Genomic DNA, 52,498 nt, shown 5'->3' with positions numbered 1-52,498 from the left:
CCCATCTGCTGTGACCCCTGCTGCCTGCAGGAAGGCTGCTGCAGGCCCATCTCCTGCTGCCCCACGTTCTGCACAGCTGTGGTGTGCAGGCCCTGCTGCTGGGCCTCCACCTGCTGCCACCCCATCTCTGTGCAGGCCCCCTGCTGCAGGCCCCCCTGCTGCCAGCCTGCCCCCTGCCGCACCACCTGCAGGACCTCCTGCTGCTGCGGACACTGACCTCCAGGAACAAGCAAAATGCCTTCTGAAAAAGTCAGACTCCTATGTCTCTAACAAACCTCCTGCCCTGAGCCATCCAGAGCTCTGACAACCCCGATCAGCTATCACGCGCCTAGCTCGAGCGATTTCCATAAAAGAAAAAATTTCCTTATTCTAACCTTAAAGTTTAGATTATGTTCCATGTTTCTTTCATAATAAACGGAGCTTTGGCCTATTAAATACAGCTTTCATTTTCTTTATTCATCCTAGATTTTCTATTAAATTTACACAACCAAAACATATTGCCTGTCTGCCATCTGCAAGTCACAGATTATGGTCACAGAAGAAATTAAGATTGTTATTAAAATACCTTATCTTTGGGGATTTACTAGAATGATGAGTCAAACTGATAGTAACTCAACTTAAAAAATTAATTGTAAGAGAAGGAAAGTACCATGTGATTTTGAGTGTCAATAGAGAATTCACTATAGACGGAAAGAAGAAGAAAAAGAGTGAAAGTAAAAGCTAGCATGATAATAGGGCTATAATATTAGCATATGGACAAGAAATACTGGCAACGAAGGAAAACACTATTACAGACACAATTCTATGCTATTAGCAATAATAAACATTTGTCCACAAGCATATATAGACAGAGAGGCAAGATGAACAGACTTGGACAGGTAAAAGGTCCTACAGACCAAACATATGGTGTGGCAGATGATATTTCTGCATTCATACTGTTATTCTTTTGTGCCATCAAGTTAGAACTGACTTACAGCTGGACCCTCCAGCAGGTTTTCAGAGGCAGTAAACTGTTAAAAAGGAGACTGTTCATCCTCCTCCAGTGAGCAACTGGTGGATTCAAACCATGTGCCTTTGAGATTACAACGCAGCCTTTACCAGTACATGCTGCAAGTACATAAAGCCCAAAGGAGCAAAATTATGTACACTTCTTAATCATAACCAAACACTCTTGGGGAATTGAGTTGCTGGTCCTGGGACCTTGGGACCATAGTCTCAGGGGACATAGAGGTTAAGTAGTTTAGTATATTCAAAAAGGATCATGTTCTACTTTGGTAAGTGGCCACTGATGTCTTAAAAGCATGTGAGCAGACATCTGAGATGCTGGTTTCTCTATATCTAGAAGAAAGAAGAAAAGCAAAGAGGCATAGACACGATTGCAGGTCATAAAAACCTCAGCCTCCATGACCCTGAGCCCAGAAGAACTTGATGGTGTCTGGCTCTCACTGCTCACCATTCTAAAAGGGTAAGGAGTGGGGAAGAATGTGGAACAAATCTCAAAAACATAAAAACGGTCAGGCTAATTCATCTGATAGAGACTAGCAGAATGCCCAAGTTTACGACCCTCACTCCTGTGGCTCAGTTTTTCAATCAAAGAAAAGAGAAGTCTAAGAGATAAACAACAGCACCAAAGATGAACTCATTCCTTAGAATAAATAGCTATTGTTGTTTTTGTTGTTGTTGTGTGGTGGTGGTGTACCATCAAGTCAGAACTAACCCACAGCTGACTGTCTAAAGAGTATTCAGAGGCAGTAAATCACATGGAAAGGAACTGGCCATCTTTCTCCCATGGTGTAGCTGGTGGATTCAAACCGTGCACCTTTGCACTGGCAGCACCAGATCTCTTAAATTAAGATGATGGTGATAAAAATAGAATGAAGAAAACAAGATGAGTGGGTATAATGGACAGTAGCAACAGATGAAATTGTGGGAAGAGAACATTGCATGGTTTAAAATTAAGAAAGGAAGGCATTATGCTGAGTGAAATATCTCTGTCACAAAGCAACAAATGCTGAATAAGCCTATAACTGCAATAATACGATCAAGATAGTGGAAGAGGGAGAGAGCAGGAAAAGACTGGATAAATAACGAATACTGCACTGGAATGAGAGAAAGGAAGGGCATTCTCAAAGCAATGGAAAAATCAAAACCATGTGTATGACAATTAATAGTCATATATTTGGGAATTGGGGGAGAAATATTTACTTGTGTTTTAGTGACTATATGAAGACATTTAACAGTGTGAATCATAACAAATTATGTGAAACTCAGAATACTTAATTGTGCTTATGTGAAACCTATACATAGACCAAGAAGCAACTATACAAAAGGATCAAGGGAGTATCGCATGGTTTAAAATCAGGGAATGTGTGTCTCAAGATTATAACCAAATAATTCCAGAAGCTGAACTATAATGAATATGGCATCCAGGTTGGAGGAAGACTCATCAACAACCTATGACAGGCAACCTCATGATGGAAAGATTGAAGTTGTCCAGGATTTTGTTTTACTTGAATGCACAATTAACATCCACAGTAGCCACAGTCAAGAAAGTAAAAGATGTGCTGCATTGAGAAAAATCACCTGTCAAGGACCGCAGTTTAAAGTATGCTTGACCCAAGTCATGGTATTTTCAGCTGCTTCCTATGCCTCTGAAAGTTGGTCAATGAATAAGGACGACCTAAGAATTGTTATCTTTGAATTATGGCATTGGCAAAGAATATCGAATATCCTGTGGACTGCCAAAAGAGCAAAGAAATCTGCACTGAAGGAAGTGCAGTCAGGGCTCTCCTAAAGGATGCTGACATTTCATTTCATGTACTTTGACATATGTTATTAGGAGGGACCAGTCCTAAATTAATTGTGCTTGGCTATCACTTTGTTTTATGACAACTAATTGTCATAAAACAGAAGAGATTCACTTTCACTGACTTATCCTAGAAAGTAGAATGATATTAAAAAAAAATAATTAGTCTAGGAATGAGGGATAGAACTTTTATCCCCAGATCTCCCAGTTGGATACTGCAAAAGTCCTAGTTGGAGTCTGCAAAAGAGAGGAAGACTCTCAACAGGGTGAATTGGCACAATGATTGTTAACAATTGGCTCAATGTGGTGGAAATCCTGAGAATGGTGCAGCCTAGAGCAAGAGTCAGCTCTATCATTCACAGGGCCATTATGAGTCATAGTCAACTGGACAGCACCAACAACACTGTTGTTGTTGTGTATCACTGAGTCAAAATTGATTCATAGTTGACCCTCCAGTGGATTTTCAGAATCAATAAAACACACAGGGTACAGATTACTCTCATCTTTCTCCCATGGAGCAGCTCCTGGTTTCAAACCATATGTCTTTGGGTTGGCAGCACAACTCCTTACCACTAACCCACCAGAACTCCAACAACACTATATAGTTTACTCATAGCGCAGCCGCTAACATCCGAACTATCATTATTTTAAAAATATGAAAAGTATTTTATATATGTGTGTGTGTGTGTGTGTGTGTGTGTGTGTGTGTGTAAAAGCATTATGCTGAGTTTACTAACTCAGTCCCACAAGGATAAATATTGTATAAAACCATTATTGTAGAATGAGTATAAGCATCCAAGAGGGACAGGAGATGGTGGAAGCAGAGGGATGAGGATGTGCAGGGGGAGGGGGATTAATCATGGGTACTACAATTTGATGGGTGGGGGGTGTGTGTGAGAGAAATTGAAAGGACCTATTCTCTCAAACAATATATTTGAATTTTGTAAAGAAACTAGTGTAAATTTTAAAAAAAGATTCACTTGTACTGACTTATCCTAGAAAACAGCAAGGCATAAAAAAAAATTGTCCTAGGAATAAGGGATAGAACTTTTATCCCTAGATCTCCTAGTTGGGTACTGTGATGAAGAGCAAATGTTATTTAATCTACACAGTAGTAGCCATACCCAGGTTTAAGCTTATTCTTTTTTTATTATTATTCATTTTAATGAAAATTTACAGAGACTTTGGATTTCCATTCATTCATTGTTGCACTTCTCTCCCTGCCCCCCCACCCCCAGTACACTCTTCTCTTTGAAAAGTAAAAGGAAAAATTCTTTCATTGTTTTACAATCCCTCCCCCCAGGTCACTCCACTGTGTAGCCTTCGTTCTAGACTCCTATCATGACAATATATTACCTAATCACATATCCCTTTTAAATCGTTTTCTCCATCATCTGTTTCAATGTAGTATGCATTATTTATCCCCTCTTCCTCAGTCTCTCCCCAACCCCAATGTCAGTCCTGTTTTACAACAAACAGTGGTATTATGCAGTATTTTCCTTCTGTCACTGAGATATTTCACTCAGTATAATGTCTTCCACGGTCACCCATTTTGAATAATATTTCATGAGTTCCTTGTTTTTCAATGCAGCATAGTATTTCATTGTGTGAATATACCACAGCTTCTCTAATCATTTGTTTGTTGATTGGCACTTAGGTTGTTTCCACCTCCTTGCTATTGTGAACAAAGCCGCAATAAACATGGGTGTGCATATACATGCTTGGGTGGCAGTTATGGTCTCTTTGGGGTATATTCCCAGTAGTGGAATTGCTGGGTTAAATGGTATCTCTATTTGTAACTTTTTGAGAAAGTGCCACACGGCCTTCCATAGTGGTTGCACCATTTGATTTAAGCTTATTCTAACATTAATTGAGGCTAAAGGGAAATTAGCACTAGTTTACAGTATAATAGCAATGTTCTAATTTAGCACCTTGAGGCTGAATCTATACTGAACTCTTTGCCCTTATTAATCTCTTCTCTTTGCACTAATACTGACTTATGCACTTGACAAGGGAATTGAATCTGACTTTCTGCTTAACTTTTCAGGTCTTTGTTTTAATAATAGGATTAAACAAAAGCATGACATATTTCTAATAGTAATGCTTCTACATCCATAAAGTTAAGTGGTTAGACAAGGTCATTTACTAAATTCCTTTGATCTTCAATACTCAACAATTTCATATAGCTATTTTCCAATTCCATACCTATAGTCATGGTTGCCATATGAATATCTTTACTGCAATTTACATAAATCATATTTCAATTTAATTTTATTACTGTAAAATTTCAATACCTTATTGTCTTAAAAATCTCTATGTTTCTATTCATGGATAGCAGGAAGGAAAAAAAAATCCCAGGATATGTCATAATAATATGTTCTTTTGGCCATCTTCCCCCGCCCCCACCCCTTCAACTTTCCCTTTATTGCCCCAAACATCCAATGGAAAAATACATGCTTTCTTTGGCAGCCACCAAATTCTTTTCATTTCTACTTTCCTCAAATTTAATTCTATTTGCTTTTATAGCTATTGAATTATATTTGTTCATCCATTTCCACAGGGATCCAGAAGACATATTTTCTGATTCTTGGTTCTTTCATTGTTTCTCTTTCCACAGGACACTAGATATATGGTAACATTAGCAAGATATGACATAAAATAAAATATATACGAACTTTTTAAGTAAAGCAGTATAAAAATAAATTTAAAAAACCAAAAAATAATTGAAAAGAAATTCCACTTTTGTAAATACTGACCAAATAAAACATATAATGGTGATTTCTTTCTTCTTTTCAAAGATAAATATCAGCTCCATTTAAAATTTGATTATTTTTTCCAATTACTAGATAGGAAGTTTAGATTATCTTTTTCTTAAAAAAAATTATTTTATAGTGGTTTACTTACAAAATTCATATACCTTGTTTTTCAAAGCAAATCATTCCTCTTTTCTTTACCCACCCCTCCCTCCAACTATCAAATTGTGTGATCCTATGATTAAGCACCCCCTCCCCCATCCTAACACTTCTGCTCCCTTCCCTGGCTTGGATCTTTGTACATGCTCTACAATAATGGTCCAAGTGAAATAACTCAGTCCCATAAGGACAAATACTGTATAGCCCATCTTTTAAAATATATGTTAACAGACTATCCACAGTGAATTGACATGGAAAAGGCTTTCCTGTGATAAGTGCTTCCTCAAGATTGAATTTCTGAAGTGTAGGAGAGAGTACAGCTAAAAATTCTCAACATTTCTATGAATACAAGATCTATCAAGAGTATCTATCTGGCTCATTATAGAGATTATAATCAAATCTTAACAAATAAAAATAAAGATATTCTTGCATGAAAGGCAGCCCCAGTGGTTGTTTTCCCTCTGTAATGAGCTTGGTGAACATGACCCCTCAACCCACAGGATCTCAGGTATGAGAGTCACCTGCTCAGCTGATTTGACCACAAGGGCAGAACTGAGGCTGAGGTTGGAGTAGAAATTACAGCATCGTTTGAAAATGAAACATTAACATTTTTTTTCTAAGGAAGAACACATTTTGTGAGTATTAGCTGAGCAATAAAGAAAAACTAATTTGGAAACATACTTAAAATAACTCAATATTTGAATAATCAGAAGGCCTTAGAAAGCTGAACAGTAACTTGACAAAAATGTGTCTGTCACAAACAAAGGAGCTGGCCAAGAGCTATAAAAGGTCCGAGCTGGAAGTCACAGCCAAAACGCAGACACTTCTCTCAACAACCCAACTCTCAGCTTGACTCCTGAACTATGGCCTGCTGTCACACCAGCTTCTGTGGGTTCCCCAGCTGCTCCACCGGCGGGACCTGTGGCTCCAGCTGCTGCCAGCCAAGCTGCTGTGAGACCAGCTGCTGCCAACCTACCTGCTGCCAGACCAGTTGTTGTGGCACTGGCAGTGGCATCGGCTGTGGCCAAGAGGGTGGCTGTGGAGGCATGACCTGCCGTGTCAGGTGGTGCCGCCCAGACTGCAGAGTGGAGGGCACCTGCCTGCCCCCCTGCTGTGTGGTGAGCTGCACCCCCCCAACATGCTGCCAGCTGCACCATGCCCAGGCCTCCTGCTGCCGTCCATCCTACTGTGGACAGTCCTGCTGCCGCCCTGCCTGCTGCTGCTACTGCTGCTAACCCATCTGCTCTGAGCCCACCTGCTGTAAACCTCCTTCTGATAAGAATCATAGGGGGGAAAGAATGTTACAACTAGCTGAGCACCCAACCAACATAGAATCCACCGAGTTCCAGTGTCCATAACCCAACTGGAAAAAGAACTACAAAATTTCCCATGGATATAAATTAACATGTAAGGAAAGATCAAGACTCTTTCATGCAACTGGATATCAACAGAAGTCCAAAAATTTGAGAAGTGATGTGTGATTTTATCATAAATAGTATTAGAAATATTTCCAAACTCCACAGTACATAGAGACTTAGATTTTTATGAAATTTTCCATCTCATCTTTAGTGAAGAAGTAATTTTCTTTGGGTTTACTCAATGATACTGGGCTACTGGACTTTTTAAAATTCTCAATAAATGTGGCATTGTACTATGGTTTTTCTATTTTTTTTTTTAAGAAGTGGTTTCACAGCAAGTGGTATTTCTTTCTTAAGTCAACATTCTTCAGTCTAAATAAATGATTGAAAAGAGTTCTTAGAAACTGCTTCCTGGGACCACCACTGTGCAAGATGTTGGGTTAGATATTTCAGAACACAATTTCACAGAAAGGAAGCTTGTATATTCAGTTTCCTCTGTTGTCAAATGCACTTATTTTATATAAATCTATACAAGATTAATTCTGTCACCAAGGGCATACATGAAGGGACCGGTCCTTGGAGAGGGACATCATGCTTGGGAGGTTGGAGGAACAGCGCAAGAGAGGAAGACCCTCGATGAGATGGATCGATTCAGTGACTGGGGTAATGGGGCTAGGTGTGTCAGAGACAATAAGGTTGGCACAGAATAGAGCAGGGTTTAGGGCTGTTGTACATAGGGTCGTTATGAGTCTCAAGTGACTCGGCAGCACATAACAACAAGGGTATAAAAAACCTATTTACTATATTTTTAATGTACGTTTTTAAATTTTATATTGGTTTGCATACAAAATTCATATACATTGCTTCACACATTTCTTCATTCTTATTGTGTTTTATACTATCATCTCCATATACTGTGTTTTATAAAATTACTCATCACTCATCTATACCCACTAGCACCCCATCTTTTCAGGTGCCCACTAGATCTATGTTAATTCTTTCATCCCCTGCCTCTGCCCACTAATCTCTGCAACCCTGTGATTCCTGCCTTCTACCGTAGGCCCCCTGTCACCCTCCCCTATCCCTTTTGGACTTTTATCCACCTATTGTTGTTGTTGCTGTTGTTGTTATGTGCCATCGAGTCGCTTGCAGCTCATAGCGACCCTATGTACAACAGCCCTAAACTCTGCTCTGTCCTGTGCCAATTGCACCGTCTCCGACACACCCACCTCGATTACCCCAACTACTGAATCAATCCACCTCATGGGGGCCTACCCCTTCTGTGCTGTCCCTCCACCCTACCAAGCATGATGTCCCTCTCCAAGGACCTGTCCCTCCTTGCAACATGTCCAAAGTACGTCAGACAGAGCCTTAGAATCCTTGCCTCCAAGGAGCAGCCCGGTTTGACACTTTCCAGGACGAATCTGTTTGTTTTCCTAGCAGTCCATGGTACCCTCAATACTCTTCTCCAGCACCACAACTCAAAGGCATCAATTCTCCTTCTATCCTCCTTAGTCATTGTCCAACTCTCTGATGCATAACAAGTGGTAGCAAAGACCATGGCCTGTATCAGGCGCTCCTTAGTCTCCAAAGAGACACCATTGCTCTTCAGCACTTTGGAGAGGTCCCTAACAGCAGACTTTCCCATGGCAATACGTCTTCTAACTTCCTGTCTGCTGGTGCCTAGAGTGTTGACTGTGGAACCAAGCAAACTGAAGCTGTGAACAATCTCAATCTCTTCACCATTCATCCTGATGCTGCCAATTGGCCCAGTGGTGAGAATCTTTGTCTTCTTGACATTGAGCCTCAATCCATATTGGAGGCTGCAGTCCTTGACCTGTACGTAGGGTTTTCGGAGGCCTGCTATTTCAGAAGTGGATGGCCAATCCTTCTTCCTAGTCTGTCTTAGTCTGAATGTTCAGCTATAGAGACGAATCAGACAGACCAGCATTTTACAGAAAAATGAAAGATATATCCCTTATTGTGGGGTTAACCATTTGTATCAGTGTTATCCCTGCTCTTGGCACACGTGTCTTTACCCACTTATTTCCCTGCTCCACCATCCACCAGGATACCCATCCACTTCTACCGACTCCCTTCAACATCCATCTCCCACTGTCTTGTCCTTGATCTGATAGCCTATATATCAAGCTTCCTATTCTTCTATTTTTCACAATAATTGACTTATGCAGGATAATCTTTAAGGGAAGAGATTATCAATCTTTCTCTCTTGGGGCACCTGGTAAATACAAACTTCTTATCTTGGTTAACAGCCCGTTATGTAATGCACTAAGCCACTGGGGATCCTGAATCAGAATCAGTGCACATAGAGATCTAAATATGTTAAAATAATGGTAGTAGATTGAAGGTTCTTCTGAGTTCTAGTTCTGGCTTTGTAACTAATGTTCCGTTAATTCTTGAGCAAATCCTCTCACCTGCCCCAGATACTATTTCTAATCTTGAAAACGGGACAATTGCACTGTATTACTTATTACAGTGCTTCTTTGAGGTGTATAACAAGTAGATCATTTCCTAAACTAGTGTTCTACCGGCAATTTAAAAAATACCTGTTGCCGTCAATTCTAGCTTGTGATGATCCATTAGGTTATACAGTGGAACTAGTCCAGAGCATTTTTTTGGCTGTAATCTGTACAGCAGCCAATCACCAGACTTCTCTTCTGTGCTGCTGTTGGGTTAGATATAAGTTAACTCTTAGGTTACATTTGAGCATAGACCATTTGTGACACGCACGGATCTTCCACTGACAACAAGTTCTTCCAAATAATGTTATTTGTATTGGTGTCAGCTTGGAGGTTCACAATGCAGGTAGAATATTAAAAGAAATGAGAAACCTTACACAATGGAATACTACACAGCATGCAGGAGCAATGATTTTGTAAATTAACTATCTAACTTAGGAGAGACTGGAGAGCATGATGCGAGTGAACTAAGTCATCCCACAAGGACAAATACTGTATAAAACCATTATTGCAGAATGAGTATGAAGATCTGGGAGGGTGGAAGCAGAAGCGTGAGGATGGGGAGGTTAATCATCGTGCACAATTTGATCAGGGAGGGGAGGTGTGTATGTGAAGGAAATGGGAAAGATCCAGTGTGAAAAACAATGTATTCAAAACTTTGTAAATAAACCTATATAAAATTAAAGGAAAAAAAGAATGAGAAATCCTGAAGTAAAGGAACTTCTATGCATTCCCAAATGAATTTAACCAAATAACCCTATATTCATCCAATACCTATTTACATCTCATAACTAAAGTAAGCATACAAACAACAATACCCACCCCATTGCCATCAGCAGTATTCCACAAAATGTACTTTGAAAAATAAGAGATAATAGCAACTGATATTAATCAAATCTAGAAAACCCTCTTATTTCTAATGAGGCAAATATTTTTATTACAGAAACAGATTTGAATGACAATATTGACCATACAAAATTTTCATTCTTATTCTAAATTTCAAAGAGAGTTCTGAAATGCATAAAGGATTAAATGAAAGATACAGCTTCCATTCCAAGGGATAAAATATTTTGTTTCTAAAATAAAGTGGTGGAGCTTCACCAGCATAACTTTACCAGAATTAGAAAACAGCATCCTTTTTGGGTAGGTGTAACTCAAAGACTGCACTGTGTCTTGAGTTGGTGCATCCTTGTGCAAAGAATAAGACTGGATGCATATTTTACTTAGAACCAACAAGAAGACCTAGGTTGGCAATTAGGGGAGAAGAGAAAGATACAGTCATTTGGTTAAGTATAAAATGTTGAGGGTAAAAGGAAGTTTTTGAGGTTTCCATGTGGTCCAGCAAAGAACACTGGGATGGTATCCCGAAACAGAAAGGATAGATAAGGATAAGTAACTAAGACTAGATGGATAAGGATGAATTGTTACATTTGATTAGTGCATTGGTCATGTCTTATCTCTCAAAAATCTGAATATTCATTGTTGGTGGGAGTGTAAAATGGTGCAACCACTATGGAAGGCAGTATGGATGGCACCTTCTCTAAAAGTTGGAAATAGAAATACCATTTGATCCAGTAATTTCACTACTGGGAATACACCCTAAAGAAATCAGAACTGCCATCCAAACTAATAGATGCACACCTATGCTTATTGTTGCCTTGTTTACAATAATAAAAAGATGGAAACAACCAAAGTGTCCATGAATGAATGGATAGAAAAGCTGTGGCATATTCACACAATGGAATACTATGCAGCACTGATAAATAAGGAACTCATAAAATATTATACAAAATGGGTGACCCTGGAGGGTATTATGCTGAGTGAAATATCTCAGTCACAAAAGCACAAATACTGCAAAAAACAGGATTGACATGGGGGTTGGGATAAAACTAAGAAAAGAGGAGATAAACACTGCATTGAAACAGATGAGGGAAAGAACTGTACAAAAGGAATATGTTGTTGTTGTTGTTGTTATGTGCTATCAAGTCCCTTGCAACTCATAGTGACCCTATGTACAAGAGCTCTAAACGTCATTCTATCCTGTGCCACCCTAGCCATCTCAAACACACTCATTCCCACCACTCCAGTCACAGAAGTGATCTATCTCATCAAAGGACTTCCTCTCCTGCACTGCCCCTCCACTCTGCCAAACATGATGTCCCTCTCCAAGGACCAGTCCCTTCTTGCAACATGCCCAAAGTATGTCAGATGAAACTTCAGAATCCTTGACTCCAAGGAGCATGCTGGCTTCCCCTCTCCAAGACAAACCTGTTTGTTCTCCTAGCAGTCCATGGTATATTCAACATTTTTCTCCAGCACCACAGATCAAAGGCATCAATTGCCTTTCTATCATCCCTATTTACTGTCCAACTCTCCGATGCATAGCACGTAATTGCAAAGACTATAGCCTGGATCAGGCGCACCTTAGTCTACAGCGTGACGTTGTTGCACTTCAGTACTCTTGAGAGGTCCCTCACAGCTGACTTTCCCAATGCAATTAGTTTCCTGATTTCCTGGCTGCTGCTACCAAGAGTGTTGACTGTGGAGCCAAGCAAACTAAAACTGCTAACTATCTCAATCTCTTCACCATCCATACTGATGCTGCCAATTGGCCCAGTGGTGAGAATCTTTGTTTTCTTGACATTGAGCCTCAATCCTTATAGGAGACTGCAGTCCTTGACCTTCTGCAGCAAGTGATTTAGTTCCTCCTCAGTTTCAGCAAGCAGGGTTGTGTCATCTGCATAATGCAGGTTGTTGATGGCTCTTCCACCAATCCTGATGCCACTTTCCTCCTTGTACAGCCCAGCGTCTAGGATGATCTGTTCTGCATACAGATTGAAAAGGTATGGAGACAGAATACATTCCTGACGGACTCCCTTCTTGATTTTGAACCACTTAGCATCTCCTTGTTCTGTTCTGACGATTGCCTCTTGGTCCAAGTAGGTTTTGCATTAGCACAATCAAATGTTCTGGGATTCCCATTCTCAGTCAGCCACAGCTTGTTGTGATCAGTGCAGTCAAAAACCTTTGCATAGTCAATGAAGCACAGATAGACATTCTTCTGGTATTCTTTGCTTTCTGCCAAGATCCATCTAACATTAGCTATAATATCCTTAGTACCACAACCTCTTCTAAATCCAGCCTGCACATCTGGCAGTTCTCTGTTGACATGTTGTTCCAAATGTCTTTGGATAATTTTCAGCAGAATCTTACTTGCATGTGATATTAATGTATTCTTCGATAATTTTTGCACTCTGTCTGGTCACCCTTCTTTGTAACGGGAACAAATATCTATCTCTTCCAGTCAGTTGGCTAGGTGGCTGTCCTCCAGATTTCTTGGCACAACTTAGTGAGCACATCCAAGGCAGTGTCTGTTTGTTGAAATATGTCAGTTGGTATGCTGTCAACTCCTGGAGCCTTGTTTTTTTACCAGTTCTTTCAGAGCAATTTGAACTTCCTCCTTCATCACCACAGGCTCTTGCTCATGCGTTGTTTCATGAAATTCATTTGTCAGCCAATTCCTTCTGGTACAGTGATTCTGTATACTCCTTCCATCTTCTTTTTATGCTTCTTGGATCATTTAACATCTACCCAAAGCATCCTTAAGTTTTGCCACTCTTGAATTTGTTTTTCAATTCCTTCAGCTTAAGAAATGTTGAGTGAGTTTGGCCCTTTTGATTTTCTGATTCCAGCTCTTTGCACATTTCATTTTAATATCTTGCTTTTGTCATCTTGAGCTGCCCTTTGAAATTTTCTGTTCAGCTCTTTAATCCCTTGATTTCTTCCTTTAGCTTTGGCTTCTCAGTGCTCTAATGCAATATTCAGAGACTCATCTGACATCCATCTTGGTCTTTTCTTCCTCTTCAGCCTTTGTAATGATCTTTTGTGGTTTCTCGTATATAACTTATGGTGTCCAGACCACTCCAATACCACAGGAAGAAAGGGCATACATGCTCATCACTCTTGAATATCCAGCTTCTGTTTATAGATACTAATGCTTTGAGTTATTTCCCTTTAAGATAAAAAAAATTTTTATTTTCTGGTGGCCTAGTGGCAAGAAGCTGTGCTGCAGTCCCAAAGACATGTAGTTTGATACCACCAGCTGAGAAGAATGGGCACTCCCCTCCTGTTCGATTAACTGCCTCTGAAAACCCATCAGAAGGTCAGCTATGGGTCAGTTCTGACTCTACCATACATAAAAACAACAACAGCATTTTATAGTAACTAATTTTAGAATTCACTCAATTCCTTGACATCTGCTTTACTAGTTCTTTAACCCTGTTACCTCTGACATATTCAGAGTTTTTTCATTTTCAATGTTTTTATTTTGAGGTTTTAATGAAAGTTTATAGAGAACTTGGATTTTCACTCATTCATTGTTGCACATTTTCTTCCCTACCCCTCCAACTTTGCTTTTCTCTATGAAAAAAATTCTTTCATTGTTGCACAATTCCTCCCCTCTCCCTAGTCCACTTCTGGACTGTTGTCATGCAAATAATGGGCACAGGATAGAGCAGGTTTTAGGGCTCCTGTATATAGGGTCACTATGAGTTGCAAGTGACTCGACGGCCCATAACAACAACAACATGAGAAACCAAGGAGAACAAGCATTGTAATAAAAAACTTTTTCAAATCTAAAGAGACTGGTAACACATCCTTCACTCCTGCCACCCCCAACATACACATCAAGAAGAAAGATTAAGGATAGAGATATCTAGCATTTGAAGGGGGGGAGTTATATGCAGAGAAACATCATGAATACCTGGAAACTTTTTTTCTTAGGGACCAGCCAAGAGGAAATGGCATAAGTAGTAGAAAGCAGGATTCTGTATATATTTTCTTAATTTGGGAGACAATATTTCTCTTCTTGCCTAATTTGTTCAGATTTGGCTTTATTCCGTCACTGAGTAATGGCATACTCAAATTTCAGGCATCATACATTAGTCATAATTTTCTAAAGGCAACTAAAGTTCACATAAGGAAGGTATCAGAGATGTTAAAATTTAATTAAGTTGTGTCGTAAGGAAGGTGTTGAAAACAGTAGCAAGAGCGATCCAGTGTGATTCTGCTATCTCCAGCGCTCCTGTCCCTACAGGCACGTCTCATTTCATTGTGTCTCATTCTACTGCATGTTCACAGATAATGCATTTCTTATAAATTTAAAGTTGTGACAACCATGTGTAAAACAAGCCTATCAGTGCTATTTCCCCAACAGCACACACTCACTTCATATCTCTATGTCATATTTTGGTAATTCATAAAACACTCCAAACTTCTTCACAATGTTATGGTTCCGTTAATAGACTATAGTAATAGAGTGCAAGCATAACTTTTTCATGCACTGCTATTGTTGAAACTTGCTTGCTGAAACTGAGGAGGACCTGAAGAGCTTGCTGCAGAGGGTCAAGGACTGCAGCCTCCAATATGGATTAAGGCTCAATGTCAAGAAGACAAAGATTCTCACTGGGCCAACTGGCAGTATCAGGATGGATGGTGAAGAGATTGAGATTGTCCACAGCTTCAGTTTGCTTGGCTCCACGGTCAACACTCTTGGCACCAGCAGCCAGGAAATCAAAAGACGTATTGCCATGGGAAAGTCTGCTGTTAGGGACCTCTCTAAAGTACTCAAGAGCAATGGTGTCCCTCTGGAGACTAAGGTGCACCTAATACAGGCCATGGTCTTTGCAATCACTTGTTATGCATCAGAGAGTTGGACAATGACTATGGAAGACAGGAGAATCGATGCCTTTGAGCTGTGGTGCTGGAGAAGAGTATTGAATGACCCTGGATTGCCAAGAAAACAAACAGATTCATCCTGGAGAGGGTTAAACCAGGCTACTCTTTGGAGGCAAGGATTCTGGGGCTTCGTCTGACATACTTTGGACATGTTGTAAGGAGCGACAGGTCCTTGGAGAGGGACATCATGCTTGGTAGGGTGGAGGCACAGCGCAGGAGGGGAAGACCCTCTATGAGGTGGATTGATTCAGTGACTGGGGTAATTGGGATGGGAGTGTCAGAGACAGTGTGATTGGCACAGGATAGAGTAGAGTTTAGGGCTGTTGTACATAGGGTCACTATGAATTGCAAGCAACTTGATGGCACATAACAACAACAATTGTTTTTGGGAGCCATCGAGACAGAACCGACTCATAACTGACCCTCCAGAGGCTTTTCAGTGACAGTAAATTTTGCAGGAGGAGACTGGCCACCCTCATCCTGTGGAGCAGTTGGTGGATTCGGGATGTGTGTCTTTGGTACAGCAGCTCAGCTCCTCACCACTAGATTCCCACAGCTCCCCTTCCTACATACTGGGAAACCAAAACTTGATGCAACCCATTTCATTTCATTGTTTAGTACAGTGGTCTGAAACCAAACTGCAATGTCTCCCAGACATGCCTGCATGTATCTTCAACTCTTCAAGCATCTATGCCTTTTGCAAGGTGAAATAATACATCATTTTATAATGATTTTCTAATAATCATATCTAATATTCTGCTAAATTTAGATGGAGATCTAATAGCTCCTGACACAGTAATAATGAAACATCCACTGACTTCAAGCATCCAGCAGTGAAAAAATAGCTGATCGAAGAATCTGTGTTACAGACTTTCCACTAGGCAAGGAACAATAAATTCACAATTCACTGTATCTTTAAATTCAAATTTAATATGGAGTTTGAAAATACCAGATAAACCTTATATTTGCTTGAATCCCTGGCATTCTTCTTTCACTGTGATAAAATGTCTTTAAGATTAGAGGTTATCAGAGGTACGCAGGAGAGGGGGGAAAAAGGTAACCTCAGGCTTAGGAAACAGCAAGCTCCTAAAAGTGACAGAAAAATTCAGAAGTTTAAGGATGAGAGTTGAACAAGATGATGGACATGCCACTGAGCTGTGGAGGGGAAGAATGTATAAAAGGCAAATAGTGTGTTACCCATCTATCCTCAATAATAAAAAGGGGGGATGTAAAAAAGTAAAAAAGTGGGATGATTTTCACATCTGACTTTTTCCCCCCTCTGATTTTCCCTCTAACAGCAGCTTACATGCAAAAAAAGGAATTGACAATAATAGTTTAAATAGTTTACTCTGGAGTCAGATTCACCCCTTGTTATTTATTGTAAGTTTGACAAGTTACTTAAATCCATGTAGCTCAGCTTCCTCACCCAGATAATGTGAATACCATTAGCATCTGCTTCTGGGAATTACTGTGAAAATCAAATGCAGTGATATATGCAAAGTATTCAGAACCCCTTAAAGGCATGTTAAATGTTCAAAAGTAATTGCCAATAACAACTCACCCAGTTTTGTAGCCTTCTAGTTTCCTGGAAAACCAAACTCCTCAAAAAAACAAAACAAAGCACAGTAAAAAAATCAATCAATCAATCATCCCTTTCTGGTCAGTTGGATCTAGTCTTCGGTACCAAAATGAAGATTACAATGGTAAAGAAGGGGCAGCCGTCAATGTCAGGGCCATGTCGCCCAGAACTGAGAGATGGTGTGAGACTCTGAAGTCCAATCACAAGGGTCAACATTAAGTAAATTGACACTCAAAAGAGGTATCAGTAAATTATTATTTAGACAACAAGCAGAGTTTAACAAATAGTGGCTGTGAGACATTATATACAAATGAATCTAAATGGCTACTTGACATGAGGAAGAATCATAATTGAAGAGCAAATAAAATCAACTTTTAAAGGCTTTCAGGAGATAAAATAAATAACTCAGAGGCAGATCAATCATCATTCAGAAGCAAATTATTTAAATGTAAACAAGGAAGAGACTTTGGGAATTATGTAAATAGTAGCTGTCTAAGGCTTATAAAAGGCCCCAGGTGGAGGTCACAGTCAGAACTCAAAACCTCTTCAAGCAATCCAACTCTCAACCCAACTCCTGACACCATGGCCTGCTGTCACACCAGTTTCTGTGGGTTCCCCAGCTGCTCTACCAGCGGGAACTGTGGTTCCAGCTGCTGCCAGCCAAGCTGCTGTGAGACCAGTTGCTGCCAGCCTACCCGCTGCCAAACCAGCTGCTGCCAGGCCCCCTGCTGCCACACCAGCTTCTGTGGGTTCCCCAGCTGCTCCACTGGGGCTACCTGTGGCTCCAGCTGCTGCCAGCCAAGCTGCTGTGAGACCAGCTCCTGCCAGCCCACCTGCTGCCAAACTAGCTGTTGTGGCACTGGCAGTGGCATCGGCTGTGGCCAAGAGGGTGGTTCTGGAGGTGTGACCTGCCGTGTCAGGTGGTGCCGCCCAGACTGCAGAGTGGAGGGTACCTGCCTGCCCCCCTGTTGCGTGGTGAGCTGCACCCCCCCAACCTGCTGCCAGCTGCACCATGCCCAGGCCTCCTGCTGCCGCCCATCCTACTGTGGACAGTCCTGCTGCCGCCCTGCCTGCTGCTGCCATTGCTGCCAGCCCACCTGCTCTGAGCCCTCCTGCGGCCAGCCCACCTGCTCTGAGCCCTCCTGCTGCCAACCCACCTGCTCCGAGCCCTCCTGCTGCCAACCAACCTGCTCCGAGCCCTCCTGCTGCCAACCCACCTGCTCCGAGCCCACTTGCTGCAAGCCCACCTGCTCTGAGCCCACGTCCTAAAGGCAAGGTTGCTGATTACCAACGTGCCAGGACATTTTATCTCTGAACTATAACCTTCAGCTGCCCTGGACCATGAGCAAGTTCTTGAACTTTTATTTGCCTTTTGAGGGACCTCCCAGTATTTGATTCAAGAAACGAGAAAAAAAATTCAGTTGGGATTAGTGTCAACAATTTGTTTCCCCACTTTCTGAGGTTCGGTGCTGCCAAAGGCACAGGGAACATCTATCCTTCTCAGATACCTTCACTTCTCCTGCTCCAATGCCCTGCAGATTGTATTCCTTATGAAATGGGAATGTCATACTCATTTTTAATAAATTTTATCCATTTGATGTAACAAATGTGTTTTTTCCTTTATTGATTATAATTCATGCTGTATTATTTTATAGAGTCATAAGAAAGATTTTCATTTCTTTTTTATATTCAATATTTCTCTTCTAATCCAATGCCAGGAACTTTGATTGGGTCCAGTAGAGGCTCAATCCCATTAAAGATACAGATACTTGGTTGCCAAAGGCCTCTTGGGACTGTTGTTGCATTACCATTTCCTGACCACAGTAAAACCAGAAAGCAAAAGTCCTCAAACTTCCAAATCTAGTGCCAAAATATTGCATCTTTTCTTTTGTCATTTAGAGGTATAGTCTCTCAGGTGATCTTCACTATACATTACAAGATGAATCATATCTTCCATTCACCTTATGAGTAGAGTGAGAGAAATATAAAGAAACCAAGTCTCTCTGAAAGGAGCCCTGATAGTCTAGTGTGTAACTTACTGGGATGCCAACTGCAAGGTCACCAGTTCAAATACACCAACTACTCCGAGAGAGAAAAATGGGATGTCCCATCTTGTAAAGGTTTATAGCCTTCGTCGGAGAGTCGTTAGGAGTTTGAATCAATTCAATAGAGGTGCGTGAATGAGTCCTTCTGAGGAAAATGGGCTCTCAGATTTTTGTCTAAACTTCTTCTGCCGTGGTCTTAAACTAGAAGTGGGTATAACAAAATTTCTTCTCTACTTTTAGGAAGACAACTCTCTGATGCATAACATAGGGTCACTATGAGCCACAAGCGACTCGACGGCACATAACAACAACAACAACTTTTAGGAAAAAGACATCTACTTGTTTAAAATACTTCCTTGACAGACATATACACGTATTATTTATATATAAATATTTTTATATATTTATATATTACATTATTGTACAACGCACACATATTTATATGAATGTAAGCACAAGTATAGGAGAATGTTATAAACTTCTAGACAGAATCAGGATTTCAATGCACAGTTCTTCCAACTGACAAAACTGATTATATTCTCTTGAAAAAGTATTACTATTACTTTGTTTAACATTTTACTGATTTATTCACTTCAAGATTAATGAAAAGAGGGAGATTGGAAAGCATGAGTAAAATATAACATCTAAGCAAAGAATTAATTTCCTGAAAAAAACTATCTAGAGGCTTGATTCTGTCCAGGAAGTACTTTTGGACCACAGAAAAGTGTCTAGGGACACGCTCTGTCTTCTTGTTTCCTTTATCTCTAACTTCTGACTACATTTAAGCTATCACACTATATGTTGTTCCTGTTAAAATAGAAAACAGAAAGTCCCCTTGATAAGTTGCAAACTCAGTTTCTAATCACTGTCATACACTGCAAACCATTCACCCATTCACCCAGCACGTATTTTGGCATCTTCAGACAAGGTGATGTAGAAGGCACTATGGAGATTACTAAAGGCAGATCAGACCAGGAGAGTTCAGGCCTTCAGGAAATGATCTTTTAGAGCAATCACACAATTTTAACCCTGGTCTGAGAAATGATCTCTTTTCACAGATGGAAAAACCGATATTCTGAGATACGGAGTAATTTCTCTCAGAATGCACTGCCAGTTATTGCAGGGGCCAGTTTGAGAAACCCGTTGGTTAGTTTCATTCTCAGTTTAGAGCTTAACCTGTTATACCATGTGATCATTGTGAATCATCTAAATCTGGACATTCTTTCAACTTAAGAAGCTGAGCTGCTATCCCAAAGGCCTGAGGTTCTAATTCACCAGCTGCTGTACATACATACGATTTACTACTTCTGAAAACCTGCTGGAGGGTCAGCTATGAGTTGCTTCTGACTCAAGAGCACACCACAACAACATGTACATATTATGTATTGTGTGTGTATGTGTATGTGTGTGTGTTCTTGTTGTTATATGCTGCCAGGTCATAACTGACTCATAGCTGACCCTCCAGTGGCTTTTTAGAGGCAGTAAATTACACAGGAGGAGATTGTCCATCTTCCCACACACAGCAACTGGTGAACTCTACCTTCATTCCTTTGGTTGGCAGAATCATTCTTTATCACTAAGCCACTGTTGTTGTTGTTGATTGTCATCAAGTCGAGCGCAACTCATAGGTGACCCTGTGAACAGAGCACCTGAAGCTTTTCTATAACTATTGTCATTTCTTAAAGTTCACAGATTTTCCAGAGGCATGTTATTAGGAAGTGGATGTCATTCCTGCTTCCAAACTTTCAAACTAGAACTCCATAAATGTATGTATGTGTGTGTGTGTACAAATATACAAACATATTAGTGTGTGTCCTATAACCTAATATATAAAGAAATTCATCCTACAGAGGGTGAAACCAAGCTCCTCCTTGGAGACAAGGATTTTTAATCTCCATCTGACATACTTTTGGGAAGCTGCAAGGAGGGACCAGTCTTTGTAGAGAGATATTATGCTTGGCAGGGTGGAGGGACAGTGCAAGAGAAGATGACTCTTGATGAGATGGACTGATACAGTGACTGGGGTAATGGAGGTAGGTGTGTCAGAGACAATAAGTTTGGCTCAGATAGAGTAGGGTTCAGAGCTGTTGTACATAGGGTCATTATGAGTTGCAAGCAACTCAATGGCAGATAACAACAACAAATAGAGTGTGTGTGTGTGTGTGTGTGTGTGTGTGTGTGTGTAATTCAAACCAACAAATGGAAAACTACTGAGGGGGAATAAATGAATAAATTATGGAATAATCATGCTCTGGAATACTGTGTAGCTTTTAAAAAGAGTGAATAATATGTATAGTCTCATTGCTGTTGAGTTGGAATCAATTCATAGTGGGCCCTCAGCTGGGCTTCTGAGGCTGGAAATGCCACAGGAGGAGACTGATTATCTTCCATCTCTACAGCTGCTGTTAATTTCTAACTACCAGAGAAGTACATGACCTTTGGGCTTAGTGTACTAATTCCTACACACTGCGCCACCAGAGATTCCCAACATGTATGTTATTATTGCTGTTATGCTCTGTTGAGTTGAAACCAACTGACAGCTGACCCTCCAGCAGGTTTTTAGGGACCATATATCACACAGGAGGAGACTGCTCACCTGTCTTCCACAGAGCAGCTGGTGGAGCCAAACCATCTGCCTTTGGCTTGGCAGTGCAGCTCCTTACCCACTTGTTGTTGTTATGTGCCATCGAGTCGTTTGCGACTCATAGTGACCCTATGTACAAGAGCTCTATACGCTCTTCTATCCTGTGCCAACCTAGCCATCTCAAATGCACTTATTCCCACCTTTCTAGTCACAGAATCGATCCATCTCATCAAAGGCCTTCCTCTCCTTCACTGCCCCTCCACTCTGCCAAACATGATGTCCCTCTCCAAGGACCAGTCCCTCCTTGCAACATGCCCAAAATATGTCAGACGAAGCCTCAGAATCCTTGACTCCAGGGAACATTCTGGCTTCACCCTCTCCAGGACAAACATGTTTGTTCTCCTAACAATCCATGGTATATTCAACACTCTTCTCCAGTACCACAGCTCAAAGGCATCAATTCTCTATCTACCCTAGTCACTGTCCAACTCTCTGATGCCACCAGAACTCCCTGGTAATATGTATGTATGTATGTAATGTGTATCGTCCAGTCAGAACTGACCCACAGCTAATGCTATGCAGGTTTTTAGAGGCAGTAATCACATAGGTACAGGACTGGTCTGTTCATTTGCTGTACAGAGGTAACTCATGGTTGCAGTGATACTGAACACTGTGATACTGATGTGTCCAATGCGATAATGGTTACCCATGGTGGACAGTGTTGGGAGGAGCTCCCCAATTAAAACAAGCTTGGAAGCAGGAGTGGCATTCACTTCCAAAACAGCTTGCCTCTGCAAACCCTATGAACTTGGAGAAACGATGAAAGTTATACAAGTGTTCAAGTTTGTCGTTCATAGGGTCACTATGAGTCATCTACAACTCGATGGCACTTGACAACAAAACAACAAATACACAAGAGGAGAATGGCCATTCTCTCCTGCAGAGTAGCTGTCATATTTGAACTATGTACCTTCAGGTTTGCAGTGCAGATTTTTACCACTAGGCCGCCAGAGTAGACCCCAATGTTATTGAAATAGAAGATGTCTGTTTGCATATGTTGGCTTATATTTGCCATAGCAGGATATGCAGTAAACTGTTAATATCAGTCACCTCAGAATACTAGTTTTGGATGGGATGCAACTTGTTATTATCATACGCCATCAAGGTGACTATTACTCGTAGAGACCGTATGAACACTGAATCGGAACCTTGGCCTATTCTGCACCATCCTCAGAGTTTCTGACATGCTCAAGCCACCATTACAGTCACCAAGATTCTCATGTTGCTAAAGGCCTTCCTCTCTTTCTCTGGCCTATCACCTTTCCCAGCATGATGTCTTTTTCAAGGACTGACAATATGTCCACAGTGTATGAGACAAAGTTTCACCATCCTTGCTTTGTTTGATGTGTGTGGACGAATCCTTACTTGTAGAGGCCCTGTATGGCAGTGCAAAACTTCTCCACAGGGCTTTCTAGGCTGTACTCTTTATGGGATAAAATCACCAGAGGTTGAACCATTCACCCTGGCAGCTGAGCACTTAAGCATTACGCCACCAGAGCTCCTTCATCAATTATTAAGATAATTTTTTAAATTTTAAAGCAAAAAAATCTACAGGCAAAAGTCATTATCTTTTCCAGTTGAAGAAAATATCTTTTGGAAATATCTATATTAATGACTAAACTTAGGAAAATTATTTTTTTGTGTGTGTATTCTCTCCATTTTCTTTTTTTTCCCCCTATAATTATATTTTATTAGTTTTCATAAACATTTACAGAGATTTTGGGCTTCCACTCATTCATTGTTGCACTATTCTCTCTACCCTCCTCCCAGTTTGTTCTTGTCCAAATGCCACAGTGCTTGTCAAAGCCAGTTCTGATTAATCTTCTTTGTCAGTGTGTCCTTTGCCATTCCCTATCACTCCTCCCTGAGAGAGACTTCACCCTGAGTCATAAGGAAAAGGGGATGGCGTATTCTCTTAGCTACTTCCTGCTGAAAAGGGACGCTGTGGGTTTCAGGGTGAAGATCTTCTCTCACTACTCTAAAGGGCCCCTTTGGCAGTAGGAAACACATAGACTATTATGGAGATTGATTTTGGAATTTCGATGCACTCTTATTGATTGTGCTTGGCTGTACATGTTCATATCCTTGAAGATGTATCATGGGGGTGTTGCAACCTAGAAGACACAAATTTGACTAACAAGTTATAAGTACATGAGTCCAAAAATTATGGAAAAGTAAAAGAAAAGATTCTTTCATTGTTTTACAAACCCTCCCCCAGGTCCCCTCCACCATGTAGCCCTCGCTCTAGTCTCCTGTGATGACAGAAATACCCAGTTATATCTCTCTTTTAAACGGTTCTCTCCCTCCTCTGTTTCAGTGCAGTATACATTATTGAACCCATCTTACTCAGTCTCTCCCCAACCCCAAGGACAGTCCCATTCTACAACAGTGGCATCATGTAATATTTGTCCTTTTGTGACTGGGATATTTCACTCAGCATAATGTTCTCCAGAGTCAACCATTTTGAATAATATTGCATGAGTTCCTTGTTTTTTAATGCAGCATAGTATTCCATTGTGCGAATATACCACAGCTTCTCTAGCCATTCGTTTGTTGATGGGCACTTAGGTTGTTTCCAACTCCTTGCTATTGTGAACAAAGCTGCAATAAACATGGGTGTGCATATATCTGCTTGGATGTCAGCTATGGTCTCTTCAGGGTATATTCCCAGTAGTGGAATTGCTGGGTCAAATGGTATCTCTATTTGCAACTTTTTGAGAAAGCGCCATACTGCTTTCCACAGGGGTTGCACCATTTTACACTCCCACCAACAGTGAATCAGGGTTCCAGTTTCTCCACAACCTCGCCAGCATTTGTTGCTTGCAGGAAAATTATTTATAACACTAAAAACAAACCCCAGGAACTGATGGCATATCAATTGACATATTTCAACAAACAGATGCTGCCCTGGATGTGCTTACCAAGTTGTGCCAAGAAATCTGAAGGACCACCACCTGGCCAACCGACTGGATGAGATCTATATTTGTTCTCATTCCAAAGAAAGGCAATTTAAAAAAGTAATAAAAAATGAAAGGAAATTCAACAGAGTGGAAATTATCCAACAATATCATTGATACCACATGCAAGGAAGATTCTGCTGAAGATTATCCAAAAACGACTGGAACAGAGAACTGCCTCAAGTGCACACTGGATTTAGAAGAGACCATGGCACTAGGGCTATTATAGCTAATGTCAGATGGAGCTTGGCCGAAAGCAGAGAGTACCAGAGGAATGTCTATCTGTGTTTCATTGACTATGCAAAAAAATTTGACTGTGTGGATCACAACAAACTGTGGCTGACTCAGAAGAATGGGAATCCCAGAACACCTGATTGTGCTTATACAAAACTTATACTTGGACCAGGCGGCACTCATCAGAATGAAGCAAGAAAACACTGCATGGTTCAAATTTGGGAAGGTTATGCATGAAGGATGTGTCCTGTCCCTATATAATTTCAATCTATAATGCGGAACAGATTATCCAGGAGGCCTGGCTCTCTGAGGAGAAGTGTGGCATCAGGATTGGAGGTAGACTCATTAACAAACTGCATTATGTAGATGACACAACCTTGCTTGCTGAAACTGAGGAGGACCTGCAGAGGGTCAAGGACTGTAGCCTTCAATAAGGATTGAAGCCCAACATCAAGAAAACAGATTTTTACCACTGGGCTGATTGGCAGCATCATGATGGATGATGAAGAGAGTGCGATTGTTGACAGCTTCAGTTCATTTGGCTCTACAATCAACACTCTTGGTACCAGCAGCCAGGAAATTAAAAGACTAATTGTATTAGGAAAATCTCCTGTCAGAGACCTCTCCAAGGTACTCAGAAGTAACGATGTCAGTCTGGAGACTAAGGTGAGCCTGATACAGGCCATGTTCTTTGCAATTACTTGGTATGCATCAGAAAGCTGGACAATGACTAGGAATGATAGGAGAGCTGATGCCTTTGAGCTTTGGTGCTGGAGAAGAGTACTGAATATACATACTATGGACTGCTAGGAGAATAAGTAAGTTCATCCTGGAGAGGGTGAAGCCAGGCTGCTCCTTGAAGGCAAGAATTCCGAAGCTCCGTCTGACATACTTTGGACACGCTGCAAAGAGGGACCAGTCCTTGAAGAAAGATGTCATGCTTGGGAGGGTGGAGGGATGGTGAAGGAGAGAAAGACCCTTGATAGGATGAATTGTTTCTGTCACTGGAGTAATGGGGATAGGCATGTCGGAAACAGTAAGATTGGCACAGGATAGACTATAGCTGGGTTTAGGGCTGTTGTACCTAGGGTTGCGATGAGTTGCAAGTGACTCAGCGGCACATAACAACGATCCTACAGGGGTTCTTGTGGCCTAGTGGTAAGAAGCCATGCTGCAATCCTGAAGGCATGCAGTTTGAATCCTCCAGCTGCTCTGCAGGAGAAGAATGAGCAATCTCCTACCACGTTATTTACTGCCTCTGAAAACCTGCTGGAAGGTTAGCTATGAGTCGATTCTTGCTTGACAGTACACAATCACAATAATCCTATAGTTTGCACAAACTGATCGCAAGAAGGCCTATTTCTTCTAGATGCTACTGTTGCTAGCTAGATGATATTTCAGTGACAACAATATTAGTCTTTCCAAGTCTCGGCAAATTGTTTATGAAGCCATGATTCTTAGTTGAGTAGCCACTTAGGGAACGATCCCACTTTACAAACTGCCTCAAGGTTAGGAAAGGACATGTATGACACAGAGAGTCAGAGCAGCTCTTGGCCCAGTGGTCCAGTCTGCCGTGTGACTCGCATGAAGAAGCACTTCCATGATTGGCTTCCACGATGCTCCCTCACTGAGTACAGAGGACGCAGAAGAAACATAATGAAATTTAATTGAGCAATAGCCAAAGCAAGGGATCTAAAGGCTAATTTTAACTTTTCCTAAACAACTCAGTGTTATCCAATCAGAGACTGACTTTACAACTCGCATCAAGGAAAGATGCTCTTAAGAGAGAGGTGGAGCTCTACAGACTATATAAAAGACCCAAGGGAGAAGTCAAAACCAAAACTTAGAAACCTCTCCAAGTAACCCACCTCTCAAAGCAACTCTAGACACCATGGCCTGCTGCCACACCAGCTTCTGTGGGTTCCCCAGCTGCTCCACTGGGGCTACCTGTGGCTCCAGCTGCTGCCAGCCAAGCTGCTGTGAGACCAGCTCCTGCCAGCCTACCTGCTGCCAAACCAGCTCCTGCCAGCCCACCTGCTGCCAAACTAGCTGCTGTGGCACTGGCAGTGGCATCGGCTGTGGCCAAGAGGGTGGTTCTGGAGGTGTGACCTGCCGTGTCAGGTGGTGCCGCCCAGACTGCAGAGTGGAGGGTACCTGCCTGCCCCCCTGCTGCGTGGTGGGCTGCACCCCCCCAACGTGCTGCCAGCTGCACCACGCCCAGGCCTCCTGCTGCCGCCCATCCTACTGTGGAAAGTCCTGCTGCCGCCCTGCCTGCTGCTGCCACTGCTGCCAGCCTACCTGCTCTGAGCCCACATGCTAAAAGCTATGCTGCTGACTGCTTAGGAATCAAAGAAGAAGGGAAGTAAACTGCGCTCAACTGAAGTGCTCATTTTTTACCTGAATGCTCCATAGCATCCTTCCAAAGAAACAGAAGTTTTAGACGCCCTTTGGGGTGTTTAATTAGTTCACTGAGAACTTGCACCAAGGCAAACCTTATTCCTGACTTCAGCAATGGGCATCCCTTCACTTCAATTACATCCCTGATCTCCTCCCTATTTCTTCAGCTCCACCTATGCAACACTTGCTTTCTCCTTTACTATCTTCTGTTAATTTCAAATAAAATGCTTAAATGTGTAAAGCAAACTGCATTACTGTCTTTTTTGAATAGCTACACCTGGAATTCAAGAAGAGTGGATTTGCCTTTTGATGATAGTACCATACACTCTATGTACATACCACAGGTATACATAAACTCTAAACACAAGAATGAAATAGAAATTGAATTAATTATACTTTTTTACATCAAGTAATAAATGTTCAGTGCTTTAAATCTTCTTTATAGTTCATCAAATACTCATATGTAATCAAACAAACTTGACTTGGTTTTAACTCATATTGACCCTGCAGAGGGTTTACGACCCTGTAACTAAGAAGCAGCTTTCTCCTTCAGAGCTGCAAATGGATTTGAACCAATGGAGAGCCATATAGCCTTTGGGTTCGCAGAAAAACTCACTACAGACTCTGCCACTGGCTCTCCTCGTTTATTGAAATTAAATGTAGATTCATCAGGGCGTTCTTAGTTAAAATTTTCAGTTTCACCAAATTTATGAGGTTCTTTCCATATGTTCTGATAACATCTTTAATTACTTCCCATTTATATGCTAGATACTCTCCTTCATGCTTATCCAAATCTTAAGAAATTTACTCTCCATTACATAAATATTATGTATAGGCACCAGATACAACTTTCAAGAGCAGCTGCATTTTCACAGGCCTTAGCCCATCACATTCTTCCCCTTGGACTTCCAATGACTTTACATGTTTCAACTATCTGCTAGTCTTTACTGTAAGCCTTTGGTCTAAATGATAGAGCAAATTTGGAGAGCACTGAATCCATCTATCACCAACTCTAGAGGTATGGTGTCAATTCTGACACAGATGTATTCTGTACATTGCAACTCCACATGAGACCACAAACACAGATCAAAAGCTTTCTATGTTCAATTATTCAATTTATTATTAAAGTACTATGTGGGTGCACAAAATACAGTGGAATACAAATGTGTGACACTTTGAGAAAAATATTTCCAAGTTATTTTGCAGCTCCCAGTACTTATCTTTCTAAAAATATCAACAATGAACCACATACAATATAATAAGTGTGAGAGCTTCTGAGAATAAAATAGGTAACAGTATATTTTTCAAAGTGTCATAAATCCCTTTATTCCTGAGCCTTGGTCCAACTATTAAGTCTAGAATGAAACCATTCTTAGTCTTTTTAAAATGAGAAATAACAAGGAGTCATTCATGAGAACTACTACAGCTTGGCAGTTAAATGGTACAGGTATCCAAAAAGCATTTACAAGTGCTACAGATGTCCATGAATCATGCCTTTTATTGCACTCTTTCAAATACAGACTCAATAAACATGTATTAAGGTTCTACCACAAGCTAGGTACTCTGCCAAATACCTTCATAGGGTCTTTATGATTCCATTCCTGAGAGATTTCTGTCCTGAAACATAAATAACATCTTACACATTTCAAATTAACTGAGACCAAGAAAACTATAATAGTAATTTGGTTTCATGTTAGAATAAATAAATTGGAAGCTTTCATTACATATGGCCAAAGGGGCATCTTCAATTCAGTAAATGTCTTTCACTCAAGAGAAGTCTTTGTGTTCAGGAGAAATAAGTTGAAGAGCATAATTATCCTTCACTTTAGACATGTGGAGGTAATGTCATATAAGAAAATCACCTGTTAAAAATGAGGGTCTTGACATGGACTGAAATGGAAAGACTCTTTGAACCTATTCAAGAACAAATGTATTCCAAAGAGCGAAGGAACTGATGTGACGCATCGTAATGGCACTATAAAAACAAAGCAATTCCCCAACTGCTACTCATAATGCATCATAGGTATTTCAGTGGACGCCAATCAGAGGACCACTGAAGAATACATTTGGACAAAAACAAAGAAAATATGTTAAGAATTTTAAAAATAGCAGCTGGTCAGGATATATAAAAGGTCCATGTGGCAGTCACCACCAAAACTCAAGAGACTTCCCCAGCCAACCAACTCCTGAACCATGGCCTGCTGCCACACCAGCTTCTGTGGGTTCCCCAGCTGCTCCACTAGTGGGATCTGTGGCTCCAGCTGCTGCCAGCCACAATGTTGTGAGACCACCTGCTTCCAGCCCTCCTGTTGCAACACTGGCTTTGGCAGTGGCATTGGCTTTGGCCAAGAGGGTGGCTTTGGAGGAGTGACCTGCCGTGTCAGGTGGTGCCGCCCAGACTGCAGAGTGGAGGGCACCTGCCTGCCCCCCTGCTGTGTGGTAAGCTGCACCCCTCCATCCTGCTGCCAGCTGCACCATGCTCAGGCCTCCTGCTGCCGCCCATCCTACTGTGGACAGTCCTGCTGCCGCCCCGCCTGCTGCTGCCACTGCTGTGAGCCTACCTTCTAACTACAGTCCAAGCAGCTGATTTTCCATTTGCCTAGGAGACAGCATCTCTGAACTGATCATTTCCTCAACCACTTCAGGACAACTAACAAAGTTTTAGACTTCTATTTGATTATTGTTGCTGTGACTACCAGGAATATGAGCCTCACAGTCCCACCCAGCTCCAGTCTGCAAGGAGTACCTTCACCTCCTTGTGCAGACATAGACATTACGTGATCAGTTTGCAGAATTGCTTGGCTATGACATTTCCGATTTGCCTGCAGGATTGAAAATTACTGACATGTTGTGAAATATGTTCTTGAGGATTGTCCATAGGCTAATTAATGCTTTCTCTTTGATCTACTTTTAGTTTCTTTTTACCTATTTTTTTCTTCTCCAACACCAAAGGCATCAAAGTTCAACTAAGGAAGATTCCTCAGATGTCACGATGGAGAATGGAAATTATTCACCCAACATTCAACTTCTAAGAAATAGACTTGCCATATCCCAACATCTTATATAATCCCTTGAATCATAATGATCTTGCCTATTTGTTATTTCAATGTTATCTGTGATACAGTGTCTTCTGTTATTTCCTAATAAATGCTATATACTGAGCAAGAAACCGCAGTCTATGTTTTAACTTGCATGTAAGGTGACTAGTTGCTTATAATTAAAGAATATCTACTTGCTTTTGTATTAAGTAGGTATATATAGTGCATTCATTAAATAAAATTCATTGACTACACACTTCTAAGGCAGGGGCTATGGAGATCAAAAGCATAAAAACGTAGTTCTTATCACTTAATAAACATAAGGAGAAAAGATCAGAAAAAAATAAAAATAAACTTAAAGAGAAAATATATACAGAATAGGTACATAAAATGGGATGAGATAAATTGTATTCTCCTAGCAATTGAGCTCTGGTGGCTGAATAAGTGAGGAGTTGTGCTGCCAGCCCAAAGGCAGGTGGTTCAAATCCACCAGCATCTCCATGGGAGAAAAATGGACAATTTCCTCCCATGCATTTACAGACTCTGAAAACCTGCCAGAGAGTCAGCTATGAATAAGTTCTGACTCTACAGCATTGAGAGAGAGAGCGAACAGTTGGTAGAATAATTCCTCTTGAAGAGATAGATTCCTTTTGCCAATACATCTTAATAGATCAACTTGCACCAGGTGACTCTCCAAAAGACATGCATGCTGACAATTCCAAATACCTTTGAAAGGATGTAAAACAATGATACAATGAACAACAACATAAAAGAAGCATTTTTCTTTTAGAAAGGAAGTGAGGAGAAAAGAGAAGCTATCAGAAATCTAGTCAGAAGGCCATTCTTAAATTTAGCATCCTTCCTAGTAATTATCAAATTCACAAAACACTTTGGGAAGCAGTGAACTTTTTTGTAAAAACCAGTATGGACTCATGACAAAAGTCCAAAATGAAGCCTGCATAGTGAAGTGGACTAGGGAGGGGAGGGGAGATTGTATAACAATGAAATAATTTTTTTTTTTTACTTGTCACAGAGAAAAGCGAACTGGGAGGGAGGTGTGGGCAGGGAGGAAAGTGTGCAACAATGAATGAGTGGAAATAAAAAAAAACAATGAAAAATTCAGAGGCTAAAAAAAGTAATAAAGGAAGAAGGAAGGAAGGAAGGGAGGGAGGGGAGGAGGGAGGGAGGGAGGGAGGGAGGAAAAGAAAAGGGAAAGAAAATCAGAATAGCCCAGGAGTCAGAGAGAGCAATAATCCTGAGGAAAGAATTCTTCAGGAATGAGAAGGCTTTGTTTAACACGAGTTGTGGCAAGTAATGTCTTGGTTGTTTACATTGTAAAAAGAAGATACTCATTCACTCACTTGCCCATCCACTCACTGACATCAGATTGGAATGGCTCATGAGTCCCATCGACATTGATTTGGAATGCCTCATTAGGTTTTCAAGGCTGATTGTCTGTCCTCCAAGGACTCACAGGTGGAAGTGAACCGTCACAGACTTTGGGTTAGGAGCACAATCCCTTATGTGCTACCTAAAGAAGACAGATCTTCATAAACACAAATTCAGATAAAGAAGGATGCAATTTTAGAATCAGCAGGGGCTGCGTGTTGGGAGCAGAATCAGGGAAAGCTTAAGAGAGTAGGTACACTTTGACGTAGATCTTGAAGTTTATTCTATGTGGAAGGAAAATAGTACAAAAGGACCCAACAGACCACAGCTCTCATTGAGCACATCTCTACTGATCAGCCATGACTCATCTGTCAGTCATTTGTTGACATTTACCATATTTGAATATATCATTTGAACACATTTCCTGAGTAATGCAAAATGCTGTGTCGGTTTTTACAGTGGACAAGAGCAAGAGAAGATGCTGAAGAAAAGTCCCAGGCACAATACAAGCTGTTCTTCCATTTGGAACTGATTGCCCAAGAACATGAATGATAGTTAAGGTGTCTATGAAAACTACAGAATTTTATGTTGAATGGAATGGTTTATAAGCACCAGTAGAAGAATTACACAGAAGATTTATGGGGTCTGGAACAACACTGTACTCTCTGTTGGAACTCAAAACGAAAAGAAAAAAGCTGCAAATACCCATTAATAATTAGAACATGAAATATATGAAGTATGAATCTAGGAAAATCGGAAGTTGTCAAAAATAAAACACTTATAGATCAATATCTTGGGCATTAGTGAGTTGAGATACACTGGTCTTGGGCATTTTTTTTCAGTCAGACAATTATATAACCTACTATGCCAGTACCTCTCCAAGGAATAGCCTCTCCTAGCAACACTCCCAAGGTATGTTAGACAAAGCTTTGTCATCTTTGCTTCCAAGAAGCACTCTGGCTGCACTTTCTTCAAGACGTACCTGTTTGTTTTTTTAGTAACCCATGGTATATTCAGTACTCTGCTTAATAACACAGCTCAAAGGCATCAATTCTTCTTCTGTCATCCTTATCCACTGTCTAGCTCTCAGGTGCATAGCAAGTGATGGAAAAAAACCTGGCCTGAATCAGGCACATGTGAGTCTTCAAACTGAAGACATCATTGTTCCCATCAAGCTTGGAAAGCTCAAAAAAAGAGAGGAAGCCTCTCAAGAATGATTGATACAGTTACTGCAGCAATGGGCTTAAGTGTGTCAGAGATGATGAGGATGGCACAGGACAGACCAGGGTTTAGATTTGTTATTCATAGTGTTACTATCATACTCAACTCGATGGCACTTACCAACAACTCTACCAATAATGAAAATTGGAAAGGAATGGTGCCACATTCATTCTCAAAAAGGACACTTCAAAGTCTATCCCAAAGTACAATGTTGTGATAGGATATTATCCATATGCCTAGAAGGAAGATCTGTTAATACAACTATTATTCAAATATACTCATCAACTACTAAAGCCTAAAATGAAGAAATTGAGAATTTTAAAGTTCTGTCTCACATACTTTGGGCATGTGACCAGGAGGGACCAGTCCTTGGAGAAGGACATCATGCTTGGAAGGGTGGAGGGACAGCAGAGGAGAAGAAAGCTCCAGATTAATGGATTGACACAGTAACTAGGGTAACGGTATGGGTAGGTAGGTGTGCAGGAGTCAGTGAGACTGGTTCAGAACAGGGAAGGGTTCAGAGTTATTGTATATAGGGTCGCTATAACTCACAGGTGACTTACTAGCAGATAACAACATTCAATTTTTTCAGTCTGAAGCTGATTGAATATACAATAAAGATTCATTAATAATAATTGATGGCTGGAATGAAAAGTTGGAAACAAAGAATAAAAAATATAATCTTAGTGACAGAAATGAAGTTGGATAACATGCTAAAACTTTGTATAATTATGTATTCACTGCAAAACCTTTTTTAAAAAACTCAACAAAACATAAACAGCTACTATACACATTGACTTCAGCATTCTATGAAGGAATTAGACTGTCGCTATCTGTGGAATGAGCAGATGAAGAAGCTCAATATCAACAGTTAAAACAAGGCCAGGGGCTGACTATAGTGGGGGGTAGGTGGGGGGAACTCATTAACTACTCTTCTGTAAGTTCAAACCAAAGATGAAGAAAAATGAAAACAAGTCCATGAGAACCAAAATATAACACTTAGTCTACACCAATTGAATTTGAAAACTCTCTGAATAACAGATTTAATGCACTGAACACTAATGACTGAAGACTAGACAAGCTGTGAAAGATGTTTTCCATGAAGAAAGCAAAAGGTCATTACAAAGACAGGAAAGAAAGAAAATAAATGTCAAGGGGGAAAAAAACCCTCAAAACTTGCACTGGAATGAACAGAAACTGAAACAGAGGAGAAGGAATGTTGAAGTAAGAAAGCTGAACAGATTTTAAAGGGTGGCTCAAAAAGGCAAAGCCAAGTGTGGTAACAAAATGTGCAAAGATGTGGAATTAGAAAACCAGAAGGAAGAACATCCTTGGCATTTCTCAAGCTGAAGGGATTGAAGAATAGATTTAAATTTCAGGTTAACAATACTGAAGAATTTTAAGGGGGAAATTGCAAATGATGCAGGAAGCATCAAAAGAAGTTGGAAGGAAAAAAACAAAGAAGTTGGAAGGAATACACAGAGTGCATTATAAAGATTTAGTGTACACTGAATCATTTTAAGAGTAGCAAATGATTAAGAACCATTGGTACTGAAAGGGAAAGTCTAACTTTGACTTGAAGGCATTGGCAAAAATGAGACTCCAGGAATTGGTGGAGTTGGGACTCTAGGAATTAAGGTGGTTCAGCACACAGATACAGCCCTGAACATGTTCGCCAGCCTTTGTCAAGAAATTTAAAAGACAGCTACCTGGCCAACCAACTGGAAGTGACCCATATTTGTTCCAATTCTATTAAAAAGATGTTGCAGCAGAATGCGGAAATTACTGAAGAATGTCATTAGTATCACATGCAAGTAAAATCTTGCTGAAGATTATTAAAAAATAGCTGGAATAGTACATTGACAGGGAACTGTGAGAAATTCAAGTGGGATTTAGAAGGGGCTATGAAACAACAAAAAAAATAATTATTAATGTCTAATGATTCTTAGCTGAAAGCAAAAAATATCAGAAAGATGTTTACATGTGTTTTATTAGTTATACAAATGCAATTGAAGTGTATATCAAAACAAATCATTGTTAACATTTAGAAGAATGAGAACCCCAGAACACCCAATTGTGTTAATGCGAAATCTATACATATATCAAGAAACAGTTGTCGGAACAGAATAAGGAAGATACTGAATGGTCTAAAATCAAGAATAGTATGAATCAGGGTTGTATCGATTCTTGTATTGTTTGCTGAGCAAATAATTCAAGAAGCTAGAGTACATGACAAAAAACTATGGCATCAGGATTGGATGAAGACTTATCAATAACCTGTGTTACACAGATGACACAACATTGCTTGCAGAAAGTAAAGAAGACTTGAAACTCTGCAGAAAATAAAAAACTACAGACTTCCATATGAATTAAATGTCAGCATCAAGAACATAAAAATCTTCACCAATTAATCAATAGGTAACATCATAATAAATGGAGAAAAGAATGAAGTTGTCATCAATTTCATTTTACTTGGATCCAAAATCAACATGTTAGCAGCAATGAAAAAATAAAAAGACATGTTACATTGGGTAAATTTGTTGTTAAAGACCTCTTTAAAGAGCAAGGATGTCAGTTTAAAGACTAAAGTGTATCTAATCCAGGTCATGGTCTTCTCAATACCTTAATATGCTTGTGAAAGTTGGGGCAATGAATAAATAAGACTGAAGAAGAATTGATATATCTGAGTTTTGGTGTTGATGAAGAGGGCTGAACATCTCAGGGATTGCCAAAGAATTAACATATCTATCCCGGAGAAAGAGCAGCCAGGGTGCTCCTTGGAGTCAAGGACAGTCACGGACATTTATGAGGAGACGTCAGCCAGTCCTTGGAAAAAGAGTAGAAAAGGTAGAGCATCAGTGAAAGGGATGGCAGTGCAGTTTCTTACCACGGAGCCACCAGAGCTCTCCAGTGTCATTGAGAGGGAGGAAGAAGACCCTCAGTGAGATGGACTGACACAGAGAGCACAACCGTGGGCTTAACTTGTGCTGATGATGATGACAGGGTAACGTGTCAGTCTACTGTTCATAGGGTTGTGATAAATCATAATTGACTGCACAACACCTAGCATCAACATCAACAATAGCAAAAATACACCACCAAACCACAAGTAAAGAATGAACTTACTGGCTTGTTTCCTTGGTACTGACTGTCAAAAGAAAACTGGGTTGCTGGTCCACAATTGTCCTTTCTCCCACAGAGCAGTTGGTGGATTTGAACTCCTTAATAGGCCTCCAGAGCTCCTTTGTTGTCTTGGGATGGTTTGGGATTTAGGGGAAAGGGGTATTCGGTTTTTCTGAGTAAACACTGAGGTCTGAAACTGTGCTTGGAACTCAAAGAATTCTGTTGGTACTTCCAAGTTTAACTGTTAACATTCATCGAGTGCTCACTTCAGCAGCACATATTACTAAAATTGGAATAATACAGACAAGATGAGCATGGCCCCTGTACAAGGATGACTTGTAAATTCATAAAACAGTCCATATTTTTAAAAAAAAAAACAAACACAAAGTTAATGGAAGGCTACTGTAACAATATTTTGGTGGCCTAGGGGTAAGGTGCATAAAGTTATCCCAAAGGCACGCTGTTCAAATCCATGAGCTGCTCCACAGAAGGATGGACAATCTCCTCCTGTGCAATTAACTGCTTCTGAAAACCTGCTGGAGGCTCAGCTATGAGTCTGTTCTGACTTGACAACAAAAAATACCCAGGCTGACTCAGAGCCTTCAAGAATAAAGTTTTAAATCACCCCACAGGTAAAGGACCACCATCTAAGACACTTTTTGAAAGAAAAGGAAACATAAGCTGAGTAACAGAAGTAAAAAGTTATAAATATCAACCATAATCCTTTGATCTACTAGAAAAACAAGAAATACAGAAACTATGTGTATTTTTCTTCCTTATTTTCTTTTTCTTCTCTTTTCTCCTTTCCTAGCAAAGCATCAAACGCTATATATCACAGGCTAAGTTTACCTCACATGGACTTATATCATTTAATACTTACATAAACCCAGTGAAATAAAAGAAATTAAGACTAAAAGAATGTTAAAATTGCAGCTATATAGCTTATTAGTAAAAACTTAAATCTGTACCCAATCTAACTCCAAACTCATGAGTCAGCAATGAAATTAAGAAATTGGAAGTAAAGAAAGTGCAGCTCAAGAGACTTAAAGGCTCTTCTGGAATCTTATTAAATAATTTTCTCTCAGCTTGACAACCGAGGCTTTATAATACTGATGATGGGACTTTAAAAAAAAAAGGGAGGCATAAAAGGAATATATGATTAAGTATTATTTGCAAGACAACGGTCCAGAATAAGAGCTGCATAGTAAAGTGGACTGGGTGGGGTGGGGGGGGGGGATTATACACCAATGAAAGAATTTTTTTTTCTTTTCTCAAAGAGAAAAACGACCTTGGGCGGGGGTTGACAGGGAGGAAAATGTGCAACAATGAATGAATGGAAATCTAAGTTCTCTATAAACTTTCATTTTTAAAAAGTTACAATAAAAAAGGTAGGCACAGTCCAATTGTGATTAATTTTATAAAACACAATATATTTGAATGATTGAATGAAATATAACGTCAATGAAGGAAAGGTGGGTAAAATTTGCCCAATTTAAGAAATGTTAGCACTTTACCAGCTGCTGTACTGAACTTTGCCACTAGGGGGTGATAGAGGAAAATCACAAAGGAGGAGGAGGAAGAAGGCGCTTGTTCCCTTTTCTACTAGTGGTTGTCTGGAGAATCGCCCCAGCAACCCTTCACCCATGCAGCCGCAGAACCCTACCATAAGCAGCATTTGGACTGGGTTTGCAGTTTCTCCATCACTTTCAGAAAGAGCCTCATTGCACTCAGAGCCACAAGCTACAGCCTGCCAGCCAGGCAGCCCTCTCTAAGAGGGCTCAATTTCAGTTCTACAAGGGCAAACTCTTTTTTTTTTTCTCTTTTAAAATAGAAATCGCTCTGAGGCTTTCTGCAGTTGCTACAACTGCAAAATCATAGGATCTTCTTTTTTACCTTCTCAATTACCTAGCAAACAGCATAGTTAAAAATTCTTCATATTAAAAAAAAATCATTCCAGTGACCTTTGAATAACAAATTATGGTGAACACTGAGAAAAATGGGAATTCCAGGACACTTTATTGTGCTCATACAAAACCTAAGTAATCATCCATACAGAACAGTGGGACACTGCATGGTTTAAAATCAAGAAAGGTGTGTGTCCCTTCTGTATTCCTATTCAATCTATATGCTAAACCTATCGTTAGAGAAGGTGGATGATATGAAGAAAAATGTAGCATTAGGAAGATTCAATTACAGCCTGTGTGATGCTGATGGAACAAATGTGTTTGATGAAAGTGACAAAGATTTGAAGCACTTGCTTCAGAAGATAAAGGCTACAGCCTTCAATATGGATTACACTTTGGGAAGACAAGGTAAAGAATTATAATGTTATGTGCAAGGAGCTGGGGTTGGAAAAACAAAAGGCCCAAACTCACTTGGCATCTCTTAAGCTGAAGGAACTAAAGAACAAATTCAAGTTGCGAGTTGCAATGCTTAAGGATGCTATGGGTAGAATATTGAGGAGCTCAGGAAGCATTAAAAGCAGATGGAAGGAGTATACAGAAATCATTGTGCCAAAAAGAAGTGACTGGCACAGAAGAATTTCAAGAAATAACATATGATCAAGAGGCAATGATGATGAAGGAGGAAATTCAGGCTGCTCTGAAGGACTTGGCAAAAAATAAAGCCCCAGGAATTGATGGAATACCAATTGACGTTTTTCAGCAAAGAGATGCTGCCCTGGATGTGCTCACCAAGTTGTGCCAAGAAATCTGGAGGACAACTACTTGGCAAACTGACTAGAAGAGATCCATATTTATTCCAATTCCAAAAAAAAGGTGACTTGACAGAGGGTGGAAATTCTTGAACAATATCACTAATATCACACACTAGCACAATCCTGCTGAACATGAGTGAGTGAGTGCTTTTTAAAATTCTGATGATTGAAGCAAATCACTTGTTCAGACTTTCCATTTACTTCCTTTAGTTAATCACAGAGGTTGATTATGGCATAGTCCCTAAGGTAGAAGCCAGATATTTTAGACCTGATAGGATCTAGCTAAAGAAGGAAGATTATGCAGTACCATTTAGCTCTATGGTTCAGACAGTTCTGCCACTTTGATTACAACACCCATGGAAGTGGGCCATGTCAGGGAGCTCTGACGGCAGGCAGTCCTTGGCTAATTACCGGCTTATTCTCAAAACCATAACTCTGCTTTCCATCACAATTATTCTATTAAATGTCAATAGTCAAAATTCATTTCAAAATCCCAAGGATACAAAGGGATTTTGAAAAGCCTGAAGAGCAAAATGTTGAGTCATCACATCAACTGGAACATGAAAGCGTTGGGTAAGACTAGGGATTTGAGAGTTTATGTAAAATGGTTTTTGTGAGGTGGAGAGATACTAATCTGAAGCATCAGGTTTTAGTCCACACTGGGCCTATTCATTTATGAGCACATTATCCCCTCCCACCTTTATATTCCTATATTGCAAATATAAACCCAAGAAATAGAATTGATACACTATATGACTATAAATAAAAATTTGAGCTTTTAATAAGTTAATCTTTAAAATATATTTAAAATGTTTAACTTTTCCATTCTTTTCTCAGTATAGCATTTAGTTTATCTGGACATGACAAAGTATCTTCCCAAAAGGATTAGAGGGGTCTTGGTCTGAAAAAGAGTATATTAGGTTTTGTGTAGCATATATTCATTTACCAAAAATAGGAGTTGTGTGAATCTGGAAGGAGATTATGATGAATTGTGATGTTATGATGTAATGAGGTAAAGGAATTATTAGAGCAACTGAGGTCAGGAAGCATGAGGAAGTTTGAGAAGAGTCAGAGGGGATGGATTTAGAACATCACCCATGAAGAGATCAAAGCAGGAGGCATTCAAGGTTCTTAACTCAGGATGGAGGAAATCAGGGCAATGACACAACCTTAAATAAAGAATTCAGGAAACTCTGGAGTTAATGCTTTGAACCTTGACTGCAACCTTTAATGGTTTCATGATTGGAAGAGAGTTAAGATGAGAGGGATCTGTGCCTAGGCGGGGGACAGAAATGAGAGGGAAATAGGAACTGAAACCTCTGGTGATACTGAGCACTGTTTCATGTGTTAACATGTTACTAAGCAAAACAAACAACCTGTTATTCCATGCTAGAGTCCAGCTGGTACACTTGAATGACTCCAAAGACATGTGTGACTGTGGAGACACTGGGAGAGTGGGATGCAAACAGAAACCAGACCTGACCTTAAAATCCCATTACCTGCTAACAAGGTGTGCAAGTTCTTCGAGAGGTTCAGTCTTTGTCTTATTTTTATCAAGCAGGAGTTCTAGTATCTGTCTCAGTGTAGCTGTATCAGATGAGAGTATCAGTATTAATATGCCTGGGCACATAGTAGATGCTCAATAAATTCTTTTCTTTCTTTCTTCCTTCCATTCTTTCAAATTTATGTCTTTAGAAGCAGAAAAACTTGTTGGGTATTGGGAAGACAACACAGCCAAATACACAAGTGTGTTAAAATACAAGGAAATCTCAAAGGGTAATCAGGGGGGACATTTTATTAGATTTGGACAGATGGTCCTTCCTTTGTCCAATATCTCTGAACTCTTAAAAAATCAAAACAATATTTACAGGAAAGTTTTCATATTTCAGGCTCCCTCCTTTCTGTTAATTCTCCCACAATTCTTCCTAATTCACCAAGTAGCCAAATTTGCTTCAAGAACTGTTGACCAAACACCATTACACGCTGTCCCAATACATCTTACTCTGGAGCTAAATTTATCACAGTATTAAAATATTACTTTCATCTCTTCATATAAATCACAATATTAATGAAAAATACAGAGTGAGGTAGAATTCAACACTCAAGTTGATAGAGCCTTGTTACTGGCTCCATTTGTAGGTAATAAATCTGTCTGGGAATTTTTTATACAGCTTAAAAGTAATAGAGTAAATCATATTTCAGTAAAGACCTTAACATAACACAAACTTAATTGGTAATTGTTGTGTCATATTTGTTAGTAAGGCATGGGTTCCAAACATTAGATATTTTTCATGAGCCCTAGACATGCCTGGTGGCCTAGTGGGTAAGGAGATGTGCTGCCAACCCAAAGGCAGGTGGTTCAAATCCACCAGCTTCTCCACAGCAGAAAGATGAGCAATTTCCTCCCTTGAAATTTATGTCCTTTGAAAATCCACTGAAGGGTCAGTTATGAGTTAACTCAATCTCAACAGAAATGAGTAATTGTCATTCTACAGCTGACAATTCATCATTGGACTAGTAACCTTGGGACAAATTCTAAAGAAATGATTCATTTCATGAGGAGGTAAGTATAAAATTGTCATTACTCCTTTTTGCTGTTTGAGTAAGAGATTCATAATGCCTTTTAAAAATGGTCATGTTAATATAAGAAAGGCATTTTTCTCCTAAGGAGCTGGTCTGTGTGACATTAAGAGGGACAATACTCACGTTAATGAAATACGTTTCTTCTATGTAACCATCTGAAGCTCTTGCCAGTGGCTGGCGAGACTATGCTGGAGTTGAAGCAATCTACACATTGTCCATTATAGACCAGATCTCATCCCCTTGTCCTTGACAGCAGATGATTCTATCCAGAGTAAAGTTTCCTCTGACATCTAGCCTATTGCATGACTTTTAATACACATGTAGGGACAGAAACCAGCTAGAAGTCTTTCTTCTACCAAGAGGAGACCAATAGAGCTCAACAGAGAAAAAGAGGGTGAGGACACCTGATGTAGGATGAACAGACACTATTTCCTAATGACCCAATGGTGTTCTTGCAAAGCAAGATTGAGGACACAAGTCTTCCCTTTGTTTACTGGTGAACGGGGCCTTCACTGAATACTAATGTTAAAATGAAGACTCTAAGCAGACAGAAGATGTTCTCAGCATAAGATACTGAAAAGTTATACTCAACCATTTACCCCTCACTCACTTCACTGTGGGAAAGAAAGAACATCTGTAAAGACAAGGAAAAAGAGCTCCAGCCTCCTGCACCTTTTTAAATGATGAAGATTCTCACCACTGGCCCCACTGACAGCATCCTGATAGTTGGAGAAGAGATTGAGATTGTTAACAATTTCAGCTTGCTTGGTCCCACAATCAACACCGTTGGCACCAACAGTTAGGAAATCAAAAGACTGATTGCTTAACAAAATCCGCTGTCAGGGATCTCTCCAGAGTGCTAAAGAGCAAGGATATCGGTCTAGAGACTAAGGTGTGCCTGATCCAGGCCATGGTCTTTGCAATTACTTGCGATGCATCAGAGAGCTGAACAATGACCAAAGGATGACAGATGAAAAATTGATGCCTTTGAGTTGTGGTGCTGAAGAAGAGTATTGAACATACAATGGACAGCCAAGAAAATGAACAGGTCTGTCCTGGAGAGGGAGAAACAAAGGCTGCTCCTTGGAGGCAAGGATTTTGAGACTCCGTCTCACCTACTTTGGACATGTAGCCAGAAGGGACCAGTCTTTGGAGAAGGACATCATGCTTGGAGAGTTGAGGGACAACTCAGGAGAGGAAGACCCTGAATGAGGTGAATTGACACAATAACTGGGGTAATAAGGGGAGGTGTAGGTGAGTAAGAGATAGTGAAATTGGCTCATGGCAGAGCAGGATTCAGAGCTATAATGTGAACAGGGTAACTGTGAGTCATGGTTGACTCAATAACACATAACAGCACCTCCATGAAGGATCTCTGGTGACTTAGTGGTAAGAAGCTGCACTGCAATCCCAAAGGCATGCAGTTTGAATCTCCTACTTGCTCTGCAGGAGGGTGGGCAATCTCCTCGCTTGCAATTTACTGCCTCTGGAAACCCACTGGAGGGTCAGCTAGGGGTCAGGTCCAAGTTGATGGCACGCAAAAGCAACAATAACATCTCCAGAGGAGAAAGACAGGTAATCTTTTCCCGAGCAATTTACAGCTAGAAGTCCATAGGAAGTAAGCTACGAGTTGATTAGCTGACTTGATAGTACTCAACAATATCTCTTATAGTCATATACTGAGCACTTACTATATTCCACACAATGTACTAAACATTTTAAAGGTATTCCTTCATATAATCCTTTAACAGTCACTGATTGTACCCTCACTCCTCATTTTACAATTGAGGGTGTTAATGAGCTGACTGCCCTGCTACTAAAATATATGCCAGACTCTTTGTAGTCAACCTAATTAAGTCCAAACACCTCATCCTGGGAGTCCAGACCCTCTACCACCAGTCTTGGTCTCACAATACTGTTGACTATCCACAGTGCACTCGACCCTGCTTTCTGATAACAGTTTGTTCTTTTCCATTTCAGTATGTTTTGCTACTGTCCCCTGTTATAGCTGGATTGCCTTTCCTACCTACACCCAAGGCCTGTGTGCCCTTGTGAACACCAGTTGATTCTGAGATGCTTGAAAACACATCTGGATCTCATTCATCCTTGAATGACTTATACATCTTTACATAGTTCAAGGAAAACATTAGGTCATCAGCAAGGATGGATGGAAAGAAACAAAATTCTATAATTTTTCTTGAAATTTTAATAATAAATGAAAGATTTAGATGAGTACAGTGACAAAAAACACAGACTATGGGGCCAGACACCCCAAGTTCAGCTCCTGACTCTCCTACTTTCCCAGCTGTGTGGCCTTAGGTGACTTCATTAACCTTTCTGTGCTTTGGTTTCCTTTATCTGTAAAACAGAGGATAATTTTAACAGCTACCACACAGGGGTGTGGTAAAAATTAAGACTCTTATCTGCTATGCTGTCAAGGTTGTGTATAGGTTTGCTGGTTTGAGATAATCGGAAGTCTATTTACTTCAAAGTCCTGGAGGCACAACTGTTAAGGATTCACTGCTAATTCAAAGGTCAGTGGTTCAGACCCGTCAGCTGCTCCCATGGAGAAAAAGACAGGGCTCCCTCAGAGATTACAACCTTGGAAACTCTGATAAAGTAGAACTACCCTGCAGGATCTCGATGACTCTAAAGCAACCCGATGACAATGGGCTCTATTTTGCAAACAAAGACAACAATTCAAAATCTATTTTAAAGTTTTGTTATTGTTATGTGTTATTGAGTCACCTATGACCCTATGTACAGCAGCTCTGAACCCTGCCCTGTCCTGAGCCAGTCTCACTAATTATGACACACTAACCCCCATTGCCCCTATATCAATAGCTACTGCTAATATTTAAATACATAAACATTAATATCTCTTAATGTAAAAAGAAAAACTTAAGTACTACAGAAGCTTTTTGGAAAACCAATAGATGTCAATTCAATCAAGTAATCAGACATGATTAATCAATGGACCAAGGTGTCTGTGATTTAAAACAAAATTATAGGGGATGTTGTTGTTGTTAGGTGTCATTGAGTCACCCACAACTGTTATTAAATAATGCTGAGAATGAAAGTACAAAGCTTATTACAGAATGGTTTAAAGTTTAAATATCTCAATATTATATTTTATAAAATAAATCCACAAATTGTCATCACATCGATTCCAACACAGCTGAAAACTATATTTTCCCACTGACTGACATAATTAGGCATTCAAAAAATTTTTGAATGTCTATTTTCCCCAACCAGGTTCATTTTAGTTAACACATATATCTTATTGTGTATAATTCTTTGTTATTTTCTGTATACTCTACAAGCTATTTAAATTGGAAAATCTAGAGGCCTACAGAAAAAAATAAGCTACAGTAGCCAGCAAAGGCTGATCAACAATTTGTAAGAAGGCTGGTGTGCATCACATCACTGCGTGCTAGGAGATTTGCCATGGCATGTTGCAATGAGATCATATATGTTCACGTAAATGGAGTGAAGAGTCACCCATTTTAGGCCATATACACCGACACAACTATAGCCTATGTCAACGACTTTCAAGGGCTCAAGAACACAACTTCAGCATAAAAGAAATCCAATTGGAGAGTAATTTTCAGTGCTGGCTAATAAGTTGGTAGGAATAATATGAAACGTGCCCATAATCACAAACTAGAAAAAGGCTTTTAGTATAACAAAAAAAGGCCCCCAAAGTCCCCCACTTAACTCAAACCCAGAATCCTTTTCCTCTATGTTGGGACACCCACATGCACACACAGTGGAAATCGTGCCATTGAAATCAATGATAGCTCTGCTACCCACTCATTGCTGTCAAGTCAATTTCCATGTATAGACACCTTGTGGGCCAGAGCGAAACAACCCCATAAGGCTGCCAAAGCAATAAAACTTTACAGAAACAGACTAGCCTGTCTCCCTCCCATAGAGCAGCTGGTGGGTCTGAGCTACCAATCTTTCAGGTAGCAGTTGAATACTCAACCACTGCACCACCAGAGCTTCTGGTCACTCTCCCAGCAGCCAGTAATTCTTCCAATCTCTATTATAAAAGGAATTTATCAGAAAAAGACCAAATGTTCTTACTTACAGGCATTTTTTTTTATTAGGATGACAAATAGAAAAGGTTCCTATATCCTGCTTTTGTGAAGGAATGAAGTGTTCATCAGGCTTAAAGGACAGTGACTGGCTCCGGAGTGTGAAGTCTCCCTATGCTGACATTCCTGCTGACTCAGGGGCTCCGGTGGGAGGGTTTTCCAAGGATGACCCAGATCTCCACTGAGTGGCTCAGGGATGGATGGGGGTGAGGCACCGAGAGGCTCACAATAAACTGTGACTAATGCACATCAAAGAGATCACCTTATTCTCAGTCCAAGAACTTCGACGTAAGCAGATTTCTGGCCTACACCTTGGAGTCTCCCAAATCTTCACTTTTAGCCCTGTTCCTTCTCATGGGCTTCAGAACAGTGTATCCACCTGTCTCCTGGCCTCAGGCTGTGTACTCTCACTAAATTCCAAATGGAATTCATAATCAATCCCTCACTCCCACACTAGACATCAGTTTCTTCTGTTCAATTTCTTTCTCATCTATCACTAAACCAGAGATCTGATTTATTAATAAATCAATACAACAATATCCTTATAAGTTGTTGTTTAGCTCAAGTTCTCTCCCACCTATCAATAAATCAGAGATCTGAGCATGATCCTCGGTCCTTGGGATATATCCCCCTCTCTCTTTCTCCTCCATACCCCTTTCCCCACATTCTCTCCATCACCAACTCCTACTGTCTACCTTCAAAACATCTCCCAAACTCCGTCAGTATTTACTGGCACGACCATTGTCTAGACCTTATACTGTTCTTCCTGCATCCACCTGGACCAGGCTGCAGTACTTTTTCTATAGAATATAAGTGCCATTTTATCATTCACTGCGTTAAACCACCTACTGCATTCTCTATGCCCTTAGAATTAAATGTAAGCTCATAGAACAACCTACAAAACCTTTGTGGTCCAGTTTCTCTCACTTTGACCTCATCTATCTCACTTCCTCTATATCACTCCACAAAAACCTACCTTGAACACCCTAACTCAAGCCCTCCGTCCTCAATCACCTTCTGTTACATTCCCCTGTTTTATTTTATTCTAGGACCTGTCGCTGTGGGAAATCTTGCCTGACTCATGCATTAACTTATTTCTTATGTTTCTCCTCCACTAGAATTTGACGTTCATAACATAACAGAGAGCCTGGCTGGCCTTTTATTGCTCAAGCACAGCGCTAAGCATTTTGTTGAATGGGTGAACAAATCAATGAGTGAATAAAGAGCATTTACAATTTCATAAAATTTAATTTTTAAAAAATTAGTGATTGGATTAGTAAGCCTTACAGCTACTGATGAATAAATCCTGATAAACATTAGGTTTGTGACTTTAGAACAAATAATATCTTTATTATCAGTTGTATCATCTGGAAAATGTGACTGTTGTCCTGATCTCAGAAGGTTGTTATAGAATAATCAAGAAGAGGAGTGTAAGATGCTTAGCAGAAGTTACTCAGGCTGGGGTCACAGAAGTACCACACACTGATAGTGCTAACAGGCCAAAATTTATTTTCTCATTGTTTAGGAGACTAGAAGTTCAAATTCAGAGCTCTGGCTTAAAGAGAAGGCCTCTGTCAGCTCTGGAAGAAGGTCCTATTCCTGAACCCCTGGAAGATCTTGTGGCTTGGCAACCATCTTTCTGTCACCTCTACTTACTTAATCTGTTCCTTTTATACTTTGTAAGAGATTTACTTAAATCACACCCTACACAGATTCTGTCTCACTAACATACTAAAGGTAATCAATTTCCAAATGGGATGATAATCTCAGGCTTAGCGGTTAGGATGTAAAACACGTATTTGGGCAGCAGGGAGATGAAATAAAACTTAAATTATATTAAACACAATTAAACACACACACACTGGCAAGTTGATAATGGCTGTAAATTGCATGGGAGGAGACGGTCCATCTTTCTTTAGAGAAGGAGGTGATGGGTTCGAACCACTACAGAGGCATCAGCTTCAGTGCAACTCCCTATGAGCTCTACCACCAGAATTCCCTCCATGGTTGCTGGACATTTGATAATCTGGTGTTCAGATTATCTGGAAGGGTGAAGTATGAATAGGTATGAATTGGAGTCAATTCTGCAGCATCCAACAATAATAACAATATTTGAGGTTGGGGTTTGGTGTCTAGTATCATAGCAATACTAGATAAATAAGACTGAAAAGTTAGTAGTTAAAATTCATCAGTTGCTCCACAAAAGAACGATAGACATTCTTTTCCTGTAAATATTCAAAACCTCAGAAACCTGATGAATAGTGGTTATAAATCAGAACTGACTGACAGCAATGGGCTTATATTAAGGTAGTAACTGTCGATAACTGCAGCTTGCTGCATTCCACAACCAACACTGTTGGCACTAGCAGTATGGAAATCAAAAGATGAACTGCATTGGGAATGTCTGCTGTCAGGGACCTCTTCATAGTATGGAAGAGCAATGATGTCAGTCTGGAGACTAAGGTGCACCTGATCCCTGCCATGGCCTTTGCAATTACTTGCTATGCATTAGAGAGCCAGACAATAACTAATGAATAATAGAAGAAAGATTGATGGGATTGATGCTTTTGCCTTGTGGTTCTTGAGAAGAGTTTTGAATATATGGTAGACTGCCAGGAGAACAAACAGGTCTGACCTGGAAAGAGTGAAACCAGTTTGCTCCCTGGAGGCAAGGATTTTGAAGTTCCACCTCACATACTTTGGGCACGTGGCCAGGAGAGACCATTCCTTAGAAAGGGACATCATGTTTGGAAAGGTTCAGGACAGCGCAAGGAGAGGAAGACCCAGGATGAGATGGATTGACTCAAAGACGATGAGACTGGCTAAGAATAGGGCAAGTTTTGGAGCTAATCTACACAGGGTCACTATGAGTCACAGGCAACTTGATGGCATATAACAACAATAATCCCTCCAGGTGGAACAATAGTCCCATTGTTCCTGTTGCATGCCACCCAGGTGATTCTGACTCTTAGTGATCCTGCAGGACACAGGTTTCCTGGATTATAGCTTGAATGGAAGTTGATCATTTCACCCTTTCTTCTCAGGAGCAGCCTGTAAGTTTTAATCACTGATCTTTCAGTTAGAATTCAAGCATTTAACTATGACCTGGTTTCAAAGGCCAACTCCATCACATATTCACTTAACAACCTACTTAGCCTCTCCATGCCTCAAGTTCTTCAATTATAAAATGACAAGGATAATAATTTGACACACATCATACATTTGCAGTGAGTTTTGTGTGAGGTAAAACACATTAATCATCCAGCATAGTGCCTGATCACTTAAATGGTGATAGTGATAAACCTCTACTCAAAACCTATAAGCATCTTTCTAAAATAAGATCCAGGCCATTTCTCTTTTGAAGAACTTTCAACAAAAGTCGATTGCCTAATTCTGTTTATCCTTCCTTCTGAGAAGCACTGTGACTGCATTCCTACCAGGACAGATTTATTTATTTTGGTAAACTGTGGCATATTCAATATTCTTCACCAGTACTGTAATTCAAAGGCGTTAATTTATCTCCCTTATTCATTGTTCAGCTTCTGCATGCATATGAAGTGGTTGAAAATACCATGACTTGGTTAGCACACTTTGGCCTTTAAGAGTCACATTTTTGCTCTTTACCATTTTAAAGAGATCCTTGGTAGCAGATTTTTCTGTTAGTCACTCTTAAATTCCTAAAAACATCCAGTGCTCTAAAGCATTTCTTCTGGCTAAGAATTAATAAACCTTTATTAAAATAAAATACTGTGCTAGATATTCTGATATCAAATATAATTTAATGTAAAGTCCAACCTAAACACTCAGTGTGTGTGCTGAGTTGTTGGGTGAGTGGAGAACTACTTGTCTTTTTGAACTGCTGGTAAATTTTGTGCATGTCCCTTTGGTTATCTTTGAGGCAAAGTGTCAGGTGAGTGTGTTCACACAAACATATTTTGTTTGTGTGAAACTGATGTGCTTTATCTTTCAAAATCATGTCTTCCACAAATGTTTTCTTCCAGGAACTAGTCTTCACTGATGATGCATCAAAAACAAGTTAACTTCTGCTGTGATCCATGAGATTTTCTTCAGTGATTTTCAAGAGTATATCCCAAGACCTTTCTTTTTAGTGTGATGTCTCAAGCTTGCTCTCATGATCTTGCTCTTAATGGAAACTCCATGTGGTATAGAGTTAGGATAGGTTATAGAGGAGGTCTTTGATTCAACAGTGATGGATTTAATTTATGCTATCAGATTCTAAAATACTAGTTTAATACAAGAAGTTCTACACTCAATCAAATTAGGCATGTTAGAGCACCTGGCCCAAATTTACCTGCAAGTAGTTCTCTGGCCCAAAGGATAGCAGTCTTAAATTATAGATCAGGCTTAACCTGCCTGTTTTTTATTATTGTTAAACTAAGAGTGGTGTTTACTCATTTATATTGTAAAGAAAAATATTTTGTGACCATAAATAAAAGTTTATTAAATGCTTGTTTAAAAAAAAAAAGTCGATTGCCTAAAGAATAAAAATAAAAATCCCAAGTGTAGAATATCAATAAAATACACACATATAATGATAGGGAGCACTGGTGGCCTAGTGACAAGAAGCTCCACTGTAATCCCAAAGGCATGTGGTTCGAATCCACCAGCTGCAGGAGAAGAAGTGCAATCTCCTCTCATGTGATTGTCACTGAAAACCCACTGGAAGGTCTGCCATGGATTGGTTCTGACTCAACAGTACACAACAACAACAATGATAGAAGGTGGAAGTTATGATCCCCTATGATCTGAAAAACCAAGTAGTTGTAAAAGGATTAAGGTGGAATGAAATATCCTTTAATCCCATCACAATTTGATACCCTAATTTGAGGTATTTTTGGAAGCAGGAGTGGCATCCACTTCCTAAAGAACATGCCTCTGGAAACTCTATGAACTTTGATAAATGACAATAGTTATAGAAAGGCTTCAGGCCTTTTGTTCTAGGGTCGCTATGAGTCATGCTCATCTCGATGGCAATCAACAACAACAATTTGAGTTACGGGAAGTTTCTCTAAGATGTAGCCTATGATACCTTTTTTCTCACAAGAGTTAAAAGTAGGAAAACAAGAGAGAGAGCTGAGAGTAGGGGACCACAATACAACCAAGGAAGAGTCACTAGGAACACAATTTGTCCCTCCAGGCCTTTGTGCTAAGAAGCTCCTTGATCCTGGGAAAGGCCAAGACAAGTAAAGGTCTCCAAGGAATGGCAGGCCTAGTGGGAAGGAGCTGTGTTGCCATCCCAAAGACACTTGGTTCAAATACACCAGCTGCTCTGTGGGAGAAAAATGGGCAATCTCCTCCCATGCAATTAAACTGTCTCTGAAAATCTGCTAGAGATTTTCTGACTTGATGGTATACAATAACAACAATAGTCAACTAAGTTTGGGGGGAAATACATGCTATAACTCGTTCTTAAATGATCCGAGAAGTCTATAATGAATGATTCCCTCACACCTGATTATAAGAGAACCCTCTGTTAAACTAGGAACTCAAGGAATTCTGAAGAATGACTGCTTAGTAGGAGGAGTCCTGGTGGTAAAATGGGTTAAGTATTGGGACACTAAGTGAAGAGCTGGCAGCCTATAATGTGCTCTCTAGAGAAGGATGAAGTAAGCTCTTTCTGTTGAGATTTGCAACAGGAAAGAGAATGCAGGGTTGGAACTGATTTGATGATGGTGAGTGGGGCCCAATACAAATGATATATTAATTATAAATAATCAATTCCTAACTTGATTACAGGAAGGATTTTTTTATAAATATTGTGCTTTCAATGAAGATCTATGCAGTTGTTTCCATTCAATAATCTCCACAGGAATTTTCAACAGTATTGGTTACATACAGTCTTTCAAGTCAAAGGTAACCTCAGGCGCTATCAGTTCAAGGGTTAATAGTATCTCAGAGCAATAGTTTCAGGGAATCTTCCCTTCTCAACAAGTCCAGTGAGCGTATTTCTTTTTCAGGAATTGGAGGGGTGCTCCCCCCCCCATTTTCCTCTTACTCTCTCAGGATCCATTTATTTGACCCTGACCAGAATGTCTGGGCAGTGTTAGCAAGGCATCATCAGGGTAAATTAAATCATAGTTCATGTACACTTTTAGTACTGTAGACTAGTCTCTTCTTTGGGATTTTCGTTTCCTTCTTTCCTTTTGTTCAGTCTAAATGAGTAGGGGCTAAGAACTGTTTCTTACATGGCTGTTCACTAGCTTTTAAGATTCCATATGTCATTGTTGTTAGATGTCCAGTACAAGTCATAGTGACCCAATCAATAATGGATCTGATCAGTGTCCTATCATGCACAATCTTTGTCATCCCTCACACGCTTGAACTCAATGCCATTGTCACTGTATCAATCCATCTTGTTCAGAACTTCTTCTCTTTGCTGACCTTTCACCTTTCTAAGCAACATGACATTTTCCAAGGAACAGCCTCTCCTAAAAACATGTCCAATGTATGTGAAATGAAGTTTCTCCATTCTTGCCCCTAAGGAGCCCTCTGGTTGCACTTTCCCCAAGACATAGTTGTTTATTCTTCTGTCAGTCCATGGAATATTCTGCACTCTTCTCCGATACCACAATTCAAAAGCACCAATTCTTCTATTATCCTTATTCATTGTCCAACTCTCAGATGCATAACAAGTGATTGGAAAGACCACAGCTTGAATCAGGTGCACCTTAATCTTTAAAGTGACATCACTGCTCTTCAGGACTTTGGAGAGGTCCCTGACAGCAAACTTTGTCAATGTTATATGTCTCCTGATCTCCTGATTGCTGGTACCAAAGGTGTTCATTGTAGATCCACTGATGATTTCAATCTTCTCTTCATTTACCATGATGTTGCTCATTGGCACAGAGGTAAGAATTTTTGTTTACTTGATGTTGAGATGTAATCCATATCTAAGACTCTAGTCCTGATCTTCTACAGCAAGCGTTTCAAGTCCTTCCTTCTTTCAGAAAGCAAGGTTCTATCATCTACAAAATGAAGTTGTTGATGAGTCTTCCTCCAACACTCTGATACCACATTCTTCTTCATAAAGGCTGTAACATTGAATCTATTGGTCATTGTCATAACTGGGCAATTGTCTTTCATTGGTTCTTTTCTGTGGAATGTTTGTCTGTCAGATACTATTATATATATTTAAAGATTGAGACAGACTAGGAAGAAG

General features: G+C 40.1%; 3 protein-coding genes and 1 pseudogene across 3 annotated transcripts; all 4 read left to right on the top strand.

The window, feature by feature from the left end:
• The first annotated feature begins 6,581 nt into the window (after window positions 1-6,581).
• Window positions 6,582-6,953, top strand: LOC102850035 (keratin-associated protein 9-3-like). Its single transcript, XM_006889489.1, has one exon. It carries the CDS (start codon window positions 6,582-6,584, stop codon window positions 6,951-6,953), a length of 372 nt encoding a protein of 123 aa, XP_006889551.1.
• Window positions 6,954-17,453: 10,500 nt separating this feature from the next.
• On the top strand, window positions 17,454-18,140 carry LOC102849624 (keratin-associated protein 1-3-like). Its single transcript, XM_006889488.1, has one exon. It carries the CDS (start codon window positions 17,454-17,456, stop codon window positions 18,138-18,140), a length of 687 nt encoding a protein of 228 aa, XP_006889550.1.
• Window positions 18,141-26,642: 8,502 nt separating this feature from the next.
• On the top strand, window positions 26,643-27,086 carry LOC102851146 (annotated as a pseudogene).
• A 2,255-nt stretch (window positions 27,087-29,341) lies between these two features.
• LOC102849223 (keratin-associated protein 9-3-like) lies at window positions 29,342-29,716 on the top strand. The gene has a single exon (XM_006889487.1). The coding sequence runs from the start codon at window positions 29,342-29,344 to the stop codon at window positions 29,714-29,716; it is 375 nt and encodes a 124-aa protein (XP_006889549.1).
• The last annotated feature ends 22,782 nt before the right edge of the window (window positions 29,717-52,498 follow it).

The sequence above is a fragment of the Elephantulus edwardii genome, unplaced genomic scaffold, assembly GCF_000299155.1.
Source record: "Elephantulus edwardii isolate Elephantulus edwardi_28Jun2011 unplaced genomic scaffold, EleEdw1.0 scaffold00077, whole genome shotgun sequence".
Classification (NCBI taxonomy): domain Eukaryota; kingdom Metazoa; phylum Chordata; class Mammalia; order Macroscelidea; family Macroscelididae; genus Elephantulus; species Elephantulus edwardii.
Note: the sequence above shows the minus strand (reverse complement) of the source record. Positions and strands in the feature narration are given on the sequence as shown.

Excerpts from the sequence above, each read along its gene's own strand:
- LOC102850035 (XM_006889489.1), top strand. The coding sequence starts at position 6,582 with ATGGCCTGCTGTCACACCAGCTTCTGTGGGTTCCCCAGCTGCTCCACC.
- LOC102849624 (XM_006889488.1), top strand. The coding sequence starts at position 17,454 with ATGGCCTGCTGTCACACCAGTTTCTGTGGGTTCCCCAGCTGCTCTACC.
- LOC102849223 (XM_006889487.1), top strand. The coding sequence starts at position 29,342 with ATGGCCTGCTGCCACACCAGCTTCTGTGGGTTCCCCAGCTGCTCCACT.